Genomic DNA, 61,446 nt, shown 5'->3' on the forward strand with positions numbered 1-61,446 from the left:
TCGCAATGGTTGAAGATGCTCTAAGACATGTTTTTTAATATGCCAAGCACAAAATCGATGTCTTGTATTCGGAAAAACCTTAGAAATTGCTTTACCAATAGCCCGATCTTGATCAGTAATGATAGAAACGGGTGGTGATTGATGCATACATTTCAAAAATTGCTCAAATAACCAAGTAAATGTTGACTCGGTTTCATCTTCCACCAATGCGCCTCCGAATAAAATGGATTGGCCATGATGATTCACTCCAACAAATGGAGCAAAGGGCAGACTATATCTATTTGTCTTGTAAGTCACATCAAATACTACAACATCCCCAAATTGGCAATACGATGCTCTTGATCTTCCGTCCGTCCAAAATACGTTTGCTAGTGTTCCATCCGCACTCAAGTTGATCGCAAAGTAAAAATCGTCTTCAAGTTCAACATTTTCTTGAAAATGCATGATAATTCCACGACATTCTTTGCCTATATTCTTTTTTCTTTCACTGCCGACAATGTTAGAGCATTGAACTCTCGTAAGCCTATCATCTTCATTTTCTCTAATAGCATTAACTACTTTAGTAATCTTAGAGGGTTTCAGACCTGCTTATGATAATAGAGTTACAACACTTTTACACTCATTAAATCGATGAAAGATGTTGTGAGATCGTTGCTTTAGTACTTGTGATGGGGGGTCAAGAGGATGATTATGTTCATTACTAATTAAACTTATCGACTATCCATTCTCCTTGTTTTGGCAATGTAACTTGTAACATTGCCTTGCAACCGGTTCGCGTAATACTACGACGTTGCACATCCGCTGATTGTCTCTTGTCACTCATATTCTTAAAACCTTGTTCGTTACACACAAATACTCTCCTATGTATTTCGTTAGTGGACTTGCGTTTGTAAGCTTGAAACTTTTGAATACCAAAACCTTTAAGAAGGCCATATTCATTATAAAAGTTGTACGCAACATCAGGATTGTCAAATATTTTCCCAATTACGGAGTGCCTAGTGGGATCATCAAAAAAAGGTGTTTGCTCTGTTTCTTCTTCTTCATACAAAATATGACCATTATTGTCGATATCATCAATTAAAGTATTTCCACTTTCATCATTTAACTCATCTGATCAAAATGAACAAGTTACAAATGTATGAAACATGCTAATTTAATTTGGCAATCAAACTGTTTAATGCAATCGATATACAATAGTAAAGAAAAAGTAACAAAATCTCTTAGTACTTGCTCTCCATTTGTGGAATCGGCCATAGTATTAGACTTAATGTTCAGATTAGATATTATTAACTTGGTGGGAAATATGGGGAAGAAAAAAGAAAACTTTAAAATTAGATATCCTTAAATAACGGTATATTCTATGATGTGAAATAGTTCTAAATGTAAATGAGACAATCTTGCACTTAGATATTAGATTAATTTGGAGGCAAATCGAAAAATGGAGGCAAAATTAAAATAAATTTAAGTTATTATGTAACTTTTTGGAGGCAAAATGCGAATTATCATCAATTGAAAATGAATGTTGTAATTCGTATATAGTGATTTAAAATTAAAAGAGATTTAAGTTTTGAAAATAAAAGATATATAAATTATTAAATTAATTATGGAGGCAAAATAGGAATTTTATGATGACTAAAAAGTCAATGCATATTTTAGTTGCGGGCTGTTAAATTTTAGTTGTAATTAGGATGACTAAAAAGTCAATGCATATTTTAGTTGTGGGCTATTAAATTTTATGATGTTAATGTAGACAATTTCCTACCTAAACTTGCAGGGAATATAAACCCATAATATAATATAATATAATATCTTTTTTTTAATAGGAAATTTGAGATCAGCGGTATATATTTTCATATGCTCAACTCTAGTTCTAAAGGGAACCTACATTTGGGAAAAACTCTATTCTCATTCTTGAGAGCATTTTGTTTACACCAAAATCTGAACCCAAGGTCTCAAGGTCCTAGACTCCCTCATATACCAATTCATTTAAACGTGTTTATAGAATATAGATAATGTTTATTAAGTAACTAGTTCAAGTTTAATTAGGTAGAGCACTTAATTTCAATCTATGTTAGTGAGTTTTTTTCCCTAGATCTCTAAATGACAAGGGTTATTATCAACAAGCTTACTTTAGGAATCTATCTCATGATGGGCACTTTAGTATAAACTCACTTAAGATAACATATGTTAGACCTTACGGTATTTGAGGGTAATTCACACCATTAAAAAAATAATGTGAGTTCTTTTTTTCTTTTCAAACATCTTTTAATATTTTGTTGGATTAAATTTGCAAGTCTTAAAAGTTTATGTATAATAACAAAAGTTAAAGCTATAACATTAGTTTTCAATTCACAGTATATAAATGAACTTATTTATACATAGAAAATATCCACACATTACGGCAATAAAATGGTTTAGGGTAATAGGTCATAAAGTATGATAGGTCATAAATGTCTTAGCCGTACGGTCTCTGCTCTCAGATTTAAAAACTCGTCGAAAGTATATCGAATGACTTCTTTAATAAAATAGCATGAAATGTTAAGAACATCCATATAATTTATCGATGTACGGTTTTTAACATAAAAAATTTTGAATGAATTCGAGGATTAAAATAATTTATGAAGGAGATGGAAAAAAATGAGTGGTTAAGATTTGAGGAGAAAGATGAAAATGAGTGTCTGCGATTTACTCTAAAGGTATTATAGTTATTTTAGTGAATATATTAAATTAATGAGAAAAAAAATAGGGGTGCATGATAAGATTTTCAAAAACTTAGTTGAAAAGTTTAAAAAAATTGTTAGAAACAAATGTTTTATAATGTAGTAGAAATATATATATGTTAGGTCTTTTATCTGCACGCACGACGGTTGTTATGTTAGGTTGTTAGTAAACACAAATTAGTTAAACGACTTAAACATTTTATAAGGTTTGTCAAAAGTTAATGATTAATGTTAAAAACATGACGATAATTAGATGACAAAGTACGTTGCCAGATAGAATCATCAAATGCAATTAGTATTCGTTACAATATATGTTACAAACAGTTACTGGTAGGCTTATGCGCTACGAAGAGCATATTAAACCCCTTCACTACATACAAATTAACTGCCTTTCTAATGTTTTGCCTCAAGAGTTCTAAATTACATATCACTGAGATAAATTTTGGTTGACAATCCAACTTAGAATTAAGAGTATGATTATATTCATGCGGGTTTTGCTAAACGCATTCTTAAGGGCTGTAGTTTCAATTGATATATTAAGTTTATCATATTTTGCATTTCATCTAATATAAACTTAATATTGCTGCATAATATATTTGCAAAATAAGTATATGTAGCCTTAGTTAACCATATTTTCCCTACATTTTGTTTACACTGTTATTTTTTTTTTTTGGATTGCAAGATATACACAAGTATTCTGTTCGTAGCTCAATTGCAAACAAGCTAGCATGCTTAGTTTGAATATTTTATTCATAAGGGTAATTGGTGAGTTGGGTAATAAGTTAAAATAGGTAAGTTGTATGTAACATATCAACCTGCAAGCGTTTTCTTATCCACTTTTCCCTAATTGTCAAACAATAGTTTGTGTTATTTAGATCACAATTTCTAATATATTTTTAGGGATAAAATGATACGGTAAAGTAGGTTCAGGTTGTATACAATAAAAATTTTAAGTACACTTTGGTCGATTTCCAACCCGATATGTTTGCCCTGTTCTGAGTTTAGCATAAAAGCTATTTTAACTGCGTAACATGTTAGAGACGAAACACAATCCTGCTAGAGCCATTCATTATTGATATGCACTAATTTGAAATATTATGTAGGTATCCTTGATGTCCACCCTTTGGTTGCCTAAATCATCATGTTCATGTTTTTTATATCCAGCATGGGGGCTTAGGCATAAGACGAAGTGGACGACCGACCGAGGTCTGATTTTTTAAGGGGCCCGACTCTTTTTTTTTTAATGTATATATATAAAAAAAATATGTTATTAACCAAGACCGTTACAAATTTTAATAATTATCCAAAAATTAAACAATAGTACTTAACAAAAAAAGCTCAAGTAATAATTTGATATAACATTTATCATCGTTTTTATATCTTAGTTTATATAATTATAATTGTTGAATCTATCCCCCGAGGCTTTCTTTTTTTGCTCGGCCGAGGTTCATAAATTCTCAGAGACCGCACTGATATCCATCTTCGGAAACTTGCGTCTAAATAATGCTGTATAAAATAGTTGATTAGTTATAACTGACCTTTTTTGCTGTCGTTTTAACCACACACACACATATATATATATATATTATATTTAGTTATGGCAAGATAAAGTGGAATGGTTTAAGCAGCCCGAGTATATTTACTTCTATTTCTAGACACTAATCTTTGAGCGTTATGGTATAAGTATTTACAACTTTTACAGCTTAAATCTTCACTATTTTTTCACATTGTTGGAACTGTCCCCATTGTCAAAGACGTAGAAAAGCCAAAGCATTTACAGAAGAATCTTCCTATGGTGGTGTCATTCTACAGGGCTTGGTATTGTTGCTAGCTAGCCAGATATGGTGTTTTCAAAGAGTTGATACATATGTTATTAGTTGTGCACTCATATCCCGACAATACATCTTTGTATTTTGGTTTCCAAATGAAAGCAACAATTATGTATTATGTTGTATTTTACTATTTTATCATGTATTATGTTGTATTTTATCTATCTAACTATTTTTTTCTGTAAACTTTAGCCATTTTAAATCAAATTGTATTTTGCTTATTGATATTTCGCTAATTTCACTATTTAATCTATTTTTCTACAATTCTACTATACTGTCTAAAATTGATGATGGGGCTTGACTTCATCAAATTTGTAGTTGAGTTCGGATCAATGGGTAGTTTATCAAAATTGTTTTTTCGGTGTTTTAGAATGATCATTTTATCTAATTGGGTTAATCCAGAATTCCAGATGGTGCACATGCTTAATTTTTAAAATGCTACACGCTCATATGTGAATGGGTCGAAATTGTCATCTCTAAAGAAGATGCTTTTAGAAAATTAAATTATTAAATTAACTAGAAAAATTTTGAAACTGTTGCGCATATCGCGAGCGAAAAACCTATATCTATATATATATTAAAACAGTAAGAATCCTAGCCTTCTAAAGCATTCCTCCAACCTAAAACTAGCTTCAAACATTGCCATACAAGATTTTTCCTATGTGGCATCTCCATTTTTTTTCACAATATTTATTTTTATTTTTATATATATATTTTCAAGGAAAATTTTCAAATCTCATAAATCAAATATAATAATTCAACAACTACCATACTAAATATAAGAAAAAATAGAAATTATATTTATTTCATTATTTAGATGGGAACATAAATCCTCAACCATATTAAAAAAACATATTTGTTGTTTTCCATCGAGCAACTACCACAAAGATTGATTTGTTCATTAATGAATAAAATTAATCAAACACTCAATAGCCCAAAAATATGATCAAATAATAATACCCTGAACAAAATAGCTAATTATTACTTTTATTCATTTTCTTGATTTTTTTCAAAACCCCTCATCAAAATTTTATGATATATGTTATAAATCGATGGTCCATTATGGATGTCTTTCCCAATTATATCTTATTGTTAATTCAATTTTCATTCAAATAATTCAACAAATAATACTAATGACCCCTTACAGGGTGGGGAAGCTAGGTACAAAGTATCAAAGACTTGTGTGTTCCTTCCAAAATAAACGTTTTGAATATTATTGAGTGTAAAGCAAACTAGAAATTGATAGTTTTGTTCATTGTGCAAGTAATTTTCAAATTATAAATAAAATCTTTTATTTTTTATATTTTTATATGAATGTTGTTTATTATAAATCTTATTGATTATTAATGGCAATCTTAAGCTTAAAAAAATCAATTTATCGACCGCACATCGTGCGGGTAAAAAACCTAGTATATATATATATTATATAAAAATTATAACCCCATATTGAAAGTTTATAAAAATAGGACATGGGAATTGGCCAAAATACCCTTAATGAATTAAATCACCATCAATACCCTTAATATTAAATTACTTTATTAGTTCATTATATTATAAAATATTTCTACTAACCCCTTTAAATCAAATACATTTACATACACCAATAGATGTCGTCACCATCGTCATCGCCGGCTCGCCGCCGCATTGCATTGATACCATGCTCGTATATATATATATACGAGGAATGTGAATATGTGATCGTTAGATACTTAAGCTTAGTTTAGGTATAAAACCTTCAATTAGTGGTTCACATTGTGGATATAGATATTCATTACAAGGAAATTGATGAAAAAAGTTTGATTTCTTTAATTAAAACACAATGGCATTGCTTTATTGAGTCACTTAAAGATCTAATGGATATTGTGATTGCATGAGCTTTTCACATTAATGGTTTTACTTCGTGAATTTGTTAAACACTTAACATATTCATTTAATACATTAATATCACAAAATATGCACATTAACGTCGTCACCCGGTAATTAAACCAAATTTGTTAACACAAATATCAAAGTAACATGTATTTAACCATAACATATGTCGCTCCTTATTACAGCTATTGTGAAATCTCATGCAAGGTTGGTGTTAGACCTAAAATGGTCCATACATGGATCAAATCAAGCCACATAATTGGTGAAGGTTTTTCTTACATAATTAGTTAAGTAGAGAAGAGGGTACCTCAGGATTTTGAAGGGCTTCCCGAACATGGAACAACTTGTGGACAACATTGTTGATATTCATTCGTTGTGATGGGGAATCAACGGAGCATGATAACCCAATCTTGATAGTTGATGCTAAACATTCTTCCATTTTTTGTGCATTTGCTAGGGTACTTTTCATGCCAACAACATCAACATCAATAATATCCATTACTTGGTTTAGTGAGGCCACATAAGCAAACTTATGAAGGCTAAGATCTTCACTAAATATGTCATCTGTTGGCTTTTTTCCGGTCATAACCTCGAGTAATAGTATTCCAAAGCTGTAGACATCACCGCAAGTTGTCATCTGACACCCCAAGCCATACTCTGAAAATCACAAGCAATAATGACTTTATAAAAAAAAGTAATATCGCAAAGTAAATCTGATATTACAAAAAGCAATTAAGCTTACCAGGAGGTGCATATCCAATTGTTCCTTTAACCTCAGTTGAGTTGTATTGGTTTGAAATTGATCCAAGAAATTTAGCTAAACCAAAGTCCCCAACATGGGCCACCATATCCCTATCTAGTAGAATATTGCTAGGTTTCATGTCTCCATGAACAACGGTTGGTAAACATTGGTTATGAAGATAATCAAGTGCGCATGCAACATCGATGAGAATACTAATTCTTTGAAATAGGTCTAGTCTAGATGCACTTTCATTTGAATGCAACCACTCATGTAAACTCCCGTTGGGCATGAACTCATAAATCAAAGCTTTGAAATCGTTGCCTTGAAAGTCAATGCTTGAACATGAAGTTATTATCTTCAACAAGTTCCGGTGTCGAATACTTCGCCATGCTTCACACTCCGCTATAAAGCTTTTGTGAGCTCCACGAATATGAAGATGTAGAACTTTTACTGCAACAAAATTTTCATCCTGGTCGAGTTTTCCTTTATAAACAGAGCTTGAGCCACCCTGGCCAATCAAGTTTGCCTCTGAAAAGCCATCAGTTGCTTTAAAGAGTTGATCAAACGAAACTTTTAAAAACTTATCATTCTTGGATGATTGAGATAATTGGCCATTTTTTTTCTTTTTAAAATAAGCATAAACAAAACATAATATGGATAATATTGTACAAGAAACTAAAATGATTATAATAAACAATGGGAACCGTTTGTTATGCTTCTGTAGCATTTCGCATTTGGGTAAATTGAGTTCAACCAAGCCACCACAAAGCCTATCGTTCCCCAAAATTGAGAATGCACTTGCATTGGCAAACACTCCTTTCACCGGTACTTCACCCTGAAAGTCATTAAAGGATATGTTCAAAGATTCTAAAGCGAGCTGTTCTAAGAATCGGGGAATTTGGCCTGATAAATTGTTGTGAGAAAGATCGAGTTCTACTAGTCCTTTCAAGGAACTTAATAATGGTGGTATGATGCCTTCGAATAAGTTGTTGTTGATGTATAAGTAGGTAAGGCTAGTACAACCACCCAGACTACTAGGGATGTAACCTGATAGATGATTATGAGATAAATCCAGCTCGTTCAAAGATTTGAGACTTTCAACCTCAGTTGGAACTGAACCAGAGAGGTTATTATATGAAAGATATAATGAGTTTAGAGAAGTAAGATGAAAAAGTTGTTTAGGTATTTTGCCACTTAGTTTATTGTTTAATAGGTATAATTGTTCTAGCTGATGACAATTTCCCATAGTTGGTGGAATTTCCCCTTCCAATCTGTTGGAACGTAAATTAATCAAATTCAACATTGATAAGTTCCCTGTTTCATATGGAATTGACCCTGAAAATTGATTTCCATATAAATATGCCTCTTGTAGCTTTTGAAGCATGCCAATGGTAGAAGGGATTTTTCCCGTGAATCGGTTTTGATGTACACCAAAAATGGTCAAACCAACTAGATTACCAATACTTGAAGGGAGGCTTCCATATAATCGATTTTCTCCTAAACCTAACCAAATGAGTTGATGAGAAAGATTACCCATTGATATGGGGACCGTTGCTTGAATGTTGCAACCAACAATATCCAATGTCTTCAATCTCGTGCAGTTTCCCAAAGAATCAATAAACTTCATTTGATTGTCTTCTCTACTGAAGTTGTTATTAGATAAAACTATTTTAGAAATATCTTTTAGTTTTGCAAACTCAATCGTCAGTTTCCCACTAAAGATGTTGTTATTCAATTGAAGATTATCTAATTTCGAACAATTTGCTATTGACGGGGGAAGAAGACCGGATAATTGATTTCCGTATAGTAGAAGACGTTGAAGATTTGGGAGCATTGACCCAAATGTTGGAAGAAGAGTACCTGTAAGCTGGTTATCAGCCAAAGAAAAATTATTTAGGAGCGAGAGGTTATATATGGAGTGAGGGATGGTTCCATATAAGTTACATTCGGCATGGTGAAATATCCTTGAGCTTTTCAAACGACCTAAGGTGTCTGGAATGCTCCCACCTAATGGATTTCTTGTAAGAGACAATACTTCCAATGATGTAAGATTCCCCAAAAAAGGTGAGATTCCTCCGGTTAAGTTATTATCGGTCAATGAAAGAAGAGTAAGTTTAGATAGGAAACTGATGTTTATGGGTATACTTCCAACTAGCTTATTATAACCAAGCTGTAGCACTTCAAGTTTAGAACAATGAGACAGGTTAGTAGGAATGTCTCCGTTGAATTTGTTGTGGGACAATTGAAGGAAACGCAGCCTTAATAAACGACCAAGCTCAAGAGGGATGGTTCCTTGAAAGCTATTGTTTCCAACTGATAACACCCGAAGGAAGCTAAGGTTTCCTACATGAGGAGACAATGAGCCTTGTAGGCCTTTTGAATCCAGTTGTATCATAGTGACTCTTCTATGCCGCTTACCACACGAAACACCACTCCAATTACAGTAATGGAAAGAAGAGTTCCACGAAATTAGAGCTCCATATGGATCACTAATCAATGACTTAAACGACAACAACGCCAAATGATCACTCTCATTTCCTCCATAGGAACCACATATGGTGGCATAAGCAGTCAGAATTATAACAAGAGGATAGAAAAGGGTAGAAACATGAGAAGGAGATGATAAGGAAATCATTGGGTTTTTTTTGGATTTTAATTATACCTAATAGTTATTGGAATTTTATACTAGTAGGAGACTAGCAGCAATAGTAACCCAAATATAATTGAAACCCATGGTATGTGTCTATGTGAACACTTTTATAATATGTTTTGTTGAGTCCTAATGTTCTAATGTACATCCTTTCACAACGGACTTTTGACATCAAAATTTGAGCCGACAACATGCAACACAACAAAACATCCATCCCATTCATTACATAAATTATCACAATCCATCTTACTTATCTTAATCTAATTCTTCATAATAGAAGTTTATTATGGTGACAGCTATAGGGTGGTGTTTTTTGTTTTTGTTTGGTGTTCTGTATGTCAGCATCATGATGACTTTTTGGTGGTTAACAAAGATGTTGATTGATCGTTAAATTAAAAACCAAAAGATTTTAAAATTAGTTAGTAAATTTTATATTTTAAGGAAATGATAAATCCTAAACCTCTTAAAAATCTTCTTAATTAAAGAAGTGACAAAATTAAAAATAGAAATTAAAAAAAAAATTAGTGGAATCCACTTATCATAATTTGAAGGTTTTAAGAGGATGATTATAGTTTATATTTTAATGTGCTCAAATTATAATTGCCCATGTCACCAAATAATAATTGTAGATTTTCCAATCATTATCAATAATTTATAATATAATGAAAAATTTACAAATTTTGTCCCTGGGTTTTGGTCATAAATTTCAAGTTTCATTTATAAGTTCACGACATTATAAATTTCATCCCTGATTTGTATGGTACGTCAAAACTTTTGGTCCAAACCACTAAAGACCATTAAAAACGAATTAAAAACCTTGTCTATGTGTACGGAGTTTTGAGGAGATGTCGGATCTGGTGGTGAGGAAGCCAGGATATATATATATATACAGTTTTAAAAGTCATAGATAGGCTATGATGTATATAAATAGATAGGTTGTGATGTATATGTAAATCTGTATATATATCCAACCAAGACCCGCGCCACTGCCAATACCTGGTTTTCCCACCACCGGAAATGGCTTGGAAACATTTATGTGGCGTATACTCAAATCCGGCTAAGATTCGTCACCACAACCAATACTCGGCTTCCCCACCACCATATTCGACATCCCCTCAAAACACTAAACACAGAGACGACGTTTGTAATTCGTTTTTAACGGTCGTTAGTAGTTAAGACCAAAAATGTCGACGAAGCACGAAAGTCAAGGATGAAATTTGTAATTTTTGACGTTAAGGATTAAACTTGAAATTTACGACCAAATCCAGGGACGAAGTTTGAGAATTTTCTTATATAGAATGAATTCAGTATGCCTACAATGTGATTAACTTAAAAGAAAAAAAAAATGATTGTGCTAGCTTAATAAAAACAAGGGAACAAGATTGGTGTAAGAATCAAATTTGTTATTTATATGTTAAGTAGGTAGAGTGATTTACATTAATCCCGATAAAAAATATTATGAGCAATTTCATTCATCTATCGCCGATGCTAGCAGAGGAATGAACACCCTTTTCGTTGTTACTCTTGTCGTCTATGTTTTCATCACGCTGATGGTTATTATTGTTAACACTCATTTCAGAGATTGTGTTGCTGCTTGTTGTTAAAGGCAATACGCAAACACTAATCACTCGACTTCCTGTGGGTCCAGGATTCACACTGTACATAGATGACATTGGAATTGTTGTCATCAATGGCCTCAAATTACTTGGAATTGTCCGCCTAATATCCTGCTCCGCCAAAATAAACAAAATTAGATAACGTTAATAAATCAATATTACTTGACTATAAATGCTAGAAAAGAAATGCCTCATAGCCATATCCTAGGAATTTCTTTGAGAATGATCTTCCAAGACCCGAGATAAATCAAAGGTATTGATAACAGATGTAGTCATATATAGTATCTAATACTTTCTCAGACAAACAGTTAGAATTACATGTTGGTTTCTGTGGGTTTTTTCGCCCACAACAGGCTGGAAAAGATCTAAGTTCAAGAACCCTCATTCTGCAGTCCTGTGTAGCCATTAGTTCAGTAGAGTAATAAGCACCATGTTTAGAGCCAGGGAAGTCAGAGCTCATTGTCTCCCCTGCAAAGAATATGTTTTCCACAGGGATCCTAAGTTTGTCATACAACATGCTAGAGAAGGTGTGATGATTGGGATCCGGTAAGTTAGTAAAGTGGTACCCTTATAATTTTGTATCAGTACTCGATAAATTGACATGACCAAGAAATCATCCATCATTATCAAGTGAACAACATCCAGGACCCAAAAAATTTCTTGTCAATTGTTATTATCGAGTTCTTACATAATAAAACATTGTAAGGTTATCCGTGTGATTTCAGACACACAAAGCTTACAACTTTATCTAAATGCTAGTGGAAGTGGCATTTAAGAACGAGACTTTTTTCCCATCAAAATCTAAAAACTTGAAGCTCTCTTAGCAAGACGAAACTTTTTAGTAAACTTTTTATTAAAAGTTAAAAGTTTGAAGATTCTAAAAGCTCTAAAAAGTTTCCTACTAAACATACCCTAACTTTTTAAAGTATATATGACATGTTTTCGAACAGAAATGTGAAAATATGTTTCTTCATTTCACATGCCATATTCATATGTTCAATTTCAATTCTTTATTTCACTTGCAAAAGTTTTCGTTCATTATATTATATTGTGGTATTTACTCGTCATATTCATACCGTCATTTTCAATTCTTTATTTTACTTGCAGAAGTCTTCTCTCATTATATTATATTTTGGAAATTTTTTTGAAAATGACATATTTAGTAGGTGATTTGTCAAACATAAGTTTTCTTCAACAAAAAATTATAAAACCAATGAATCGGGATTTATACACGCCGGACGAAACCGGAACTTATAACTTCGTAATTAAAAAGAGAAGGTGAGTCCGACATTTTTAATGTCGGTTTGACAGTAAAACCTGAAGCCGACAATGATGATGCCGGTTTGATAGGAAAAGCTGCAGCTAGCAATGATAATGCCGGTTTTAGGAAAAGATGTGACATGCAACGTTGACCGATGAGACTGATGTTGCGCGGTCAGGCTAATGTGACACGGTCAGACTAATGTGACACGGGTTGGGATTCTCTCAAGTTAGAAGTAACTTGAGGGTATACGTAGAAGGTTAATGACCATTGGATTAAATTCAATTGTCAAGATTCAGTTATCATTTATAAATCTTAACCATTGATTTTAAATCAATGCTCGAGATCATCCAACTTTACCCATCAAGTTAATTCTAACTTGAAGGGATCTCAACCCATGTGACACACATGTTTGAGTCCAGCGATATGAATGCTTGTTTGACGTTTTTATATATCTATCCGGATTGGACATTGTTTACATCAACCGAGTTATACTCTTTCCTTATATCTTTCCCTATAACATTCAAGTCTCATTTTCACTTCAAATGGTTTCGTCATCAAATAATGTTCACTAACCTTGTTTGGCCATGGTTGAGATGAAGACACTTATAAAGATGTTTGTATCGAAATTGGATGTTCATAATTCCAAAGGACCTCAAATTAATTTATTTAAAATTTAGGGTTTAAAGTGTAAATAATAAAAATTTGTATTATTTAAAACGTCTAACTAAAACCTTTTAATAAAACATGAATATCCTAATTAATTATGATTAATTAAGCAATCAAATAAATTAATATAATTTAATTTATTTATGCAATAATTAATTAACATAACTAATTATATCTACGTAATAAGTTAATAAAACAATTAACTAATTAATTTCCTAAAACGATCTATCATGCATGCAATATAATCAGTTAATAAACAAAGAAAGAAAACATAACCTCTTTGTAGAAATAGGAATGGCAATGGGTCGGGTTCGGGGCGGGTAGTACTAAACCCGAACCCGATAAGGAATATACGACCCGAACCCGATAAGGAATATACGACCTGAACTCGACCCGATACCCATCGGGGATAAAGCCATGCCCAAAACCCGAAACCCGACCCGATAAGGATATTTATTTTTCAAAAATATTTACTAAAACTTATATGATTTGAGAAAAATACTACTTATTCTTGATGTTTTTAGAAATGGATGTGCAAGTTATTGAACACAGATACAAATTTTGTTGATATTAGTGTGGAATATAGATTCAAAACTAATTATTTATAAATATATAGATATATGTATTGATATCGGGTCGGGTCAGGTCGGGGTAGATATGCCCAGTCCCTGCCCCGAACGGGTTTGGGTATCGGGTTTCCCGGCCGGGTCGGGTTTTTTTGCCATCCCTATGTAGAAACCAGAGACGAAAACTCTATCGCGTACTAAAGCCCAAAGTAGAACTCCTCTGTAGTCTCGTATACATGAACAGTTCTTCGACAGTTAACTTAATGCAACCTATAACTCCAATGTTATAACAAGAAACTTACCATATTATAAAATAACTAGAAAAACTAATGTCAAAAACCCTAACCAATTTGGTTGACGGGTTTCGACCAAGCTTTAAAAGAGGGAAGAGAATTCTAATTAAAAACCTTAGAATGACTCTCTATTTATAAGGGTTAAAAAACCCTTTGGTTTTTCTAAGTTTCCTATATAGGATAGAAAAAAGAGTTTTCAAAAATCCAACAACTACATTTTGAAATTTGAACAATGAATCAATTTATCATATCAACTTAATAAATTAATTGTAACAAAATATGATAAACTTAATATATTTAATACATATTGAGTATGAAATATGAAATTATAGTTAGCTATAACTTTTCTTAGATTTTAATTAATTATACCAAAGGCCATGCATTATTGAGAATCTAAGTTTAGCATGATGAAAATTTATCATAATGATATAAAGAATAAGCAAACTACATCTATTATGATAATGAATAAACATATACGAAATACAGTGAAGATCGAGATCATAAATAAAGAAATAATATATAAAATGATCATAAAATTCTACTCTAAACTCTTTCATCATCGTATATATGAAATCTCCACAACCATCTTATAGAGATTGTCAATTCATCTTGAGATCGTTCGTGATTTTGTTGAAAGGCTGAAGGAGATTACACATTTGAAAGGTTGATTGCAAATTAAGAAGAAAGAATGCTAGGACTCTTAATCTCAAACTTTTTGTTGTTTGTTTTTAATCTCGAGTTGATATGAAGGAGCAAAATTTATAACGAATTTAAGGATTCGGGATTTGAACAAAATCTATACCGAATTTAGAAAACAAATAAATATTTATACTTTTATATTTGGATCCGATGGATTAGTTTGATACGAGAATTACATTACATACTTTAATAATTAAATAGCATGTGAATAGTAATTCACGCAAGTTACTATTCGTCCATGTTACAACTCGCACTATTATTTGATTTTGCTAAATTGCATCCGGTTCGGGTTTTTAATATGAGTTACTTCCTGGTTTTTTACATATGTTTTTTCTTTCAGGTTTTCAAATAATTATATTGAAATCGCTTATTTTTTTTTTAACAATATTCAGATTTACATACTTTAATAATTGAATAGCATGTGAATAGTAACTCACCAGCGTGGCAAGTTACTATTCGTCCATGTTACAACTAGCACTATTATTCGGATTTTGCTAAATTGCATCCGGTTCGAGTTTCTAATATGAGTTACTTCCTGGTTTTTTCCATATGTCTTTTCTTTCGGGTTTTCAAATAATTATATTGAAATCGCTTATTATTTTTTTTGTAACAATATTCAGATTTTACCACATTAGATCCCTTTCAGGTCGGGTTACTTCTTGGTTTCACACATTTTTTTTTTCTTTTTGGTTTCAAATAATATATCAAAACTACTTTTTTGTAATTATATTGAAAATGTTTTTTTTTTGTAACAAAAGGTTTAAAATTACTGGTTACTTATTGGTTTCATACATTTTTTTTTTCTTTTTGGGTTTTCAAATAGTATATCAAAACTACTTTTTTGTAATTATATTGAAAACATTTATTCTTTTTGGGTTTAAAATTACAGCTTACTTCTTGATTTCTTACATTTTTTTTCTTTTTCAAATAAAATATCAAAACTACTTTTTTTTTGCTCTTGTCTATGAATAAAAATCATTTCATATGTCAAATATTTTAACAAAGATATATAGCGTCATATCATGAATAACAAACATAATCGTTTTAAGGTTTTCAAACAATATATTAAAAAATTTTATTCATTTTTTTGTATTATTGTCTTTGAATAAGTATATATTTTATACGTCAAAGTTTTTAGAAACATAAATCATCAATAACAAAACTAATCAAACTAATTGGAACAACGCAACACGTAGATGGAAACTATTGTGCTTTTGCCTCTAAATAAATATATTAAATATATATTTGATATGATAAACTTTGAAACAAACCTATCCATGACATGATGTTTGTTCATTCAATGCAAATAATACTAAATAATACAATTATTTCAAGACAACAATTAATGTCCCACAACGCGGGGACAAAAATTCCTAGTTGTATATAATTTGCCTACAATCTACCAATATATATATAACAAGGTCCTAAATTCAACCTTAAACAAATAGGAACCCTTGGATGAACTCCAACTTTGATTAAGAACCATTAGATCAAATTTAATTATTTCATCTATATATAATGACAATATTAATACCTTCACTTTATAAAATTAGACAAAAGACCCCCTTAAAATCATATCATAAAATATAAATAAATATAAAAACTATATGTTGTCGTAGGCAACTTTCCTTCCTTCCTTTATTCATGTATATATTTTTATTATTAAGTAGAAATATTAATTATTCAATTTATAAATCTTTAGATTATTTTAGTTTAAATTAATTATTTGTTAATTAGGTAATACTCTCTCCGTTCCATATTAAATATTTTATTATTACTTTTTTAGTTTTTTTTATTTCAACTTTGACCGTATATTTTATTTGTTTGTGTTATATAAAACTTGATATAACATATATGAATTGATTGAGTTTTAAATGTAATTTTTATTAATATAAATTTGATCAACTAATATAAAACACAAATAAAGATGTTTACTGTTAAAGTCGGGAAAAAAAAAGAGACTTGGTCAGTCAAAATAACTTTAATTAAGAACCATTAGATCAACTTTAATTATTTTGATATATCTGCATTGTCATTGTACTTGTGTTTTAACGTTTTGCTTGAATAACTTAGTTATCCACTAAATTACTAAAATTTAAATGTCAATCTATATATCGCATGTTGCGTTAACCTAATTAAAAGTTATGCATAATATCATTGAAATTTTCATTCAATTATTTTTCTGATATATAATTGTGATAGCTTACTATAAACTTCATATTTGTTTTTTTATTCTTTATTAAGAAGACCGGTTTGTCATTCAGTACGATTTTCAAAACATTAAATAATAAAATATTAATTAATGATATAAAACTAAATACTTATAACCATATTTTATTACTTTATATGATAAAAATCCTATACAAAAACATAATTTAATGAAAACGTATTACATTGAAAAAGACAATTTTATCAACAAAAAAAAATGATTTTAAAGATGAAAAATGATGTAAAATATAAAAATATTAGTTTCTATATATATATCATTAAAAACATTAATTATTAATGTCTACAAATTTAAACAAGAAAATAATAATCATTTAAACCTATTAAAGTAAAATTAAATCTAAAAAAGTTTTAAAGAAAAATATGACATCATCATTTGATCTAATTACTCTAATTAAAAGTTAAACTTAATCTAAAGATCCATAAATCTCCAATTATGAATTAGGGTTTCTTTTTAATATATATTTAGAGAATATAAATATAAACTTTGGAATGTTTCTATTTTGATCTTCCATGTCGTACGTACCGTAATAATAATGTAAAATAATAATAAAAACACATAAATGAGCAACCTTATTTCAACAAGTGCTTTGAAATCTTTCATCGCGGTATCTACTCAGAGTCCTAAAATCATTTTTAAATAAATAAGAACTATTTGATAAATTTCAACTTTGATTTATAGCCACTAGATTACATTTTTTTAATTTCTTAATTAAATAATAGTGATGCAAAATGTAAATTAGTGATGGAAAACAAAAACATGTAAATTATTGATGGAAAACAAAAACAAATGTAAATTAATGTTTTTATAATTAAATGTCTTTTAAATTAGATATTAGTGATGGATGATGTAAATTAATAATAGAAAACAAAAAAGTGTAGATTATTAATTGAAAACAAAAAGGTGTAGATTTATGTCTGTGTCAAATACACGAGTTCTTTATGACATTTTTAAGATAAGACGAATTGTTAAATATGTAAAATTTTAAATGCAAAAATATAAGTAAAACCAAATAAAAAGTGTATAAATTTAAAACATATCAATATATTATTTTAATTTTTTTTATTGTAATATCCTAAAATCATCCTTAAAATATTAAGGAGCGTTAGATGATTTTCAACATTGATTTATGTCAATTAGATCACATTCTTTAAGTTTTTAAATTTACTAAAGACAATATTAATTCTCACACTTTAGATGATAAGTCAAGATATATCTTAAGTAAATCAAATATTAATGATGGAAAATAAAAAATTATAAATTGGTGATGAAAGACAAAAAAAAATATTTGTAAAGAATGCGACTTTCGAAAATCATAGTAAGATTTATTTTATGAAAATCTAAATATTGTAAATTGATAGAAAACAAAAAAGTGTAAACTTTTACCATTAGATGATTTTCAATATTAATTTATGGCCACTAGATCACATTCTTTAAATTTTTTAGTTCATTAAAGAAAATATTAATCCTCACACTTAAGATGATAAGTCAAATTATATCTCTACTAAATTAAATATTGTAAATTGATGATAAAAAATAAAAATATGTAAATTAATACGACTTTCAAATAATTATAGTAAGATTTTTTTTTTTTAATGAATCCAAATAATGTAAATTGGTTATAGTAAACAAAAAAGTATAAACTTTTTTTAAAAATATAACTAATAATTAAATTTTTTTGATTGTATTCAATTTTTTAAATAACATAATTTACTCACATGTTTAATTATTTAATTTAAAGAAATCAAAAGTCGTGATTGATCATTAAAATTAGGCCAGTTACTAAGCACTTAATAATAGTGATTATGTATTGCTTCTTTTTATATAATTCTGAATATAATTAATAATCAAGTTCTTTGATTGTAAAAACAAATGCATATTTTGTCGTTTTAAAAAAATAACTATCAAGAAAAACTATTAATTTTATATTGATTCAAGATTTAAACATAATGATTTTGATTTAAAATACTATTGAAAGTAATCAAAAATTACCTTTTTCTATCTATAAAATGGTACAAAAGATAAGACAGTTCCTATCCGTTTACCTAAAAAAATATCAATTGATCATAGATGAATTGGTATCGCCACCATGTTACCATATAAGCACACAGATAAAGGCTACAAGACACATATTCAAACCTTGCCAAAAGCGAGGAAGAAACTATAGTTTATGATCTATGTGTAAAAATAGTGAGTCACTTGGACATAAGTTTTATGTGGTGTGAATTATAGATATTAAGATATTACATGAGACTAGATTATTCAAACTCATTTATCTAAAAAAACATGTTGTATCTATACAAAAAAGAAAAATAAATATCAAATTAAAAACAATTTTTTATATACCTTTTTATATATATATAAAATGAAATAACTCATCTTATATTTCTTTATCTTCCTCATATTTTTTTTCTTCAAAATCCCTTTATCTTTATTTTCTTTATTTAATTTTTTAAACTAAATTTTTTTTTATTTCTCATGGATTTTTTTAAAAATATGATTTTGGTTTTTTTCAATTGATATGTCTTTGAATTTTTTAAGTTTTCTAAATATGTTTTATATTAAATTTTTATTTTTTCTTATATTTTTTATATTAAACTTTTTATTTGTCTAAAACTTATACATTAAAGTCAAATTATGATTTTAACTGCATATAAATTTGTCTTTTTGAAGTTGAAAACTATAAGAAAAAAATGTTTTAAAGTTAGCGCTCTTAAATTGAGATGAAAAGTATTTATTTTTTTAATTGAGAATTGATATAGGTGTGATGTTTGATATTTTGAATAAGACTAATTTTAATTTTGTTAACTTTTCCTTATGATAATTTGTTTAATATATATATATATATATATAGAGAGAGAGAGAGAGAGAAGAGTGAGTATGGGGTTGTTATGCACCCAACTTGAGTGAAAAACCCCCTCACATACCAATATTGTAATATTTTAAATAAATGATTGCCTCCCATGATTTGTATGGTTTAAAAAAGGTATATGAGGAATTTTTCACCCAACTTAGATGCCTAACAGCCTCATATTCCCTTCCCCCATATATATATATATATTACTCCAATAAAATTTGTATGTATTCATATAAGCATTAAACTACGTGACAAAATTGTGAAAAGTGAAACTAATTTAGTTATATGGCTTAAGGATAAGCCAAATATATGTTCAATTCTTAATCATTGGTTATTTTGAGTTTCGAACTATCATCTAATACAATAAAACTTTATGTTTTTTACTATACAGAGACATTTGTAATATTAATTAGTTTATATTTTAACTTTGATTGTAAATGTAATAGATGATTTATATCATGAAACGATAATATATCATTAATATGTCTCTCGCGTATTACGCGGGACAATAATCTAGTAAATTAAATATATTGAGAAAAAAAATATGTAAATGACATGTAGAATAAATCCTATATGGCAATATATAAATATATTATTAAAGATAACTACTCTTTTATTAAAGATATAGATATAGATAGATAGATAGATATAGATATAGATCAATTTTCGCATGTAAACATACAAATTTATTTGTATTATGTGTATTTTTACATATTTTTAGCAAATTTATTTATTTTTATATAAACTATTATTTTGTTTCATATCTAAATAAACTTAATTATATGTAATCTAACAAATAATTAAAAACCTTTGTGTTTCTTATAAGACATGAACTTCTTAATAAGTCGGCCCTCTAATAAAAATTGACGTTTATTTAAATTAATACTCTTAAATTTAATATTTTAAATCCAGTTCGAATTGGCAGGTCGGACTAGTTCGTCTGATTACCGGAGGGAGGTCTGGTTTTATCTCGGTTTTCAACAGATTTTAACAAATCGACTGATTTTTCGATTATTAGCTAGCTTTTTTCTGGTTTGAGTGATCCGGTTCATTTAGTTTTGATTTTCTTTTTATTTGTATATTTAATGATAATGTGTATATTTTAATGTTATTTTTAGTTGTTGTGAGGTTTTAAAATTTTTATTTTTTTTGGATTATGACTATGTGGTACTATTTTTGAGTTATTTGTAATTATATTTTGATTTTTTTCATTTTATGTAACAAGTTTAGTAGCAATATTATATAATAATTAGAAATACCCAAGTGATTGAACCGGTTGGTTCAACCGATCAGGCCGACCTTGGCAAAAAATCCATTTGGACTTAAAAATTTGTTTTTAAAACATTGTTTAAATCACATTTGCCGGGAATAGATACCGATTGTAGTGGCGGATCTTGACCCATTTAGTAGAGGGGGCCGAAAGTTAAATGACCAAGATATAACACTAAGGGAACCGAAAGTCACAATAACACAAAAATAATATTAAGAAAAAATAATTTTTCAAACAAATTTTAGATAAAACTATACTGATGATAAAAAGTGGAGGGACCCGGGGCCCATCAGGCCCCTAAAAGAGTTCTGCCCCGATGTCATTATCGTATAGATGAACCGAATGGTTCTTTGCTGCATTATAAAAACTTATCAAGAAGTACTCTACATTATGTTAGCGCAGGACTGCAGGCCCATGAAATAAATTCGCACATTACTACATTAGTATGGGTCTTTAATCTCTAGTTGGGTTTGACCCAACCACCCTACAAATAATGAAATAATACACCGTATTAAATTTACTTCGATATCACATTTATTATTGTTATTTATATTATTTTATTATCTTTACTACATAATTAAAAAGAAACTGCAGAAATAGTGTTAATAAAAGTTATCTTTCAAAAAACAAAAAACAAAAAAAACTTGAAATTAAATTTGAAGTTCTAAATAGTCGTTATTGATTTATGTTGCAACTAGAGCAATGTCAATAACTAAGATCTTCTCCTGAAAACAAATGTAATTTTGCTCATAATTTTGCTAAAAGTTAAGGAAAAATAATAATAATCATATAAGAGTGTTATAGACAATTTTCTTACTCCTTTCTATTCCCTTTTAAACATTTGTATGGTTTATGTTCAATATAACATTTAAGGGTCTACGAAATCAATAGGTGTCTTTTTGTTTGCTTTATAATAGAGTAGACCTTTTGGACTTGTTTAATAATTTTAGTTGAAATGAAGAAGTTTAAGGATCCTCGCCAATGAGGTTGCATTGTTAATTTACATTCGACGGTTTTTGCATTCATTATGAAGGATAGTCATCCTTCTTGGATTAGTTAATTTCTATGAGTGAATTGATAAAATTTATCAAATCATGTACTAAATTTTAGTTTTTGTTTATTAAGAAATTGTCTTTTTATATTTACATCGACTAGACAATTGTTAATAGTAGGTATTCTTACCAAATTTGTTGGACCTAAAAGATGAAGGTCATGTGCGTTGAATTATTTGCATACCCTCAAGGACCACATTGCTAGTTGAGTGCTATAAAGTGTCTTCTTTGCTTATTGAGAAAGATGTAGTACTTGAAGTTGTTTTCTTTTTTATTTCTAAAGTTTGTTTTCGAAACAATATCCACTAGCTAATAGATTCATATATTTATTTATGTTTAACTATTCAGCCGATGCAAATGTTAAGTTATATAATTGACTGTAGTGTTACTCTGTTAGTTAAAGAAAAAAAAATTTATTCCAAAATCTAGTAACAAGTGCAACAACTCAAACCTCTATTACAACATTGTTACAAAACTTACAAAACCAGCAAGCGCAAGAATATATATGTCTAAAGCTCAAAGAATAGCCCTATTCAGCCTTGATCGAATTGGCGACATCGATCACAAACCGATACCTTACATCAGATTTCACCAAACGCTCCATGGCCGTGTTCACATAGTCTATTGGTATAATCTCAACATCCGAAGTTATGCCATGTTCTGCCGCAAAATCAAGCATCTCTTGAGTCTCTTTAATTCCTCCAATGTTACTACCACCAACAAGCTTCCTTCCTGAAACATATTCCACCAATTTAGCCTATTTGTATCACTTATATTTATAAATATAAATGTATCACATTGTACAACTGATATAATAGACAGTACAAGTATATAGTGTTGCTTAGTGCATAATAGTGATAGAGTAATAAAAAAATTATAATACGATTATCATTTCCCATTTCATATAGTTGAAAAAGCTAAAACTTAGAATAGGAACTAAGTATTAAAAAATGCCTACCCATAATCAAAGAAAATGCAGCTATTTCAAGTGGCTTCTCAGGTATACCAACAAGAACAAGTTTTCCGTGGGGTTTAAGTGCGTTAAGCAATGGCGCCATTGGATGATTTCCAGAAACCGTATCAAGAATGCCATCAAGTGTTCCTGTAGCAGCCTATTAACAAAAAAAAAACCCAAATTAAAAATCATAACTTAGTCCACCAAATTATGAATGTATAAATCAATTAAACAGCAACAAACCTGCATCTCTTGTGCGTTTTTGCTGTTAATGAAATGATCCGCTTTAAGTCCTTCAATCGCTTCTTCTTTTTTAGCAGGGGAGGTGCTAAAAACAGTCACTTCCGCACCAAAAGCCTTAGCAATCTTCACAGCAACATGTCCAAGCCCACCAAGCCCAACCACACCCAATTTCGTACCGGGCTTATCTAGTCCAAAATGTTTGAGAGGACTATAAGTTGTGATCCCGGCACATAGCAACGGTGCACCAGAATCAAGTGGTAAATTTTCGGGCCAACGAAGAACAAAATGTTCATTTGTAACCATGTGATCAGAGTACCCTCCGTAAGTGCGAGTGCCATCAACATCCGGGAAACCGTAAGTACCAACCTGCTTAGGACAATATTGTTCGTAATCATCAGCACAATTTGCACACGATCTGCATGATCCGACCAAACATCCAACACCAACTTTGTCCCCGATTTTGAATTTCTCCACTTTGCTTCCTACTTCTGTCACCACACCTACAACCTCATGCCTGTATGATTATTGATACAACTAGAATTAGTATTGTATTACGTAAATATATATCACAAAACAAAAAAACTTTAGACTTATGAATTATAAGCATATATACCCGGGGGTAACAGGGTATTGGGTAACGCCCCATTCATTCTTGATAAAATGAAGATCAGAGTGACAAATTCCGCAATACAAAACTTTGAACCTCACATCTTTCTCCCCAGTTGCCCTATACAAATACAATCATCATCATTATTAATAACAAGATCAAAAGTTAGAGTATAAGGAAACAATTGTGTTTTAAAAACTGTACATGTCATTATTAAAAGGGAACTGATATGTGTACCACAACATTTAGTGAATCTACCACAACTTATGAATCAGATATTGGTACAGTATGTGAAATTTGTAAGTTGTGGTAGATTTATCATTTTATGTGATACATTTATCATTTCCCTTATAAGTAATGTATAGTAAGATACCTTCTAGAGAAGGTGAGAGGAGAAAGTGTTCCGGTAGTGTCATGAGCAGCATAACCATAAGCCTTGATTGGATGCTCGGTTTCTGGTGTTTTTGCCATTTGTGAAAATAGTTAAAAATAATGTGCAATTTTTCGAAATGCTTAATGAATATGTGTATTCAATATTGAATTGAAATGATATGGTTTCTAAGGCTTTTAGTGGTGAATATATATAGCCATATAGGACAACTAGCAGGCCTACACACACTACGTAAGCAATGGCATAAGGTGATAACTTGAATACTTGATCGATTTGCTTACTTCCTTATAAGTGCATTCATATTGAGAAACCATAAATCCTCAAAAAGAATAGCAGATATTTGGCAAAATCAGAGAATGAGATTAGAAAAGGAAATTATTAGATAACACTTGTCATGTTTTACAGCTTTTAAAAAGATTTTTAGGCTAAATTTTAAAATAATTAATCATTTTCCGTATTCATATTGTAATATCGAGTCACTATAATTTTATTACGCAAACTTGGCTAGTCGCTGCCTCGCTGGTTGTCGGTCAACTTTGGCAACTTAACTCAATAGATATTAGATGAAACACGATATTTTCTTTTTTGTGAAGATAAAAGTCTGTCGACAAGATTATTGTTATAGCCCCAAAATGTATCATTTTTATGAGGGTAGAGCCAAGATTTGCTTTATGGTGATCAAATTACCAAATGATATATAAAAACAATCACAGGATCAGTGGTTGAGCACCAATTTTACATGCTGGAGGTCTCGAGTTCGGGACATGGTAATAACATTTGAGGGAACTTCACAATAAAGTCCTCCAGTGAAGCATGTTTGAGTCCTACAGAGGGGCAGGGTTTTATCCCAATTAAATGTCGTGTATTCAGGCGGTTTAGTTGGGATTTTCTCTTCCTTCTAGGTATTGAGGGTGAGGGGGCTCTCTAGCGCGGGCCTGGTTAAGATAACATAAGCTAGATCCTCTGTTGCGAGCAAATGATTCAAACCTTTCAAAAAAAATATATAAAAATAATCCTTTTATATATTAGAACGACATTTACTTCAGGTGAAGCTTCATAGGGTCTTTCTATCCAGGTGATCTTCTGATCAATCCAGAGATCATTTTGATTCCATTAGTAATGAGGATTAGGGATATCACACATTGATAAAGCCAAGAGGCAGATCTTGTGACACTCCACCTAGTCGTATGAAACTGGCATGCATCCTGGCTCCCGAGACTCTTTCATAGAATTTCAACCGATTTATCGACCAATTATAATTATAATTTTCAATTATTTCTAGTTAACATTTGTTTTTGTTTTTAATTTTGATTTTTTTTTAACAGCAAATTATATTAAATTAAAAGGACACTAGCGAAATACTATACACCCAAATATACAAGGAATACACTACAAATATAATTACAACATCTAGAAACTAACAACAACTTGTTCCTAGATACTTATCAATACAATTAAAAAATTATAAAATATGAGCCCACAAAAATATTAACTATTAATTAAAGTAATTTATATAGAAAGAATCTCATTAACTTATAATTTTTTTTATGTGTGTTTTCCATCACTAAAATTTAAATTTTTTAATTTTTCATAAAAGAACAAATCTTACGATACTTAATTTTAATAGGGGAATGATACATCTATATCAGTTTTTTGCTATCTACAACAAACGTATATATTATAATGCACAGTGTATAAGTATAAAGCATTTATTAATGTAGATGACAAAAACTTGTAAGCATTTATTAATGTAGATGACAAAAACTTGTTATAGATTTATCATTCTTCATTTTAATATAACTAATACCCTTAAGCTTTTAATGATTATTAATAAATAAATTGTTGAAACATTTTTTCATAAAAAATCTTAAATTTATTTAAGTTTTTATTGATGATTGCATAATTATTCCATATAACAATATATATATATATTCACAACCTAGAAGTAGAAAACTATAATATCGGTATGTTGAAAATATATCACAAAATTCTTTTTTTGGTAATATCAAATTAACAGTTTATTTTTTTTATATATTTAAATTTTAAATTTGAACTTATAAGGTTTTTTTTTATTACAGCAAAGTTGTCGTGACCTTGGAAGGATCCGTCTGGGTTCAAGTCTCACTTCTCACATTTGTGAGAGTGTATTAATAGGGATTTTTCGAGAGTCCTGGTTTTCAAGCATACGTGTACTTTAGGAGTAGAAGTAAAATAGGATGTCGTTAAAAAAAAAAAACAAAGTTGTGATTTTATTTGGCGGAGTGACAATTTGTTATAGGGTAGATTTGGTATTTTTAGTGTTATATTGTGTGGAAATGCATTTTGGGAACCATAAATATGTTAAAAGTGGTGTTTTAGAAGAAAAAAAAATATGTTTGATTTCTTAATTTAATTCTCTTTATAAGGGATGTTAGATGGTGTAAACTTATTTGTACTATTCTTAAGGCTTGACACCAAGCCTCTAATTTTTATCTCAAAACCTCACTTCTAATCATTCATAATCCTTTTAAATATCCTTTTAAAAATTGTCTGAAAATTATGATATATGTATTTTATCAACTCTCTATTCTAATTTCAACTTTTGATTTTGTCGTATGTCATCATCTTTTTCACTTCACTTTTACCTTTTTCATACTACATTCTATTATTTTGTTAATAACTAATCTTTCACTAATATCTCACACTACACTAGTGCACTATACCTTATATATTATAAACCCACTAAAAAACAAAATATACTCTAGAAAAAGACAAAACCCTTACCTTTACCACACACTTTGCCGTTTGGTAAACTTTACCACACTTCCTTTGTCACGCCATGAACAATAGTTTTTACGGCGGTGTTCCCTCATGGCAAACTCCCATCCCGCACTCATGATCTATCTGATGTCAACACCCTAACACACATGACCTTTCTCGTGTCACCCAATGACTTCCCACTTTAATTTTTTTATTGAGCGGTCAACACATGGAAAATGTCTAAATATTTTGTAGCATGCGACTAGATGATAAAAAGCCACTGTTAGCTAGTCTAAAAAAAGGGTAATTGGATGGGAACCCCCTGATCTCATATACCATTTGGTACGTGTTCCATGCTACTCCGGTTTCATAGAAAACTAGTTAGCACACCCTGCTCGTATACATAAAGGCAAATTAACTATAAAATGCTATCTACTCAAGGATTGAACCCGAGTCTTTCTGGGTTCTTGTCACCAACCACAAGCTTTTGACCATTTAAGTTAAATCTCATTGGCAATTGACATTGAACTTAATCTCAACTGTTCAGTTAGAAAACAAGTTTTGGGATTTTAAACTATCGTATTATTTCGGTATAATATTCCAATCGCCGCATTTTTTTTCCATATGTCAATGTTACACTGATCATTACCCTACTACGATTTGGACTTGGTAAGTTGGTAAGGTGACAATGACGGTAATTCATGATGTATACATTTAAGGCCGTGAATATTAAAGTTTGACCTAGTAGATTATTAAACACACTTTCGTAATATAATATAAGATAACTGGAATCTATAAGATAATAATTATGTTCTGATGCTAACAACGTAAATATTTTACCACAGATACCTATGTGATATTAAAATATTATCTTTTAACTTTGGTCCGTAAAGGTAAAAATTTTACCTTGTTTAGTTTGATTTTTTTAAATAAGTTTTTTTAATAATTAATCCTTACAAAAATCAAGCAAGATTCAAATCCTCTTGAAATATTTCAATGTAAAAAATATTTTCATCTAGCATCCCTTAAAATAATTAAATTTACACTACCCTATTAACATTAATGATTAAATTACATTATTAATCATATTATCGTTTAAAATATATCCATTAACCTTTTAAATCAATTATTTTTACATCAATTATCTACTCCATTGACCACTTAACGCCGCCTCCACTACCAACAATCGCCCCAACTATCACACTGTCCTCGCCACGACTACCATTGCATTACGTTGGTACCGTATTTGTCATATCTTGGAAGAATTTGCAACGCAAATGACAACATAGTGTGACAGATAAATATTGCTACGATGGTTAAATAAATATATTAAAAAATCACGACTAAAAATAAATTTAAATTATAGTGTATATAGATAACTAGGAATTACATGTCGCCCGATGGGCGGCGTAAGGTTTTGAAGCGTTTATGTTTATTGGTGGGGTAAAAAAATCACAAATTTATGAGCGATAAAAAATATTGAAAACCAAATGTTAAAAAAATACAAAAATAATATACTAAAGAAAAAAAATAAAGAAGAGAACCAAAAAGACAAAAAAAAGAATGCGAAAACCAAATGAAGAAGTTATATAAAAAAAATGTTACATGTGAAAAAAGAATAAAAACCAAATGTTTAAAAAAGTACAAATGATATATAATGCAAACAAAAAAAATTTAAAAAAGAAACAAAAAAAATAGTACATAACAAAATATATAATATTTTAAAAAGTTATAAAAAAAATGTTAAATGTAATAAAAGTATAAAAAAACAAAATATTACAAAAGTTTAGAAAAACCATAAATTATATAAAGTTAGGGGGTTGAAATAATAAAAAAGACAGAAAAGTAAAAGGAAAAAAAAGGAGGGGCCAAAGTGAAAATATTTATTATTAAATTCAAACTCAAAAAAGAAAAAAGACGGGGGGAGGGTTTGAACCCATGACCTCTTCCCACACAAGCATAGACACCAACCACTCTACCAAATATGTTCTTTGTTTTATACTGCTAAATCTCTTATTTGTATTTAAAATGCAGATAAAGACAAAAAAAAATACTGTTCACATGCTACTCCTTTATTATAGCTAGGAAATTCGGACCCCGCTTTGCGGGGTCTCAGTTATCTTGTTGAAACTCTTATTTATATTGGTGTATTTGCGTTGAACTTTCAACCACTTATTAATTAAAAATCATTTTGTCATGAATATGTTTGCTTAAATGTGTGCAAGAAATCAAAAAGTACTTCGGAGTAAAAACCGAACGGGATATGATAAACATCAAGATATTAGTTGAGAGTTCAAGCAGATGCGATGTAATAAAATGTAAATAGTGGTACGACGTGTAAGGTTGGATGACTTAAAAGGAAAATAATATCGAAAAAAACAAAAAGTAAACTGTATTAGAAAATCCGTAAGGGATGCTATTTAGCAAAGTCTGAATAGTGGTACGGAGTGTGACATCCACAAATAGCAACTTGCCACGTAGGTGGGTTACTATGAAAAAAAATCTGTGGAAAAAATCAAGAATAACTAAAAATGAAATAACTCAAACAAAATCCGATATGACAAAATCTGAATAGTCTTACGTACGGGGTGTAAAATCAACCATTGATCAAGTGATACGTGTTGGACATTGAGTGGTGATACATGGCAAAATATTAAAAGGCATGACACTATTCATAGCCATGCCATTTTGTCATGAATATGTTTGCTTAAAAGTGTGCAAGAAATCAAAAAGTACTTCGGAGTAAAAACCGAATGGGATATGATAAACATCAAGATATTAATTGAGAGTTTAAGCGGATGTGATGTAATAAAATGTAAATAGTGGTACGACGTGTAAGGTTGGATGACTCAAAAGGACAATAATGTCGAAAAAAAACAAAAAAGTAAACTGTTTTAGAAAACCCGTAAGAGATGCAATTTAGCAAAGTCTGAATAGTGGTACGGAGTGTGACATCCACAAATAGCAACTCGCCACGTAGGTGGGTTACTATGAAAAAAAATCTGTGGAAAAAATCAAGAATAACTGGAAAAAAAATAACTCAAACAAAATCCGATATGACAAAATCTGAATAACATTACGTAGGGGGTGTAAATTCAACCATTGATCAAGTGATACGTGTTGGACATTGAGCGGTGACACATGGCAAAATATTAAAAGGCATAGCACTGTTCATAGCCATGCCCTTTAATATATACGAGAGTAAGTACCCGCGCGTTGCGGCGGTGAGATGGTGGGGTAATATCTAGGTCATAGAGTATGATAGGTTATAGGAGTTGATATCTTATAGAGTATGATAGTCAAATGCCTTAACCGTACGGGCCCCGCCCTCAGATTTAAAAATTTGTCGAAAGTATATCGAATAACATCTCTAATGAAAGAGCATGAAATTTTAAGAACACCCATACAATTTTTATAATTTATCGATGTACGGTTTTTGAGATAAAAGATTTTGAATGAATTGGAAGAATAAATGATTTATAGAAGAGAGAGAAAAAAGATGATTGATTGAGATTTGAAGAGAGAGAAAGGATATTATAGTTATTTTAGATAAATATAGAATACATAGGAGGGACATTTTGAGGAAGTACTTAAAATTAATATTAAAAATTTCAAGTTTAATGTTGAAAATTTAAGAAAAATTTGTTTTATAATATAGTATAGATAGGAATAGTAAATATGTAATGACCCATTAAAATTTTGATTGTAAAAAAAATTAATAATAAGATAAGAAAAGTAATGGCCCCCGAGTTTCGGACGGTCTCTTTCTGGCGGCCCACACACCACACTGCTACGAGTTCCCCGTTTCCCACCTGGGCCCCTCACAAGTCATAACACTACAAGATGTTTGACCCTTTTTAGTAATGCTTATGTATTTATACCTATTTTAAGAAAGGAAAATGATAAGTCCTTCTAATCAATCCTTTTAAAAATTCTTTTAATATATTCACTTGTTAACACATGAAATCTACTTATTTTCTTTCCTAATCTCACCCTGATTTTTCACATGTCACAATTCTATAAATTAAGAGGATTTTTAAGCTAATAATTTAGAAGAATTGATCATTACCATTTAAGAAATAATAGTTTAAACAAGATTTCCTCACAATTTTTCATTTTCTTCGTAAATATATGGTCTAGGCAAATTACTATCTTACAAAATAAGTTGCAAAGACCACATATTTTTCAAATTATACATTTTATCGCAACATATATGACGTGACTTAAGCTGATAATGATAATGATGATGATGATGAATACGGAGGGAATGGAATAGTGAAAGCATTTTTTTCTTTCTTTCTTTTTCTTTTAATAATATTTATTATTATTATTATTATTATTATTATTATATATTATTATTAATGGAATTAAATTCATAACAAAAAAGTTGTTGCGGATTAAAAAAATGCGTTGTTCCTCATTATCACGAGTTACGTATGCAGACCTCATGGAGCGAATTATCACAACATTGATGAGTCTTTGTGGAACCTACGCAACCTTTATTTTACATTAAGATAATGATAATTAATCCATATGCGTAAAATTATAACGGGATGACTTGTTGAAAAATTAAGAGATAAAATCAATAAAAAGAATTAGTGAAATCCACATGTCGAATTCTTAAAGTTTTAACTAGCACTTTCCTGTGTAATGCGACGATGTTCGTGGCGGCGATGGTGAGATGGTAGAGGCGACTGTTGATGGTGAAAGCGACGTCAAGTCGTGTAAATAATTGATATATAGGTAATTGATTTAAAAAATTAATGAAGATATTATAAAATTGATAGTGTAATTTAATCCAGCTAAACAATAAACAAAAGAAATGATACCATCTTATTTCTTTCGATTTTATTCCCTTCTATCAAACATAGTGATGAGTAAATAATACATTAACATATTATTAAATGAGGAAACTTAAAGTAACCAGTTAATAATGATTGAGTATGATTATCTTTAGCTAGTGGGGAAAGTATAAAGTCATAACATCTAGGCCTATTGATCGTCCTTTTCTGAGGGCTTGGCTGGAAAGGACATAAGGAAGTCCCTTTATGAGGGTTTGGCTTGGGCATACTCATGTTCAAGTCTGAGGGCAGGGTTTACCTCTATTGTTCGTCGTGCTTTCGGACGGATTAATAGGGGGTTTTCCCCCATCGGATATTTGAAATAAACATTTCTACTTCGAGGGAGCTCTTTAACGCGAACCCAGTTAAGACAATATACGCTAGACCTTCCGCTGTCGAATCACGACACGAAATTTCCAACCAAATTCATCTTTCAAAAAAATATATAACATCCAAGCCATAATAATTCTTACATAACACATAAAAGTATTGTTGGAAGAACGATACAAATATGTTCACTGTTCACACAATGAGAATTAAAACTACTTTGTCAAACTTATCCCATAGAACTCCAAGAATTTTGTATAACGGCAAAAGAAATTCCCACTGAAGGAGAACTAACAGGTAATATGTATATCGGTCAAATGAAAAAACATCTATTAATTCTTTGGGTAAATTACACTTTTGGTCCCTGAATTTGGCACGTTTTTCATTTTTAATCACTAAAATTTAAATATGGCAAATTATACACTAAACTTCAAAAATTGCAAATTATACAATAAACTTGTCACTTTTTTTCACTTTTAGTCACCGAGTCAACTTTGTTACCTTTCCTCCGTTAACTTGCCAAGATTCGTTAATTTTTTTTCCACTTTTCGTCCTTTCCATTTATCTCGTTATTAAAAGTGATAAATCGGCCTAACTTCAGGTCTTAAATATTTTTTTGTTCGATTAGTGAAAACACATATTCATTTGTGAGGGGTTTTGAAAAAGTTTTTTTTTTATGTTTACAATTTACTACTTTATTGATTATAAAATAGTTTGATTAGATGAAATAATTGATTTTCTTTTTGAAAGACGATGAAATAATTGTTAGTAGAAATTTCTATTTATAAAGTTAGATTTTGTTTAGTGTCTTTGTTTGAATTTTTTAGTCTTCTTAATTATACTTTAACCGTAAATATTTTTGTTTGTGTTATATAAATTTAATAGTTTTTCTTAATTCATTTTATTAACCATTGCTAAACTATAATAAAAATAAGATATTGTAACGGTTATCCGGAGTAACGTGTTCTAAATTTTTTTTCTTTGAATAATCGAATACGCCTTATGATTTAGCCGTAAATATTTTTGTTTGTGTTATATAAATTTATAAAAAAATCATAGGGTTAAGTCACCAGATGAACAATGTACTTTTCCTCATTTACATGGTTGCCCATTGAACTGTATTATTAATGTGTATCACCATATACTTTTTAATTTTTTACATGGTTGACCAACTGCTGACCTGATGACCTGCTATAACAGGTTAATCTCTATTTGCATGATTGCTCATTGAATTGGATGACTAATGTACTTTCCCTCATTTACATGGTTGCCCATTGAACTGAATTATTAATATACATTACCCACATACTTTTCTAATTTTTACATGGTTGACCAAATGGTGGCTGATATTTTAGGGGAAGATAATGAAGTGTGTAATCCTCAGTGATGTTAGTTTTATCACAAATAGTCATTGTGGTTACAAACTGGACGAAAATGTCCGGGGTTTAACGGATGAAACTAACGATTGTTAATGCCAGGGACGACAAACTATGTAAATGAAAAGTACAGGGACACCTAATGATAAGAAAAAACACAAGGATGAAATGCGAATCGAGCAAACCACATGTACGATTTGTGATAATTTCTCTTTTTAATACTCTCTCCGTTCCATTTTAATTGTCCTATTTTGACTGGTCAAGTCTTTATCTTCCAACTTTGGCTGTAAATATCTTTATTTGTTTTATATATTAGTTGATAAAAGTTATATCAATGAACAATACATTTAAAACTCAATCAATTCATATATGTTATATCACATTTTATAACATAAACAAAAATATTTACGGTCAAAGTCGAAATAAAAAGACTAAAAAGGTCAAACTATGAAACTTAATATGGGACGGAGGAAGTAATATCATAATAATATAATTGTACTAGCAATATAAATTAGTCTATGATCTTCAATCTTGGAAGCTTGAACAACCCAACAATCAACTCAATCCGTTATGACCCGTACTCTAGGATTTTACTTTTCCTTTTGATTAATAATAACCGGCCTGAAAATATTTTAAAGTTTAGTATCACTTAAATTTCTGAACTGGCGACTCAATATGACCCAGTTTATGGACATTTGGATCAATTTGAAACGAAAGAACATGGTTGTTGCCCGAATTTTTACCGGAATTTTCGCCTGGAAAATTGATGAAGATAACTTCTGAAAAAAAGTAAATATAGAGTTTAACCTGTTATTGTAGGTCATCAGGTCAACATTTGGTCAACCAAGTAAAAATTAGAAAAGTATGTTGATGATATATACTAATAATCCAGTTCAATGGGCAACCATGTAAATGAGGGAAAGTGCATTAGTCATCCAGTTCTATGAGCAATCATGTAAATAGAGATTAACTTGTTATAGCAGGTCATCAAGTCAGCACTTGGTCAACCATATAAAAAACTGAAAAGTATATGAGTGATACACATCAATAATCCGGTTCAATGGGCAACCATGTAAATGAGGAAAAATACATTGTTTATCCACTGACTTAACCCTAAATCATATAATGGGTTGAGTTTTGAATGTACTTTTCATCGATTATCACTTTTAATAATGGAATAAATGAAAAGGATGGAAAACTAGAAAAAAAAAAACTAACGAATATGTGCAAGTTAACGCAAGAAAGGTAACAAAGTTGATGCGGTGACCAAAAGTGAAAAAAGTGGCAAGTTTAATGTATAGTTTGCAATTTTTGAAGTTTAATAACTAAAAGTGAAAAACGTGTCAATTTCAGAGACCAAAAGTGCAATTTGAAAAGGATTATTCAAAGATAAGATCCTCTAAAGAGAAGATCAATTTTGTTGATACAATTAAATAATTTAAATCTTTGGATTAATAGTAAAAACAAGATTCAAATTTGATTTTTTTAATTTTGTTTTTTATTTAAGTTCAATGGTTAAAATCGACAACTTAAAGGTGATATACTTTCCTAATTCTTTCTTTCTTTTATAGGACAAAACATATCAAGTTGACTTTATATAAAGTCAACATAACTCCTAAACAAATAAAGCAACCAACTTTGACCGTGTACCAAGACGGCAAAGGCTAGCCAAATGTCGCAAAATGTTATTTTACTTTATCAGAAAATATAATATGATTTGAACCAAGAAAAACAATCTCTCTCTTATGACATTGCTTACGTGGGAATAGTGCTAGTTGCTCTCTATATATACATTGCCAAATGCCCAAAATCATTTCATTTTGATTTCCTCGATCAAAATTTCATTTCAAAAAACTACAGACTAGAGACTAATAATAACTCAGACAATATTTTTAAAGAATGGCAAAAACACCAGAAACTGAGCATCCAATCAAGGCTTATGGTTATGCTGCTTTTGACACTACCGGAACGCTTTCTCCACTCACCTTCTCTAGAAGGTATTTTTTTATTATTTTTTATTATTCTAGTTAATTAATTACTTTTTTCTTATTTTAATTGTTGTATAGTTATTATTTTGTGAACCACCTATAAGTTCGATCACAAGTATGACATGATCCCATATGCATTTAGTAAAAAATCATGCATAATCCAGCCTTGTAGTCAACATTTTTTAAGTCCTTTTTGAAAAATGTTAAAAACCTGATGAGTTAATTGATATATCGGATATATGGGACTTATTAGTTGAGTCTTTGGGTGTAGAATAAGTTCAAATAAACTTACTACTTAAGACATTTATTTATTAACTGACCGCGACCAATGGTTTTTCTTAAGATGGTTCATCTCAAACTTAGGTTAGATTAATAGTGGTTTTTCTTTTGAGAATCATCGATTTTATCCCATGCGTTTATGTAATGTAGGAGTAAGAGTCGTTAAAAAAAAGTTAGTTGACCCCATATCCTTAAGTGCAACAAAATTATTCAAACTTGCAATATCTATATCGAAAATGCTAACTATCGGATGTTGTTAGCCCGCATAAAGAATTATACTTTTCATATCACAAGCCCATCCTTTAATTTTTTAGGATAAAAGTACAATTATTTTATGCATGTTTGGGCTGTCATTATTTATATACAGTATATAGTATATTATAAATGTATATCCTAAAGATTATGATTGATCACAAAAGATCTGTTACAAACACGCCGATTTTCGTATAATCAGGTTATACTTTCTTGTTATTAATGATTATGATGATGATTGTAACTGTGTAGGGCTACTGGAGATAAGGATGTGAGGTTCAAAGTTTTGTATTGTGGAATTTGCCACACTGATCTTCATTTCATCAAGAACGAATGGGGCGTTACCCAATACCCTGTTACCCCTGGGTATATATACAACTAATCCATAAGTCCAAAGTTTTTCTGTTTTTTAGTATGTGTATTTAGTAGTACTAAATAACTTTGGTTGTGTTATGCAGGCATGAGATTGTGGGTGTGGTGACACAAGTAGGCAGCAAAGTGTCGAAATTCAAAATTGGGGACAAAGTTGGTGTCGGTTGTATGGTGGGATCATGTAAATCTTGTGCAAGTTGTGTTGACGATTACGAACAGTATTGTCCTAAGCAGGTTGGTACATACGGTTTCCCGGATGTTGATGGCTCCATCACATACGGAGGGTACTCTGATCACATGGTAACAGATGAACATTTTGTCCTTCGTTGGCCCGAAAACTTGCCACTTGATTCTGGTGCACCTTTGCTATGCGCCGGGATCACTACTTACAGTCCTCTTAGGTATTTTGGACTAGACAAACCAGGTACGAAAGTGGGTGTGGTTGGTCTTGGTGGGCTCGGTCACGTCGCTGTGAAGATGGCTAAGGCGTTTGGTGCAGAGGTAACTGTTTTCAGTACTTCCCCTGCTAAGAAAGAAGAAGCAATTGAAGGACTAAAAGCTGACCATTTCATTAACAGCAAAAACGAACAAGAGATGCAGGTTTGTTGTTATATTGATTGATTTAGGGCTTTACCTTTAACTTGTTGGGCTAAGTTATGATTATTAATTTGGGTTGGTTTTATCTATGTTTATAGGCTGCTATGGGTTCACTCGATGGTATTCTTGATACGGTTTCAGGAAATCATCCAATGGCGCCATTGCTTAACGCACTCAAACCCCACGGAAAGCTTGTTCTTGTTGGTGTTCCTGAGAAGCCACTTGAAATAGCTGCATTTTCTTTGATTATGGGTATGCATTTTTACTGATTAATTCCAGTTTGGTTTTAGCAATTGCAACTATATGAAGTAGGCTAAATCGGTGGAATGTGTTTCAGGAAGGAAGCTTGTTGCTGGAAGTAACATTGGAGGAATTAAAGAGACGCAAGAGATGCTTGATTTTGCGGCAGAGCATGGCATAACTTCGGATGTTGAGATTATCCCCATAGACTACGTGAACACAGCCATGGAGCGGTTGGTAAAATCTGATGTAAGGTATCGTTTTGTGATCGATGTAGCAAATTCGCTCAAGGCAGAATAGAGAGATTGGGTGCTCTGCGAGTGTTCTTTTCTTGCTTGTACTTTAAATATGTGCGGATGTAATAGGAAAAGTGTTTGAGGTTTTTGTTGTACGCCTATGTTTCCGGTTAATAAATAAATAAATTCTTTTATGAAATTATAATTTCATAACTATAATTCTACCGTAATATAATTGGCCAACTATGATTGTAAAGAAAATTTGAGCAAAAAATTTAATAAAAATAAGTACACTACCCCATTTACATTAGTTACCTTTACATTAGTAATCACATCATTACCGCCACCACCTGCTACCACCAGTAACAATCGTCGCCGTAGCCGTCGCCACCTGCCAGTCTGTCACCACCATTACGCGTGTACCCTTTCGTATATTAAAATACACGTGACCTAAAACATATTTGATATATATGTAAAACAAATAAACAATCATGTAGACTTCTTCTATGAGGAAGGAAATATCGTATTTGGACTAACAAAATACATCGAATACTACAAAAGTTGCCCGTCTACCGGTGGCGACTAGCTACTTAAAGGAAACTGAAAATTTTAAAATATTAATGCACTAAGGAGTGTGTGTATATATATATTCACCACTACAAGAATAATTTCAATACACAATTGATTAAGCATATATTTTCAATCATCAACTACTCGAACAACAATAAAAAAAATGGCAAAAACACCAGAAACTGAGCATCCAGTCAAGGCTCATGGTTATGCTGCTTTTGACACTACCGGAACCCTTTCTCCTCATACCTTCTCCAGAAGGTATTTTTATTTATTTATTTTCCTTTTTATTACGATTAGTCGTTTTGCATCTATATGATTTGTGCTACTAGGTAGCTAGCCGGGTTATTCTCATAGATTAAGAGCCTCTAAATGTTAATTTATTATATATATAATAGAATGGTTTAAAAAAAACAACAACAATACTTTGATTACATCTTATTAATGTTATCTAAATGATTGTATTTGTGTAGGGCTACAGGGGAGAAAGATGTGAGGTTTAAAGTTTTGTATTGTGGAATTTGTCACACTGATCTTCATTTTATCAAGAACGAATGGGGCGTTACCAATTACCCTGTTACCCCCGGGTATGGAATTTGAGCCCATATTTTAAACCTTTGTTTATTAAGTACTCCGTGTTAATTCTAGTTGTATCATAAAGGCATGAGGTTGTAGGTGTGGTGACAGAAGTAGGAAGCAAAGTGGAGAAGTTCAAAATTGGGGACAAAGTTGGTGTTGGATGTATGGTCGGGTCATGCAGATCATGTGCAAATTGTGCTGATGATTACGAACAGTATTGCCCTAAGCAGGTTGGTACTTATGGTTTCCCCGATTTTGATGGCACCATCACATACGGTGGCTACTCTGATCACATGGTAACAGATGAGCATTTTGTGCTTCGTTGGCCCGAAAATTTGCCACTTGATTCTGGTGCACCCTTGCTATGTGCCGGGATCACAACTTACAGTCCTTTGAAACACTTTGGACTAGACAAACCGGGTATGAAAGTGGGCGTGGTTGGTCTTGGTGGGCTTGGACATGTTGCTGTGAAGATGGCTAAGGCTTTTGGTGCGGAAGTGACTGTTTTTAGCACCTCTCCTGCTAAAAAAGAAGAAGCGATTGAAGGACTTAAAGCGGATCATTTCATTAACAGCAAAATCGCACAAGAGATGCAGGTTTGTTGCTGATTAATTGATTTATACATTCATAATTTGGTGGACTAAGTTATGATTTTTAATTTGGGTTTTTTTGGTTTAATAGGCTGCTATGGGCACACTCGATGGTATCCTTGACACGGTTTCTGGAAATCATCCAATGGCGCCATTGCTTAACGCACTTAAACCCCACGGAAAACTTGTTCTTGTTGGTATTCCTGAGAAGCCACTTGAAATAGCTGCATTTTCTTTGATCATGGGTAAGCGTTTTGACTGTTTTACTTCCTTCTCGGTTTCAAGTTTTGCTAATTAAAGCTAACTGCTAGAACATATTTCAGGGAGGAAGCTTGTTGGTGGTAGTAACATTGGAGGGATTAAAGAGACACAAGAGATGCTTGATTTTTCAGCAGAACATGGCATCACATCAGATGTTGAGATTATACCCATAGATTATGTGAACACAGCCATGGAGCGGCTGATTAAATCTGATGTGAGATATCGTTTTGTGATTGATGTAGCCAATTCTCTGAAGGCTGAATAGGGCTTTCTTTGAGCTTTTAATTTGGTAAATGTTTTATTTCGCATACTTGTTTTGGAATTTGTATTGTTTGTGACTTTGTGACAATATTGTAATAGGGACGTGTAATGAGTCTGAGGTTAAGCTACTTGTATGTATCGGTAACGTAAACTTTTACAGTAATTTTTTTTTTTTTTTTTTGTATAATATTCAATTGATGAGCCAATGGTTTTTATGTATTAATAGTACTCTCGTATATAAGAGATTTTTCACACGCGACAACACAATATTCACTTTCTCTATCATATTAAACTTCAGAGAATTATAAATGTCAATAGTATAAATTCTCTACCATTTAGTTAAAACATCAATTGCATGAATAAAACTTTATATTATTTAACTTAAATAAAGATATTGTACTTTAAAGCTTTAGTTTTAGTGTTATACTATATTTGGTGTAAATATTTTACGCTATGTTGGATGTGTTGGTTGGAAATGAAAGTTTTGCCACATCAAACTTAGTGCTTTGATTGCATCGGACATGGTCTTGGACTACTTATGCTCAGTGTTGTAAAACTCGGCCGATACAGTCGAGTCGGATCGTGTATTGGCTAACTGATAATACGAGTTTGACATACTCGTTTTGAAAATTGGCCAGACCGGGTTTTAGACTCGAGTCAACTTGGTCAAGACTCGGTTGTATCGGTCGATCAGTCAAGCCTTTTTTTTCATTTTTATTAAGCTTTTGTTAATTATGTTATTGTTTCTAGACAATTATGCATAAGTTGAAAAATTATGCTATGTTTAAGTTTGAAGTTTTAAATATATTTTTATTTTTTTTCTTACATATATCTTCAAAAACCATTATTTTATAAATGAAAAACCCATTATTCACCGATTCTATTCTGATCTAATTATTAGAAAATTCTGTCTTCCCCTCGCTGATCCAATCCAGATTACCGAGTTTAGCAACGTTTGCTTATAGCTAGTCAAAAGCTTAATGATTTTGTGGTTTTGATGAAATGGATCAACTTTTAACAACATTCATTTTCTATAGTCGAGTAATGAAGGCCGGCTAAACCGTCCAATGTTGCCATGCCAAATAGTCAAATACAGAGAAAAATCAAAAAAGATTCGATATTGTAAAAGTAACGTCAAACTTTATGCCATTTATTGATGATTATTACGTGTTGTATATATGGTGCATTGGTGCTAGTTGGCTTATTTGTATCCACCCCCTTAAAATCATCTTCCATTATATATTCCAACTACACACTGATCTTGCCCTACCACACAAGCTAGATACAACAATGGCTACATCTCCTGAATCTGAACATCCAATTAAAGCCTATGGTTATGCTGCTCGTGACACTACCGGGACACTTTCCCCTCTCACTTTCTCTAGAAGGTATATATGTGTTCTTGAATCTTTTCAGGCTAGCATTATGAATTATATATGAATATGTGTGTACTTGTGCAGGGCAACTGGGGAGAAAGATGTGAGGTTCAAAGTTTTGTATTGTGGAATTTGTCATTCAGATCTTCACTTTATCAAAAATGAATGGGGTGTTACAACCTACCCTGTTATCCCTGGGTAATATTACTATATAAACATTTATTTATATCTACAAACTTAAATGTCTATGTACTATATATAAGGGTGGTTATTATAAAACAATTATTAAAGTAAAATAAATTGGACAACATTTTGACCTTGGATCATGATAAAATTGATAATTCACGAAACACAAGTATATATATATCGATGCACTACGATTTTGAAGAAAAATGGTGATTTTCAGTGAAGAGAAAACTTTTTGTTTTACTTTAATGATTGTTTCATTTTAATTAAAACCTGTATATATATATATTGTAGTGCGACGATTTGTTTATTAAAGTTTAAAATCTATATGTATAAACAGACACGAGATTGTGGGTGTGGTGACAGAAGTAGGCAGCAAAGTAGAAAAGTTCAAAATTGGTGATAAAGTTGGGGTTGGATGTTTGGTGGGATCATGCAAATCATGCGCAAATTGTGCTATAGATTATGAACAGTATTGTCCTAAGCAAATTGGTACTTATGGTTTCCCGGATGTTGATGGCACAAAGACATATGGTGGCTACTCTGATCACATGGTTACAAATGAGGATTTTGTACTTCGTTGGCCGGAGAATTTGCCACTTGATTCTGGTGCCCCATTGCTATGTGCTGGGATTACAAACTATAGTCCTCTTAGATACTTTGGACTAGACAAGCCCGGTACGAAATTGGGTGTGGTTGGTCTAGGTGGGCTTGGTCATGTTGCTGTGAAGATGGCCAAGGCTTTTGGTGCAGAAGTGACTGTTTTTAGTACCTCCCCTGCTAAGAAAGAAGAAGCGATTAAAGGACTTAAAGCCGACCATTTCATCAACAGCAAAGATCCAGAACAGATGAAGGTGAACCTCATTGTTTCGATTTTAGTTTTCTGTGCATGGGTAAATGATTTAGGGTGCGTTTAGCTCAAGAAAAATGTTTTCTAGTTTTTCATTTTTATAAAAAACAGAAAAAAACAAAGAAACTGCTCAATGCCGCCTTCTGCAGGTTTTGAGCCCCAATACCTCGATGGTGTATGGGGAGGTTAAGATGTAGGCAGACCTTACCCCTATTTAAGTAAAGAGGTTGTTTCCAGTTTCTACCTAAATGGCAGACATACTCGAATGCATGAAAGACATCCAAACAAAATGGAAACCTTACATAACGAGATTTTTAACGAAAACGTATCCATTTTCCAATGGTCCAATGGTGTGATCACTGTAAACCGGAATTTTAACGATCACTAATTTAACTTCATGTTTTTTAGTGGTTTAATTACTATCGGCATAAAATTTTATCAGCTTATAATATTATATAAATTTAACATGTAATTCATTATATATGTTTCTTGCGTATTTTAGTTCAAAAGGTGGAAACAAGGATTTTTGTTTTCTTGGAAATTGTTTTACGAAAATGAAATTTGAACGCATTTTTCTATTTTTCTTGTTTCTTGGAAAATGAAAATGGAAAAGTGTTTTCTCGAATTAAACGCGTCCTTAGACTTTTTGAGATATATTTTGATTTTTTATTTTTGAATGTCAATTGTAAGGTACGTGTTTGTAGTTAATTTTTCCAAAGTCAGTAATTAAACGCCAATGCCCAGATTTGAACCAGGCAAAGCCTTCCACCTCCACCCCTTTTTGCGCAACTAGCCCATGAGTTCATTGACGAGATATATTTTGAATTTTACTTTGGGTTTTGTTGTACTATGTTAATAGGCTGCTACGGGCACACTTGATGGGATAATCGATACTGTCTCTGGAAATCACCCCATTGGGCCGTTGCTTAGTGCACTCACATCTCATGGAAAGCTTGTTCTTGTTGGTTTACCTGAGAAACCAATTGAAATAGGTGCATTTTCTTTGGTTATGGGTAAGGATTTTGACTCCTTAATTGATTCAATGTAACGTTTAGCTTTAGCATTTTTGATATTTATGAAATGAGCTAAATCATATTGCAGGGAGGAAGCTTATTGTTGGTAGTAACATTGGAGGGATTAAAGAGACACAAGAGATGCTTGATTTTGCAGCAAAACATGGCATAACTGCTGATATAGAGATAATACCAATAGACTACGTGAACACGGCCATGGAGCGTCTGTTGAAATCTGATGTAAGGTACCGATTTGTCATTGATGTCGCCAATTCGATCAAGACTGAATAGTGTGGTTCTCTATTGATGAATGCCCTCTTTCCTTTATATGTGTGACAATGTGACAATGTTGTAATAAAGGAGTTAGGCTATGCATTTGTTTTTTTTCCCGGGATAAATGTTTCTTAGAAAGATATGACATAGTGACATACAAAGTATACTACCAATCCACCATGTAAGCTTAACACAAAATTTGTATGGCCTGAACAAAAAAAAAACTTTAACTTGTGGCCAGAGTGTCAAAATCAGACCCTTTTTCCTAAGGTTCTTATTATTAAATAATATAAAATTATTAATTCGAAACATAGTTTCCCTAAGCCTCATATAACTATACTAGCCTGATGCCCGCGCGTTGCGGCGGCTTTACGGTGATCGCATACAAAACATGAAAGAAAAAAAAAAAAAGACAACGGTAGGGATTTGATTCCGGCGCCGGCGACATCAGAAGAAAAACAAAGAAAGACACCGGTGGGTTTTTTGTTTGCGTAGATATGTATTTCTAGGATGTGTGAGTTTTTTTTTGTGTGTGAAAGGGTAAGTTTGAATTTTAGAAATAAAATGAGGGTATTTTGGGAATAAAAATTATGCTGAATTTCTTAAACTCAATCTTTTTTATAAGGGATTATAGATAAGTATTTTTTTTAAAGATATTATACTAAAGTTATATTGGGTAGGCATTAATAGTAGTTGTATATAACGTGAGAAAGTACCCGCACATTACGGTGGTAAGATGGTGGAGTGATAGGTCATAGGAGGTGATAAGTCATAGAGTGTGATAGTCAAATGTCTTAGTTGTACGGGTCCCGCCCTCGGATTTAAAAAGTCGTCGAAAATATATCGAATGTCATATTTAATGAAAAAACATGAGATTTTAAGAACATTCACACAATTTTAACAATTTATCGATATACGGGTTTTGAGATAAAAGATTTTGAATGAATTAGAGTAATAAAATTATTTATAAAGGAGAGAAAAAATGAGTGGTTGATATTTAAGGAGGGAAAGAAAAATGAGTAGTTGAGATTTAAGGGTATAATATGTATATTAAGTAGAGATATTTAAATTAGTGAATAAAAAATAAGGGTAATCTAGGTAGTTCAAATCATCTTTTGAGATTTTAAAAAAGAGCAAAATGCTTTATAAGATAAGAGAGAGAGTACCAGCACGTTGCGGCTGTGAGATGGTGGGGTGATAGGTCATAGGAAGTGATAAGTCATAGAGTGTGAATGTGTGATAGTCAAATGCTTTAGCCGTACGGGCTCTACCATCAGATTTAAAAATTCATCGAAGTATATCGAATGACATCTGTAATGAAAGAGCATGGAATCTTAAGAACACCCACACAATTTTTATAATTTATCGATATACAGTTTTTGAGATAAAAGATTTTGAATGAATTAGAGGAATAAAATGATTTATAGGGGAGAGATAAAAAAAATGAGTGGTTAAGATTTGAAGTAGGCATGAGCACGGTCAAAAGACCGGACCGGAGCGGACCGATGTGGACCGAAGACCGAAATGGCATAAAAACTCAAACTGAAGACCGGACTGAAACAAGCTCGGTCGGTCCGGTTCGGTCCCGGGTTTCCTCGGGTCGGTCCCGGTCTTTTTGGATGTTAGACTCTTTTTGTATGTTGGACAGGAGGCTGCAGGTTGGAGTTTTGGACTCAAATGAAGACTAAAGCCCATAATAAACCCATTAAATACTTAAGCCCACAGTCAAAGTCGTCGGGTTTCGGTCCTGGACCGGCATTTTCCGGGTTTTGAACCGAACTGGACCGAAGACCGAAGTTGCAGGAAACCACAGACCGAAGACCGAACTGATTGTGGCTCAGTCGGGCCGGTCCGGGTCGGTCTCGGTTGGGTTTTGGTTGGGCTTCGGGTCTCCGGTCCATATGCTCATGCCTAATTTGAAGAGAGAGAAAAAAATGAGTGGTTGGATATTAATAGGTATATTAAGTAGAAATATTTAAATTTAAATTAATGAATAAAGAAGGGTGGTAATTTAAGTAGTTTAAATCATCTTTTGAGATTTTACAAAAAAGGCAAGATGTTTTATAAGATAGTATAGATATAGATATAAATATGAAAAGGGAAGTGATTCTTGTAGCACATATATTAATTAATCTACCACATGTATACTTTAATGGTTTGTACAGTATGTTTTAACAGTTGACTGTGTGGTAGATTTATCAATATTTGTGGTACGAAAATCATTCAGCCAAATGAAAATGAACGATAGTTATCTATACTACATGGCGAAAAAAGTTTTTTCACCCGGCGGGAAAAATAAAAACAGAAGGTCGTGAAGAAAAAACATTGCGACGAAAAATTTCCGTCGCAATAAACATTTTTTAAAATAAAATCATAATTAATAATTTTTTTCGTCGCTACAAACTCTTTCGTTGCAAATAACATGGCGGGAAAACTTTTTCACCTGACGGGAAAAATAAAAAACTGTTTAAAATTTCGTCGCAAGAATTTTTATTTTAGAAAAAATCAAAATTATAACTATTTCGTCGCAGAAGTTTCATCGCAAATCGTTTAGTTTGACTACGAAAATCAAAAAGTAAATTTTTTTTTTGTCGTTTAGCGTGTTTTTTGCGACGAAAATCTTCTGATGCCATGTAAGCTGTTACATCCTCTTCTCCTTCTTCACATAATATTTCCCGACGACTTTCCGGCAACATTTTTCCGGCGACATAAACAGCCACCACCACCATAATATTTACCTATTCATTCACTCATACTACATAACTAATAATTTCACAAAACTTGTAAACAATTACGTCGTTTACATTTATCAGTTTTGAAGACAATCCTTTAAAAAAAGAAAGATGGTATCGATAGGGGTTAAACAATAACAAACCAACCATCTAATTTACACTGATATAAAAAAAGCTGCACCAATAATTTAGATGACGCCCCACCATTTTGATTGGTCAGTCATGAGAGACCCAATACTTTTCTCCCTAAAGAAATTCCATATCCATATCTATATGAATCTTCATCTAGCTTACGTACATATATACACTTATATAGATTTGTGAATGTTTTATCTCTGGCAACGGTTTAGGCTCCGTCGAGGGTTTACTCTCCTTTCACTTCCTGCGGGTTTAATCTCCGGCGGTGGTCGCGGTGTTTGGATGGTGGTCTGACGGTGCTGGCCTGATTTGTCGGTGGTGGTAATGGTGGCCTGATATGGTGGTGGTGGTGGCCTGATTAAGTGATTATGGCGATGATGATGATGGCTGGATATGATATTCAGATTTCTTGTTAAAGATATAGGTGTATAAATTTATTCTAGTTCAGATTTCTATGTATATAGATTATAGATTCCTGATTATGTTGTTTGTATATGATACAGATCGATACTAATGTATAGATATATAGATACTGATTTGTGTACAGATAAATAGATATAGATGAATAGTTTTGAGAATCTTGTATATGTAATTAGAAAGGGTAGGGATGATGCTGCAATATATACACTTGATGCCAACTAGTCTGCAATCACTATAAAACCGGATCCACATGATCTGCTAGCCGGTCAAATCCCAACATAGTTGGATTAGCCGGTTTTTTACCCCCAGATAGGACAGATTTTTGTTTGGACCTCAATAAAGTAAAAAGTGACAAGTTGAAGTACTTTTCAAGCTAAAAGCCTTATAAATTATTTATATAATTCATTGAAATTTCTATTTTTATATTGAAAAAATAACCATATATTAACACATATATATAATATATATATAGTCCATCCGTATGGGTATTAAAACTAATATTATATAGAGAGGATCCACAGCTAGTACACTTATTTTTAGGATTAAAATACGTAGATGGTATAATAGTACATATATAGTCTATTTATATAGGGGAAGAGAATATGAGGCTGTTAGGCATCCAAGTTGGGTGAAAAACCTCTCACATACCTTTTTTAAAAGGTAAAAATCATGAGGGGCATGTATTTATTTAAAATATTAAAATATTATTATGTGATGGGTTTTTCACCCAAATTGAGTGCATAACAGTCTCATACTCACTTTTCCCATTTATATATTTATCTACCTATATTATATAAAAAACAAAACCCATTTTTTTACCGTGGATTCTCCAAAATTTACCATGTCCGTGTAAGAGGCTACCCAATACCACTCGTCCCTCACTCGTTCGGCTTGGAGGGACGAGTCTACACAATTGGGTGTGACTCGTCTCCCACTCGTTCCTCGTACTTGTTTGTTCTATTCGTTCCTGCATGGACGAGTTCATGTAGGTGTTTTTTTTAATCCTATATACAAGGAAGAAGACAAAAAAAAAATTGATGAGGATTAATCCTTGAAGTGTTTTGATTAATGTGACGTTAATTGAGACTAATTCTCGATGAATGAGTCGTTTGTATTGGGTAACCTTTAAATAAGAAGACACTATTTACCTTATTTGCTTACATAATGTCCTATTTTCTCACACAAACACTCAAACTCTGCCTTCACATTTTTATCTCCTACGTACTATACACAAAATATCACACACAGTAGGTGTTATTCAACAAAAGGATCTATAATATCAAATAATCATATATTAACATTAACATATATAATATATATAGTCAATCCGTATGGGTATCAAGACTAGTATCATAATAAGGGGATCCACAGCCAGTACACTTATTTTTGGCATTAAAATGCGTACATGGTCTAATAGTATGTATATATATATGTGCTATGAATACATAACATAAAATCACACACATATATATATACATATATATATATATAGCAACAACCGTGTATAACACAACAACAACAAAGTGATTAGCTTGTAGATCTGCAACCAGCCGGCCCGTGGATCTTCTCAGTGGTGGTGACCATGAACATGACCGTGAATGTCACCGTGACCGTGACCATGAACGTCAACGTGATGACGTGCCTTATGTGATGGAGTAGGGTGGTAGAACACACGTACTACTGGTTGTTGAGGGTGGTGAGGATGGTGGAGGGGGGTTGCTGATTTTGGCATCTTTTCTTTGTTTCTTTTTTAAGTTTTGTGATGGTGAGTTGGTTTGAGAGGAATTATGGGGTTTTTATATTATTTAATTAGAGGATATTATACGATAGTAGTATTATTATAGTGTTAGGTGTAGCATACTTTACCACTAACTCTATTCCTTATCTTTATCTCCATCACAAATAAAATTGAGGTTTCTAAAAAAATTGCTTACATGTCACTACTCACTACTTAAATTATTTCTTAATAGATTTTTTCTTTTATATATATATATATATAAATAGGGGGAAGGGAATATGAGGCTGTTAGGCATTTAAGTTGGGTGAAAAACCCCTCACATACTTTTTTTTAAACCATAAAAATTATGGAGGGCCAAACATTTATTCAAAATTTTAAAATATTAGTATGTAAGGGGTTTTTCACCCAAATTGGTACATAACAGCCCCACACTCACTTTTCTCATATATATATATATATATATATATATATATATTCTACTATGACATCATAAATAGTTTTATTCTTTTAAAAATCCGACTACATATTTTAGCTAGCCATAACCTAATGGAAGTTGGTCCACAATTCCATGTTTTTTTTTTCAAATATTAATTAAGTTGAGATTATTTATTAATATATATATATATTAAAAACAAAAATATATAAAAACGTGTAACGAATAGTATACTTTTTATTCTTTTTATTTTAACCACATAAGTTTTAATCTTTACATTTTTAATACTAAACTATAATTATATATATATATATATATATATATATATATATATATATATATATATATATATCTTAAAAACAAAAGTTTGGAAAAACGTATAAAGAATAGTATACTTTTTATTCTTTTTATTTTAACCAAATAAGTTTTAATCTTTATACTTTTAGCACTACACTATAATACTTCTTAGTAAATAATAGTGTACTTTTTATTTTCACTACAATAGTTTCAATCTTTACACTTTTAACACTAAACTATAATACTTTTTAGTAAACTTTTTATTTTTTTTCTATTTTCACCACAATATTTGAACTATTTACACTTTAGCAATAAACTTTCATACTTTCTGATTTTTCTTTTATTTTAAAGTACAGAAAAACGTGTTAAGAATAGTACATTTCTTTTATTTTTTTAGCACTAAACTTTTACTCCATCCGTCTCATATTAAGTGTCTTATTTTGACCTTTTTAGTCTTTTTCTTTCAACTTTAACCGTAAATATTTTTGTTTGTATTATATAAATCTTGATATAACATATATGAATTGATTGAGTTTTACATGTACTTTTCATTGATATAACTTTCATCAACTAATATATAATACAAACAAAGATATTTACGGTCAAAGTCGGAAGAAAAAGATTTGAACAGTCAAAATTGGACAATTAAAATGGTACGGAGGGTATAATTTATAATAAACTTACATATATATTAAAAAGAAATGTACAGGAAAACGTGTAAAGAGTAATAAACTTTTTATTTATTTTATTTTCACCACAATATTTGAACTTTTTACACTTTTAACACTAAAATTTTATATCTTTTGATTTTCTTTTATTTTCACCAGATTATATTAGCATCTTACACTTTTAGCACTAAACTTTTATGCGAACTACCTTTACTTTCATACAAAAGATTTACTATTAGTTTTTTAACGGTAAAGTGCAAAGAAGGGTAACTTTTTTATTCTTTTTGTTTTTACCACAACATTTTACACTTTTAGCACTAAATTTTTATACTTTTTGATTTTCTTTTATTTTCAGCACAACATTTAAGCCTCTTACACTTTTAGCACTAAACTTTTATGCAAACTACTTTCACTTTCGCACAAAACTTTTACTGTTCATTTTTAACTGACAAATGTCAGTTTTTATTTTATTTTTAACCATTTGAATAATACATGTTTTCTTCAAAAAGTTAGTGGTTTATTAATCTCGGACGATGAAAGCATACTGGCCTATTTGTAACGCATTATCTCTTGAATAATTCTTTTCTATTAAATCGTTTACAAATATAATGTCTTCCGGGGCAACGTCTGGATGAAATATCTCGTTTAAACTAAAATCGAATCACTTTTTCTAAAGAATGATATAAAAATCCAGTCTAATATAATTTTCCCCTTGTTTTATACATACCTCACCTAAATTATATATGATACTATTAAGATCTATCACAAGAAAGGGATAAACTGAATAATCAGTGGACCATTTCCCAACTTATCTTCTTTTTCAACTAATGCATCAAGCCTCTCCATGAAGAATGTTGTGCATATTAATTTTCATTTGTAAGCATCGAAATAACTTCTAACATGTTGTGCATAAAAGACCCGCATGAATGCATATGCCATTAAACCAATAACTTTGGGCTGCATTTTGATTCTAAAACACACGTATCAGCTACAACACTTGAATACAAAACTTCACGTACGCTATTAAAAAACAGACTCCTTTGCGAGATATTTATATATATTTTGTAGTGCAACGATTTGTTTATTAAAGTTTAAAATCTATATGTATAAACAGACATGAGATTGTGGGTAAGGTGACAGAAGTAGGAAGCAAAGTAGAAAAGTTCAAAATTGGTGATAAAGTTGGGGTTGGATGTTTGGTGGGATAGATCATGCAAATCATGTGCAAATTGTGCTATAGATTTTGAACAGTATTGTCCTAAGCAAATTGGTACTTATGGTTTCCCGGATGTTGATGAATTTTTTGTACGGATAGGACTCAAATCAATTCAAATGGTGTTAATAGGAACTTCATCATGGTATTTTGCAAAAGTGGGAAGTCCGGTGTCTTAGACACCAGACACCGAACTTGTCCATGTACACACAAGTCCGGTATCTACACTACCGAACTTCATGCAATACTTTGAAGGTGGTAGTTTTGAAAAGGTGTCACATATATAAATGGTTCTCGTACAACAACAATTGAAGTTCGGTCTCTCCATAACCGGACTTCATTTAATTGACTACTTTCTCGTGACTCACTTGTCATGTCTCGTCTCTTAGTTGCAGCTTCATTTAATTTCATGCAGGTCTCCTCTTTTTCCGAGTTAATATAAATACAATGAAGACAAAGAAGTATGAAATATTGCCACCTAGATGAAGTTCGGTGGTGTAGATACCGGACTTGTGTGTACGTGGACAAGTTCGGTGTCTAAGACACCGGACTTCCCACTTTTGCAAAATACCAGGCTAAAGTTCCTACTTACACCATTTGAATTTATTTGAGTCCTATCCGTACAAAAAATTCGGATGTTGATGGCACAAAGACATATGGTGGCTACTCTGATCACATGGTTATAAATGAGGATTTTGTACTTCGTTGGCCGGAGAATTTGCCACTTGATTCTGGTGCCCCATTGCTATGTGCTGGGATTACAAACTATAGTCCTCTTAGATGTTAGAAAGAAGATTTCAGGATCAGAGCATTGTCATCATTTCCGTCCATAGAAACCGACTTGGACAACACTCCAAGAAACAAATCAGCAGAAGATTGAAGTTGATTCGTTTTCCTTATTTAGAACATTTTTTCCCTTATAAATTGTAACCCGTTTATCATAGAAAATCAATACAAAAAAAGTATTTCAATTCATTATTTTATCATGGCATTAGAGCCAGGTTACTGCCTGGACTCATCATCTACACAATAAAATTCGAATCCATCATCTAACCTAAGCCACCATGGCAGCAGAAGCCGGCAGCTCAGGCGTGGGTTCCGAATTAGCCATTCAATTAGCCGAACTCTTGCAAAATAACCAGCCACAAAATCCTAAACTATCCGACAACCTGCAAATTAACCTCAAACTAAACAACCAAAATTACGCTTTATGGTCTCGAATGATCCGAGTCGCCATAGGCAGAAAATCCAAATCATTACTAAATCATTTAACCGAAGAACCACCAACAAAAGCAACAATCGAAAAATATGAAAAATGGGAACAAGAAGACCTGATCGTGTTTTCTTGGCTCATTCAGAACATTGAACCAACATTAGCCGGAAATCTCACCGAATTCTCCACATCAAAGGAGCTGTGGGATGCCCTGACAACCACATATAGCAGCGGCAAGGATAAATTGCAAACTTTCAATTTGCACGTCAAGGCAAACGAACTCAAGCAGAATGATAAATCGCTTGAAGATTTTTGATTCTCACTTCAAGGCGTATGGGGTGAGATCGACCGTTTAGACCCAAATCCAATGAAATACCCTGATGATATCAAAATATATTCCAAATTAAGATCGGAACAGAAAGTGTTCCAATTTTTAAATGGACTAGATCGAAAATATGAATCCGTCAAACGGGAAATACTCCGGGTCGACCCGTTTCCCACCGTCGAATCTGCTTATGCCACGGTTCGTAAGGAATCCGCTCACCAACGTATTATGGGAGCAACAGTGAACGACACACAAGGTATAGCATCCGGCTTAGTCGCCGGAGATTTTTCCGGCAATAGCAGCGGTGGCGGTGGTTTTGTATCCAGGGGATTCCGCCGGAACGACGACAAGAAAAAGATGACCCAAGATGATAAATCCCATCTAAAGTGTGATGAGTGTGGCATGTCAAGACACACAAAAGATCAATGTTTTGAGATCTTAGGGTATCCGATTGGTGGATCGGTCCGAAGAAAAGCAACAGATCGACAAAGGCCTAGAAGGATATCACCCCTACCACCGCTACAAAACCTAATAAAGATGGTAGTAATGACCGGCGATCAACCGGTTTTGGTGGTGTTGCAGCGGCGGCCGGAGAAGGAAATAAGGAGGAGGACTTCTTGATGGTCAGAGGTAAAAGGGAAAAAGGAAACCAAATTTGGAATCCTTATTTCCCAAATGAACCGATCTCTTTCAAAAATAAAGCTTTATTACCAAAAAAGTTTTTTTTGTCTAAACCTAGTGGGCCTAAGTCAAATGGGCTTGGTAAAAAGGTGCATTTTAGTCTAAGCCCACCATCAAAAAGTGGGCAGGCCCTTAGTACTCTCGAGGATCGTAATGATTCAAACGGGCCATGGATATTTGATTGTGGGGCGACAGATACTATGACGTATGAGTTGTCTGATTTTTCAAAAGTTTCCAAACCTAGGAAAACTCATATTGAAACAGCTAATAAAAAAAATGGATGTAAAAACCGGAGGAATAATTAAAATTTCACCAGACATCAAGTTATCTAATTGTCTTTATGTTCCCTCTCCGTCACATAAACTATTATCAATAAGTCATGTGACAAGAGAACTCAATTGCTCCGTTCTTATGCATCCAACTTTTTGTATTTTACAGGATATCAGGACGGGACGGATTATTGGGTGTGGCACTGAAAGAGAGGGACTGTACTATGTTGATGAAGTAAATTCAAGCGGGAGTGTTATGCTAGCTCATGGAACCAATGAAAAAGAAGCTTGGCTATGGCATAGAAGATTGGGGCATCCATCAGTTAGTTATTTGCATACTTTGTTTCCTAAACTTTTTCCGTTGAATAAACCAATTTCTTGTGAAACTTGCATTTTAGCTAAAAGTCATAGACAAACCTATAAACCTAGAAATACCAGGGTTCAAGTTCCTTTCTCTTTAGTTCATTCAGATGTGTGGGGCCCTGCCCCGATTTTTGGAGGTCAAAATTTCCAATATTATGTAATATTTGTTGATGATTGCACCCGGATGACTTGGATCTATTTTTTAAAAAATAAAGCTGAAGTTCATGATAGGTTTACTGCTTTCTATGCCATGATCCAAACCCAGTTCCAACAATCTATCAAAATTGTGAGATCAGACAATGGGGGAGAATATGTGAACTCACAAATGAATCTATTTTTTAAGTCCAAAGGGATAGTTCATCAAACCACGTACCCTCATACCCCAGAACAAAATGGTGTTGCCGAAAGGAAAAATAGACTTTTATTAGAAATGACTAGAGCCCTAATAATTGAATCATGTGTTCCAAAATCTTTTTGGCCAGAAGCTATATCTACTGCCACTTACCTTATCAACCGACTACCAACAAAAATCCTTAAAATGAAAACTCCCCTTAAAACCCTTACTGAATTTCATACCTTACCACCAGTGCTTACACTTCCACCTAAAGTATTTGGACGTACTATTTTTGTCCATATTCCAAAATCCTATTGTGATAAACTCGATCCATGTGCTGAGAAGTGTGTTTTCGTTGGATATGGAGTCACTCAAAAGGGATATAGGTGTTATAATCCAAAAACTCGTCATATGTTCACCACCATGAATTGTGATTTTCTTGAAACTAAGTACTTCTACTCCTCGCCACACAGTGGTCAGGGGGAGGAACAGAATGACACATTGAGTTGGCTGGAATATCCTATAGAGGATTCTCATACTTCGGTTGATTCAGAACGAAGAACAGAAGAAGAAGCTCCAGTACAGTCCCCTCAGCCTCAAAGTGTCACCGAAAATATAAGTCCGAACCTGATATCCGAGGTAAGTAATTCTTCAGATTCTTCACTTAACATACCAGATTACTCGAATGAAATTATACAAGGAGAAGAAGAACAAGTAAGTAACGAAGTAGTTCAAGTAAGTAATGAAGCTCCAGAAGTTCCTAAACAAAGATATGTGCTTCCGGCAAGATCCACCAGAGGAATTCCTGCAAGGCATTTTTCTCTAGAGAAGTTTTCAAGAGGCTCTAAATATCCAATGGCTAATATTGTGAGAGGAAATCTGTCTGAAAAAGCAAAGGCATTTTCAGCAAAGTTATATTCAGGAGAAACTCCATCAAATGTAGAGCAAGCCTTGAAGTTGACAAAATGGAAGAATGCCATGGAAGTTGAAATGGAGGCACTAGAAAAAAATGAAACATGGGACAAATGCACTTTACCACAGGGAAAGAAACCGGTAGGATGCAGGTGGATCTATACAATCAAATTTAAGCCAGATGGTACTGTTGAACGATATAAAGCTCGATTGGTTGCAAAGGGATACACCCAGACATATGGTATTGACTATTCTGAAACATTCTCCCCGGTTGCAAAGCTAGACACTATAAGAGTTTTGTTCTCTGTAGCAGCAAATCAAGGTTGGCCTCTTCATCAGTTTGATGTTAAAAATGCCTTCTTACATGGAGAATTAGAAGAAGAAGTGTATATGGATCCTCCACCTGGTTTCTCAAATGATTTTAAACCTGGAGAAGTCTGTAAGCTAAAGAAGTCGTTGTATGGACTAAAGCAGACACCGAGAGCATGGTTTGGGAGGTTCACACTAGCCATGAAAAAATATGGATACAAACAAAGTAATGCTGACCACACTTTGTTCCTCAGTCAAAAAGGAGATAGAATAACGTGTCTAATAATTTATGTCGATGACATGATTATTACTGGGAATGATGAAAGTGAGATAAAGAAATTGAGACAAAACTTGTGTGCAGAATTTGAAATGAAAGAGTTAGGGAATCTAAAGTATTTCTTAGGAATTGAAGTGTTAAGGTCACAACAAGGGATCTTTATTTGTCAGAGGAAATATGTACTGGATTTCTTAGCAGAAATGGGAATGATTGATTGTAAACCAGCAGACATACCAATGGTTATGAATCAGAAGTTGTTCATGAAAATAGATGCCAAACCTGCTGATAAAAATAGATATCAACGAATGGTAGGAAAGCTGATTTATCTGGCTCACAATCGTCTAGATATAACATACGCAGTTGGAGTAGTAAGCCAGTTTATGCACCAGCCTCAAGAAGAACACATGGATGCAGTTTTAAGAATTATCAAATATCTAAAAGGAACTACTGGTCATGGAGTTTTGTTTAAAGCAAATGGTCATCTTGATATTCAAATATATACAGATGCTGACTAGGCTGGAGATAAGGGGAACAGAAGATCAACCTCAGGATATTTCTCTCTGGTAGGAGGTAATCTGGTCACATGGAGAAGTAAAAAGCAAAAGGTTGTTTCTCTTTCAAGTGCAGAAGCTGAATTTTGAGGTATAGCTAAAGGTTTAGCAGAAGCATTGTGGCTGAAAAAACTTGTGACTGAATTGGGGTTTAATCCAAAAAAGGGCATCCAAATTTTAAGTGATAACGAAGCAGCAATTCAGATCTCAGAAAATCCAGTGCAACATGATAGGACTAAACATGTGGAGGTTGACTGACATTTCATTAAAGAAAAACTTGAAAATGGAATTATTAAGTTACCATTTGTAAAGTCTGAAGATCAACTAGCAGGTATCCTGACTAAGGCTGTAGGAACAAATACTTTCAACAATGTCTGAGCAAGTTGAATTTTGGTGATCCTACTATTCAACTTGAGGGGGAGTGTTAGAAAGAAGATTTCAAGATCAGAGCATTGTCATTATTTCCGTCAATAGATACCGACTTGGACAACACTCCAAGAAATAAATCAGCAGAAGATTGAAGGTGATTCGTTTTCCTTATTTAGAGCATTTTTTCCCTTATAAATTGTAACCCGTTTATCATAGAAAATCAATACAAAAAAAGTATTTCAATTCATTATTTTATCATTAGATACTTTGGACTAGACAAGCCCGGTACAAAATTGGGTGTGGTTGGTCTAGGTGGGCTTGGTCATGTTGCTGTGAAGATGGCCAAGGCTTTTGGTGCACAATTGACTGTTTTTAGTACCTCCCCTGCTAAGAAAGAGGAAGCGATTAAAGGACTTAAAGCCGACCATTTCATCAACAGCAAAGATCCAGAACAGATGAAGGTGAACCTCATTGTTTCGATTTTAGTTTTCTGTGGGTAAATGATTTAGGGTGCGTTTAGCTCAAGAAAAATGTTTTCTAGTTTTTCATTTCCAATTTTATAGAAAATGAAAAGGGTTTTTCATTTCTAGAAACACCTTTGAAAATTTTGAAAATGAGTTCAAAATAAAAGATGCATTTTCATTTTGAAAACATGGTCAAGTTCACTTTATTTGTTTTTGTTTTCTATTTCTCAATCTTATTAACTTGGAAAACAGAAAATAGAAAACGGAAAACAAAAAAAAATAGTTTTCTAATTTTAGTTCAAAAGGTGGAAACAAGGATTTTTGTTTTCTTGGAAGTTGTTTTACGAAAATGAAATTTGAACGCGTTTTCTATTTTTCTTGTTTTCTTGGAAAATAAAAATGGAAAACAAGGAGTGTTTTCTCGAATTAAACGCGTCCTTAAACTTTTTGGGATAGATTTTGATTTTTGGTTTTTTAATGTCAATTTTAAGGTATGTGTTTGTAGTTAATTTTTCCAAAGTCAGTAATTAAACGCCAATGCCCAGATTTGAACCAGGCAAAGCCTTCCACCTCCACCCCTTTTTGCGCAACTAGCGCATGAGTTCATTGGCGAGATATATTTTGAATTTTACTTTGGGTTTTATTGTACTATGTTAATAGGCTGCTACGGGCACACTTGATAGGATAATCGATACTGTCTCTGGAAATCACCCCATTGGGCCGTTGCTTAGTGCACTCACATCTCATGGAAAACTTGTTCTTGTTGGTTTACCTGAGAAGCCAATTGAAATAGGTGCATTTTCTTTGGTTATGGGTAAGGATTTTGACTCCTTAATTGATTCAATGTAACGTTTAGCTTTAGCATTTTCGATATTTATGAAATGAGCTAAATCATATTGCAGGGAGGAAGCTTATTGTTGGTAGTAACATTGGAGGGATTAAAGAGACACAAGGGATGCTTGATTTTGCAGCAAAACATGGCATAACTGCTGATGTAGAGATAATACCAATAGACTACGTGAACACGGCCATGGAGCGTCTGTTGAAATCTGATGTAAGGTACCGATTTGTCATTGATGTCGCCAATTTGATCAAGACTGAATAGTGTGGTTCTCTATTGATGAATGCCCTCTTCTCTTAATTGTGACAATTGTTGTAATAAAGGAGTAAGGTATGAGATTTAGGCTTGATGCCATTAATTGTTTTTTTTCCGTCATAAATGTTGTTTCTTAGGAAGATTTGAAATTCTACAAATACAATGTAAGCTAACATAAGTCCTGTATTTGTGTATAACCTGAACAAACAAAGATTTAAAACTGTGGCTGGAGTGTCAAAATTAGACCCTCCATGGAGAGACTAGATCAGAATAATTGAAAAAAAAATGGAGATCAAATATGTGTCCAGAAAACTGCAATCATGAATGCCAATAGTTCATCAAATTATCATGAACCACCGTAAGGGTAGTGATTGAAAATATATTACCCATTATTGATGACGGGTAAGACTGTCTTCAACACTCATTACGAAACAACCGTGATCACCCTTTCGTGTCGGCAGGGACGGCGCCAGCGTGGGGGCAATGGGGTAAGCTGCCCCACTTTAATTTTAGTACAATGTAAATTTTCAAAATTTAAATTGTATATTTATAAGCTTTTAAAAAAGTAAAAAAATAAGTATGTTACCTACGTTGTCTTAAGCTTATTCTTTGAAAGTCATTGGTAATCGAAACATTAATTTTGAGATAGATCTCTTTAAAGGGAAAAATAAAAAACTTGAGTTGTTTTGATTTTTAAGAGAAAGAATGAAGAAAAGTTTAAGAAAAAATTTCTTTATTTGGGTATATAATGTGTAGTAAATCGTGTAACTGTTTGTGAAAAAATTATTTTCTTTCAAATTATTATATATATTTATCACAAAAACCAATTAAAATAATCATAATAGTTATATAGGAAAATATATATACAAGTTAATAATTTCCTAAAAGTATGGGTTTCCTGCATTATCTCATTCAATACGTTTTCATTTAACAAGACTTTGTCCGACACTTGTGGTCACCATTTATTAAAAAACTACTTTTTTTTAAAATATGAGTGTTATACCTGGTGTGGAGGACAAATTCTTTTGAGGATCCAATTTCTATTTTTGAGCTAGGGCCCAATTTTTGCATTGTCGGATACGACTTTTAATAGTATGACAAAAAACTTTATAATTGCCCCACACAAAAAATTTCCTGGCTCCGTCTCTGCGTGTCGGGGCTTCGTCGTGAAAGACGACACGAAAGACTCAAAATGAATGAGTTAGCTTCAATTGTCCGAGATGAAAGGTTTTTGCCTCCATTAAACAGCTATAAGGGAATATTTGGTAGGATGAAATGGAAACGATAGGAAAAGAAATGAAATTAACTTCTCTTGTTTGGTTGCATCAAACAATGAGGTAGGAGTAGGAAACAATTCCATTCTCATCATTCATGTGAGGAATGATGAGAATGAAATCAAGTTACAATTTTTATTTTATTTTTTCACATTGATTTTTATTCTAATTTATTTTAGTTATTTATATTATTATAGAATAATTGTATTTTGTTAAATTATTTTGTTCATATTAATTTGTTTAGTTTTTGTATTTTTTTATATTTATTCTCTGTTTGTACCAATGAAATCTTTATCTTTCCAAATACTTATTCTCTTTTCTAGAATTTCTATTCTTCACTGCATTTTCATTCTCTTTGATTTCCTCCTACCAAACACCCCTAAGTGTAAAAAGTTTACATTTTATAACGTTTTGAAATGGGGCGACGATGGTGAAAAATAAAGATATTGTTATCAGAATACCTGCAAATGGTTGACGGGTGGAAGAAGCACATCAATGCCAAGATTCACTATGGTACCCACCTTCATTGTTTTGTATGTGCGGAAAGAAAGATGGATGATTGTGTGTGAGGCCTGTGCCAACCTGATAATTAATTGACTACTTCTTAGTCACATTAACGCCATGTATTTCTTTCTCGTTTCCTCGACTCATGACACACTATTGCTGTAAATTTTCATGATTTTTAACAAACAATATAAATTTTTTTTTATTTCTCACCTCTTTCTCAAATTTTCATTATTTTTTAAATATAAATCCAAAACTTTTTTATTTGTTGAAAGTGTCATTGGCCCAACCTCGTCCCCACACCCTCATCAACACCGCTTCTTCCTAGGGACGAGATGAAGATCTCTTTGTGCCAACCGCGTCTTTCCATGACACGATGATGATGAGCAGAGGAAACGCCGACTTGGGGGAAATAAAATTGATGATGGATTGAGAAATTAAACGGAGTTGGACTTGGTCATACGTCGGCTGTTTTGGGAGAAATAGAAATGGTGATGGGTTGACAATGAAAAGTTTATGTTATTTAAGTGTAAGAGGTTAAAATATTAAAATTGAGTCTCAATGTAAAAAGACTAGAGAAACTTTAGCTTTTTTTTCAAATAAAAATTAGAACTAGTTGCATCCAAACAAACTTTTAACACGTACACTAGGAGCTTATTGTTTAAAATAAAAGCTAAAGCTCCCGAAAAGTTCTTGCCAAACATGTCATTTGAGTAGCATTTCACAAATTTTAGTTTGAATGAAGCTTAAAATTTTTAAAAGTTACACAAATATTTCTTAAAGTTACAGCTATAGTTATCATACCAAACATTAAAAACTATAGCTTTACTTAACAGAGCAACTACAAACTACAACTACTGGTTACAGCTATTATTGACAAACATACTCCAAATCTATGCAAGATTATTAGAATCCATTATCAATATTTCAATATTATATTATAAAGCAAATAGTTTTTTTTTTGTTAAATTTCAACATTTCATCAAAACCAAATTACATCATTAACCTACACTACTCGCCGCAGCCGCCTTTACCACCACCACGCACCACCAGCACCCGTCGCCGCCACCATTACATCGACACCACCGTCTCCACTTACACCACTGCCGCTATCACCACATTGCACGGGTACCATTTTAGTCTA

At 32.0% G+C, this 61,446-nt stretch overlaps 4 protein-coding genes and 1 pseudogene across 4 annotated transcripts; 4 read left to right on the forward strand and 1 right to left on the reverse strand.

The window, feature by feature from the left end:
* Nucleotides 1-22,717: 22,717 nt before the first annotated feature.
* LOC122603035 (mannitol dehydrogenase-like) lies at nt 22,718-24,686 on the reverse strand. The gene is made up of 5 exons (XM_043775649.1): nt 24,499-24,686; nt 24,132-24,245; nt 23,519-24,032; nt 23,279-23,432; nt 22,718-23,052 (listed from the first exon to the last, which is right to left on the reverse strand). Exons 1-5 carry the CDS (start codon nt 24,594-24,596, stop codon nt 22,850-22,852), a joined length of 1,083 nt encoding a protein of 360 aa, XP_043631584.1. The 5' UTR covers nt 24,597-24,686; the 3' UTR covers nt 22,718-22,849.
* A 10,926-nt stretch (nt 24,687-35,612) lies between these two features.
* LOC122603475 (mannitol dehydrogenase-like) lies at nt 35,613-37,962 on the forward strand. Its single transcript, XM_043776185.1, has 5 exons — nt 35,613-35,796; nt 36,571-36,684; nt 36,777-37,290; nt 37,386-37,539; nt 37,625-37,962. The coding sequence occupies exons 1-5, from the start codon at nt 35,699-35,701 to the stop codon at nt 37,825-37,827; spliced, it is 1,083 nt and encodes a 360-aa protein (XP_043632120.1). The 5' UTR covers nt 35,613-35,698; the 3' UTR covers nt 37,828-37,962.
* A 492-nt stretch (nt 37,963-38,454) lies between these two features.
* On the forward strand, nt 38,455-40,176 carry LOC122603917 (mannitol dehydrogenase-like). Its single transcript, XM_043776771.1, has 5 exons — nt 38,455-38,594; nt 38,807-38,920; nt 38,995-39,508; nt 39,594-39,747; nt 39,826-40,176. The coding sequence occupies exons 1-5, from the start codon at nt 38,497-38,499 to the stop codon at nt 40,026-40,028; spliced, it is 1,083 nt and encodes a 360-aa protein (XP_043632706.1). The 5' UTR covers nt 38,455-38,496; the 3' UTR covers nt 40,029-40,176.
* Nucleotides 40,177-41,228: 1,052 nt separating this feature from the next.
* On the forward strand, nt 41,229-43,838 carry LOC122603005 (mannitol dehydrogenase-like). The gene is made up of 5 exons (XM_043775618.1): nt 41,229-41,412; nt 41,485-41,598; nt 41,927-42,440; nt 43,296-43,449; nt 43,538-43,838. Exons 1-5 carry the CDS (start codon nt 41,315-41,317, stop codon nt 43,738-43,740), a joined length of 1,083 nt encoding a protein of 360 aa, XP_043631553.1. The 5' UTR covers nt 41,229-41,314; the 3' UTR covers nt 43,741-43,838.
* Nucleotides 43,839-50,756: 6,918 nt separating this feature from the next.
* On the forward strand, nt 50,757-58,552 carry LOC122604589 (annotated as a pseudogene).
* The last annotated feature ends 2,894 nt before the right edge of the window (nt 58,553-61,446 follow it).

This window comes from Erigeron canadensis, chromosome 6 (assembly GCF_010389155.1).
Source record: "Erigeron canadensis isolate Cc75 chromosome 6, C_canadensis_v1, whole genome shotgun sequence".
Lineage (NCBI taxonomy): Eukaryota > Viridiplantae > Streptophyta > Magnoliopsida > Asterales > Asteraceae > Erigeron > Erigeron canadensis.

Excerpts from the sequence above, each read along its gene's own strand:
- LOC122603475 (XM_043776185.1), top strand. The coding sequence starts at position 35,699 with ATGGCAAAAACACCAGAAACTGAGCATCCAATCAAGGCTTATGGTTAT. Across the intron at positions 35,797-36,570 it reads CCACTCACCTTCTCTAGAAG|GGCTACTGGAGATAAGGATG; the intron begins GTATTTTTTTAT and ends GTAACTGTGTAG. Across the intron at positions 36,685-36,776 it reads CAATACCCTGTTACCCCTGG|GCATGAGATTGTGGGTGTGG; the intron begins GTATATATACAA and ends TGTGTTATGCAG.
- LOC122603035 (XM_043775649.1), bottom strand. The coding sequence starts at position 24,596 with ATGGCAAAAACACCAGAAACCGAGCATCCAATCAAGGCTTATGGTTAT. Across the intron at positions 24,246-24,498 it reads CCTCTCACCTTCTCTAGAAG|GGCAACTGGGGAGAAAGATG; the intron begins GTATCTTACTAT and ends GTATTTGTATAG. Across the intron at positions 23,433-23,518 it reads AAAACGCACAAGAGATGCAG|GCTGCTACAGGAACACTTGA; the intron begins GTTTGTTGCTGT and ends TTTTGTTAATAG.
- LOC122603917 (XM_043776771.1), top strand. The coding sequence starts at position 38,497 with ATGGCAAAAACACCAGAAACTGAGCATCCAGTCAAGGCTCATGGTTAT. Across the intron at positions 38,595-38,806 it reads CCTCATACCTTCTCCAGAAG|GGCTACAGGGGAGAAAGATG; the intron begins GTATTTTTATTT and ends GTATTTGTGTAG. Across the intron at positions 39,509-39,593 it reads AAATCGCACAAGAGATGCAG|GCTGCTATGGGCACACTCGA; the intron begins GTTTGTTGCTGA and ends TTGGTTTAATAG.
- LOC122603005 (XM_043775618.1), top strand. The coding sequence starts at position 41,315 with ATGGCTACATCTCCTGAATCTGAACATCCAATTAAAGCCTATGGTTAT. Across the intron at positions 42,441-43,295 it reads AAGATCCAGAACAGATGAAG|GCTGCTACGGGCACACTTGA; the intron begins GTGAACCTCATT and ends CTATGTTAATAG. Across the intron at positions 43,450-43,537 it reads TGCATTTTCTTTGGTTATGG|GGAGGAAGCTTATTGTTGGT; the intron begins GTAAGGATTTTG and ends ATCATATTGCAG.